General features: G+C 42.7%; 4 protein-coding genes across 7 annotated transcripts; 1 reads left to right on the top strand and 3 right to left on the bottom strand.

Moving 5' to 3' along the window:
* Positions 1–25,432: 25,432 nt before the first annotated feature.
* Positions 25,433–27,747, top strand: gtf2a2 (general transcription factor IIA, 2; the record flags this gene model as incomplete). Of its 2 annotated transcripts, XM_084001774.1 has the most annotated exons (4): positions 25,433–25,635; positions 26,539–26,643; positions 26,873–27,030; positions 27,442–27,747. In XM_084001774.1, coding segments are annotated over exons 1-4 (336 nt in total). In that variant the 5' UTR covers positions 25,433–25,563. The 2 variants fall into 2 exon arrangements, with proteins under 2 accessions (XP_083857900.1, XP_083857899.1); XM_084001773.1 differs by lacking the exon at positions 27,442–27,747 and having other exon boundaries at positions 26,873–27,034.
* Positions 27,748–27,902: 155 nt separating this feature from the next.
* Positions 27,903–37,848, bottom strand: LOC311008261 (zinc finger protein 395-like). 2 transcript variants are annotated; one of them, XR_014596476.1, is made up of 11 exons: positions 36,686–37,034; positions 33,970–34,137; positions 33,602–33,792; positions 33,394–33,506; positions 33,106–33,317; positions 32,911–33,011; positions 32,543–32,819; positions 32,340–32,432; positions 31,126–31,196; positions 29,126–30,759; positions 27,903–29,031 (listed from the first exon to the last, which is right to left on the bottom strand). XR_014596476.1 is itself a non-coding variant. In XM_084001766.1 (11 exons), exons 3-11 carry the CDS (start codon positions 34,129–34,131, stop codon positions 30,648–30,650), a joined length of 1,332 nt encoding a protein of 443 aa, XP_083857892.1. In that variant the 5' UTR covers positions 34,132–34,137; positions 36,686–36,857; positions 37,308–37,848; the 3' UTR covers positions 27,903–30,647. The 2 variants fall into 2 exon arrangements, 1 of the variants encoding a protein (XP_083857892.1); XM_084001766.1 differs by adding an exon at positions 37,308–37,848 and having other exon boundaries at positions 27,903–30,759; positions 36,686–36,857.
* Positions 37,849–40,685: 2,837 nt separating this feature from the next.
* Positions 40,686–51,202, bottom strand: LOC311008266 (uncharacterized protein). 2 transcript variants are annotated; one of them, XM_084001772.1, is made up of 10 exons: positions 51,118–51,155; positions 49,027–49,079; positions 47,843–47,899; positions 47,576–47,702; positions 43,401–43,461; positions 43,247–43,310; positions 42,891–42,944; positions 42,234–42,302; positions 42,049–42,120; positions 40,686–41,774 (listed from the first exon to the last, which is right to left on the bottom strand). In XM_084001772.1, the coding sequence occupies exons 4-10, from the start codon at positions 47,695–47,697 to the stop codon at positions 41,494–41,496; spliced, it is 723 nt and encodes a 240-aa protein (XP_083857898.1). In that variant the 5' UTR covers positions 47,698–47,702; positions 47,843–47,899; positions 49,027–49,079; positions 51,118–51,155; the 3' UTR covers positions 40,686–41,493. The 2 variants fall into 2 exon arrangements, with proteins under 2 accessions (XP_083857898.1, XP_083857897.1); XM_084001771.1 differs by lacking the exon at positions 47,843–47,899 and having other exon boundaries at positions 51,118–51,202.
* Positions 51,203–53,482: 2,280 nt separating this feature from the next.
* On the bottom strand, positions 53,483–57,829 carry LOC311008269 (membrane progestin receptor beta-like; the record flags this gene model as incomplete). The annotated part of the gene is made up of 5 exons (XM_084001776.1): positions 57,075–57,829; positions 56,875–56,987; positions 55,289–55,445; positions 54,995–55,210; positions 53,483–53,794 (listed from the first exon to the last, which is right to left on the bottom strand). Exons 1-5 carry the CDS (start codon positions 57,357–57,359, stop codon positions 53,483–53,485), a joined length of 1,083 nt encoding a protein of 360 aa, XP_083857902.1. The 5' UTR covers positions 57,360–57,829.
* Positions 57,830–71,685: the final 13,856 nt, after the last annotated feature.

Here is a 71,685-nt window from a genome sequence, read left to right as displayed (position 1 = left end):
TTACTGTTTGTGTACTGAGTTCATTTGTTTAAATGAGCCCTTTCTCTTCAACAGCGTTTGAAGTCGTTCATCTTCTAATCCAACAGAAAATCAATATCAGCTTCACCTATTGATCTATCTGTGGTCGAAACTAATCAATGATAAAGACACAAAGCATGTGAGACACTGTTTGACCACAGACTAGTTTTACACTTAGTCTGCTGACTCCAGGTTTTCCTCCAGCAATGTGTGAAATAGGTTCAACTTAACAACAAGCTGCTTCATCAGAATTGATGACGAAGAACTTAAAGAGGAACTAGGATTTCTATCTTAACCATGCTGCATTTTTTTTTTACCTTAATTAAAGCAGCAGCAAGTAAGCAGAATGTTTGTGTTAATATAAGTCTTAAATAGTTATATCTTCCAATGGCAATCACTTACATAGAGTGTTTGGTCCGAAACACGGGTCTGTCAGTCACTCTGCTCTGCTGTAAGCCGAGGAGAAAACTTTCCTTGTATCCTACAACCTTTATCCAATGAGGAGAGAGAACGGCATAAAGGGGCGGTCCTCTCTGTGTGTGCAGCCAAGGGATGCGCATGCATGTGGTGACGTAGGGACGAGGGCAGGGGCTGCTAACTCCATCTGCTGACAGGAAGTTAGCCAAAACGACCGGATCGCTTACTTCTGCTTTAAACAGCATTGGAGTAATTGTGATGGTTTAATAACTTGTTACAAGGGAGAACGGAGGCTCTCTCCCCTGCACCAGTGTGTTACTTATTGCGTATCTTGGCTGAAAAACAACTTGGTAAGATCCACGCCACCGCCCCGGTATCCCAGCTCTCGTCTCTGCGCACCATGACACGAATGACAGATTAGGCTAAACTACGCAAATATAGGCTACACATTGTAACATCGTATATGATATGTAACGTTATCTAGCGCACTATTGATTGATTTCTCGCCGGCTTCGTTGCAAACAAATGCATATGGCCAGGACGAGGGTTAGCAAAACAGCGAAAAGCGATCGGACTTACATAGGTAGGCTACTCTTTAATATAAAAATCCTGTTGGCTGCTGATTCTTCTTGAAGTTTCTGCTTCTTAGAGGAAGTGTTTGCTGTGATTTGACGCTATTTAGATCTAGATGTTTAGCTACTAATGTTAGATGCTGATATTAGCTGCTAATGTTAGCTACCAATGTTAGCTACTAATATTTGCTGGTTATTGATGTTAGCTGCATGTTAGCTGGTAGTTGTCCTCTACAGCTGTCAGTGCCACAGGCTCCTCCCACTCAGCTGCTGCCTCTATTTGATGCTTAATAAATGAGTCGTGCGGCTGCTTTTAGTCTCCACAGCCTTTTACAGACTTTACAGTGACAGTGGTTTGATCCAGATTGGGATTTAGATTCCCCACAAACCACTTCCAGACGACTGATCAGTGTTATTAGCTCATTCTGCCATGTTGATGTTCCACCTGTGTCTACGGAAAACTCTGTGTCAACTCTGAGGTGGTGGCTCCGTATCATAATTACTCTCCCCCGGACCACGTCCCATCCCTGCACTAAGCCCAGTGTGGTTCAGGACAAACACACACAAAACTACCTCCTAATGCAGATTTCAAAACCGTCAGTGTTTGTGCAGCTACAGAGCGGAGGAGTTCAGTCTGTGATCAGCTGCTAATTAACAGTGTGAGGATCATTGTTCTAATCAGAGACATCAGAGCTTCAGTTTTTGTATCCAGAGTCTTCTCCTGTTATTCTGAAATGCGATGATGAAGAAGAATAAAGCTTCATCATTGTCAGGAATCAAAGACTCTTTAAAAGCAGCTGTGATGTGATTACTGAACGTGTTGAACTCTCCTCTATTTGTTAGAGGCTCTGTTTTCATGATGATGATGCCTCTGCTCTATCGCTATCTGAACTCCTTTGCCCCTGTCAGGATCCTGTAGCAGTCATAACGGAAGCTGAACTTGCTCAAGAGGAGCTCAGCTCTGCAGCATCTGTTGCCATGGTGACATCTCCTGGTTAAACGGGAGCTAGTTCTATAGGATGCCTGAGTTAAAGTTGGTGAGGAACCAGTACCTGTACAACCTGGTCTGACTGATGGGAGGGAGTCTGCTGCACTGGACCACGTTGACTCTGTTAAAGTTCTGTCTCATACACACACACATACATACACACACACACACACACACACACACGTCTCAGCTTTAATCCAACAGATTTTTTATCCATTCTTCGTTTTCTTCCCGCCGCCTGATGTCACGCCAAGTCTGCACCCAACCAACAAGATAAACTCTTCTGACTGATGAAGACAATTACTCTTCCACACTCAGTGCAAGAACAAAGAGTAGCAAGAATAGCTTTGTATGCAAATCACTCCCCCTCCCACACCCACCCCACCTCCGTCGACACTGGAAAAAATGTACTGACATCAAAGGCAGCGGCTGACAAGGCCCCGGCGAGCAGAGAGAAGCTGATCAGGATTCACAGCAGAGAGATGATGGTTCACTTTAATCCTGCACCGACACTTCACCTCAAAACACACACACACACACACACACACAGCAATCATGAAAATATTAATACAACAACTGCAGAGTTTTAAAGTGCCTCAGCTCTACTCTGCGCTAAATTCCAACACCAGCAAGCTAACATGCAGTGCAGCTGAGGATCATGGGAACTTTAAGAATGTAAAGTTTTGACCGAAAGCTTCACATGTGGATCCAGGCTATTATTAGCAGAGGAAAAATTAAAATGTTCATTAGAGATGTAACCAATGAAACTGATTAATCAGTTAATCTAATGAAAATGTGCAGCAGGAAGATAAAGAGAAGTTGATCAGCTGTTGTCACTCAGACAGATCGTCCTCATCATTTCATCATTAGAGACTCGTTTCATCTGAAACCATCGGTGATGGATGTGAAAGTGAAACTATGACGTCACAGTAAAGTGGTGATGTTGCAGCTGTGACCAGACTGTAAATAAATACTGTAAATCACATGTTCAAATTATTAACTTAATTTTGGTGGTGAAGAGAAGTGAATCTGTCCAACATCTATGAACTATCAATATCTATTAAATTACCAGCTGTTAATGACCAGAATATTTCCTCTTCTACATCTACATCTACATCTCTGCAGCTGGATCCAATCCTGACACAGACAATGAAATTTCCACAACAGCTCTCTTCTGTCTTTAACGGGGGGCGGGGGGAGGCAGCGTAGCGTGTTCGCCAAACAGGCCCGCCGCTGCCGCACAAAGGAGCCGTCAACAGGCTTATTAACAGCTGGCTTCAGACCAGAGAGAGAGAGAGAGAGGCACTTTGGGTAATTATCATCAGAGTCAAGTAATTCAGCTCATGTAAAATGGAGGGGGAAGGATGAGGGAGGGAGAGGGAGTTAAATAACCTGAAGTACGAGCACAGCTCTCAACAAATCTGAAGTGTTTCTGTCAATCAAAGAAAATATTACCCATAAAACCTGTTCATGTGTCCTCTCATGTAGAACGAACCTGAACCTGATGAACCCTTTATAGTCACGAAACATCAGATTTCCATCAATAATCAACGATTACTGTTTCTGCCAAATATCACAATATATACAGTAAGTCTGATCCAGACTCTGAAGCGGCAGAGCCACAATGAAGCTGAAGAAACTGTTTCCATCTCAGAGATCTTCAGAGACCCTGTTCGTCTGACTTCAGCTGATCACGTCCTGAAACAGATCATTGAATCTCCAGTTTAATTCAACTCCAATCCGCAAATCAAAATACTGGAAGTCACATCCTGACCTCCTCTGGCAGCCAGACCACCAAAACCACCAGGGACCTGCTGGCCAAAATAACTCACATATACACACACACATTACAAACTGGGTCGAAGTCGCAGTCAGGTCCAAATTCAGTAAAAGTGACATAAACAAGCTCATGAAAACCTGATTTAAGGTCTGAGCAGAGTGGTACAGCCTGGATTTCAGTGCTGTTAGATAATTGAAGAATTGACTGTATTACGCCTTCTTAAAGTTTGAATTGCTCTTTACTGGCAGCATCATTTTTACCTGAACCATCAAGAAATATAATATCTACCGGTATATGTACTGAAGTGTATGTAAATGCCACAGAATTATAGAGGACATGATTATACATTGTGTAGCGTTGCATTACGAACAGAATAAACATAATTATGTTTTCTTACAAAATCGAATTAAATATATTAAAACAGAAATATAATATAATACAAACTATAATTAGCCAAGATGCAGAAAACAGGGTTACAGTCTCACCTTTGACCTTTTTTATGTTCATTTTATCATTACACACTTGGTTTAAAATTGTCATAATTAGGCAAAGAATTCAAAGACATCCTCATTCAAGCTCTCCATGACCTCTGTCTCACCTGTAATGTGTCGACGTGACAGGAAGTCACAAGACTGAACCACAAATAAAAGCCACAGAACAGAGCTGTCGTGAACATCCTGTCTGACTGAGCTGCTTCATTACCCACAAATCCAGAGGAGACGCTGCACAGGCTGAGGCTCTGAACGCTGGTGATAAATGATTCAGGCTTATTGTTTGTAATGATGCTAAAGCTGCGTCAAAGAAGAGGAAAAAAGAGAGGGAGACGAGCTGTGTGGACGAGAATGAGAAACCTTGAGGTACCATGACACTGTAGTCATCCCAGAGAAGGAGAAGAAGAAGACCAAGAAAAAATCAAAGCTGCTTTGCAGCAGTGGTCGGGCCCAGGCAATTTTGGCCAAATTTAAGCAATTCTGAGTAACAAGCGACAAATGACAAGGACATCAGCATTATAATATCTGTTCTGGCTGAGCTGAGGCTTGTACTCACAACCTCTGAAACCAAGAACGATCCTCTAATTCATTGAGCTACATACATAGTGCATCACATACGGTTGGTTTATTAGGAATTTTCAACGTTTTTAAATTAGTATCCATTAGGAATATTGGAGTTGAGTAAATCTGGCATGGGATTAGAGCTTTGTGCAAAGTTTGGTGGTTTTTCATATATGGGAAGTAGGATTTCCTAGGAAGAAGAAGAAGAATATACCAATAACAATGGAAGCTTACGCTGCCTGGCCCCTAAAAACACTGTGACAAAAAAACGACCTGACCAAAACCAAGTGAGGACAGTAACACACATAGTGCAAGAATATATGACGAAAGACAGGAGAGTGAGACCAGGGAGAGGTTTAAAGAACAGTTTGTTTTTACAATGAGATGATATTTTGAAGCCATTGAAACCATTTCTGAGGCAGAGTTTGGACAGCGAGGACGTTCTCCTCAGAGCCTCGGTCCTGACAGGACCTGGTCTACAGGGAGACACAGAACCAGGTTCTTGGGTCACAGGTCAAAGCCTTAGAGCTGTTCTCAGGTCTGTGTTGAAGAAGGTGACACTCTGTCACTGCAGGGCCTTGGGCTTCATGCCGTTCCAGCCCGTCAACTCTTGCATAACACATGTCTGCTACATTCAGGTGCCGTCAGAAATAACACAACTGTCAGCCGAGAGTGAGCCAACACAGAGAGCTGACAACAGTTGTAACTTTTGATAAACCACAACCCTTGATGTTTTTATTTTCTGATCTCATCTTAAACCTTTTCTGTTTGAATTTGCAGGATCGTTTTTTGTTTTTTGTTACCAAAAGAAAGCACTAACAATGAATGTCGAGAAGCCCGTATACAATCTGGTGTCCCTGCTTGTTCACATGGGACACAGTTTATGTCATGTGATTTTAAGTCCTGATCAGTAGTTGTGATTTGTGTCCATGCACTGCTTCTCTATGACTCTCTTCTCTGTTAAATATCTGTTACATTTCCCTGTCCAAGTTAATTTGTGTGTCTATGAAGCATATTCAGGAAAACTGTGTCTTATGGTGTTGTCGTGGACACAAAAAAAGTGACAGACCTGGCTTAAGGCTAATACTAAACTAACAGTACATGAGATTATAATAAACCAAACAAACTCACTTCTTTAAAAAAAAAAAAGGCTCCACAAACATTTCTGTTGTGTTGTGAGTTATTGAAGCATGTGTTATCAAATTGTTTTTTTTTTATCTGTAGCATGTTTGTTGCGTGTGTTTTCTTAAGTTCCAGTGCATAAAGCCCTCTGGACCACTGTGATTTTTTGCCTAATGAAATGAGATGAGATAAAATGAACCTTATTAATCCCAATTTGTATCATTACAGTAGCAGGATGTAGATGAGGGTGCATCATGCAGTGTAGTTAGAGATAGCAAACATGTAAGTGCATCACAACTACATTAGATTTATGTATTAGTGTTAGTGTGTTATGTTGCACATGTGTGGAGCAATGGGGAGGAAATGGTTGCATGTGTTTCAGAGGAATGTTGCACACGCCACTGGAGTCTCCGCTGGTTCCACAGTCTGACAGCAGCAGCAGGAGAAGACCTGCACTACGACTCCTTTGAACGCGGCGGGTGGAGCAGCTGGTCGCTGACAGAGCTGCCCAGTGCTGTCATAGCCCCATGCAGGGGGTGATGGGAGAAATGTAGTGTAATAGTGGTGTAAAAGCAGGATGTAGTTACTCTAAAAATACTTTGTCTTCTCCTCCATCTCTGAGTAGAGGCAGTGATTTCAGAGGAGTAATGACATCGTGCAACATTCAGGTGTTTCACCTCATTAAAGGGATAGTTCACCCAAAATTCAAATTGCACTCATTATCTACTCACCCTCATGTCGACTATAAGGGCTGGGAGAAGTTTCAGAGTTATCCGTGGCTTCTCTGAGTTACAGGGGGTCTCGGTGTAGAGTGCATGTCCATTATAACGGTTGCAAATGGATACCACTTTTCTTCGTAACAAAAAGACACACCAAAAAACATCCAAATTAAATTGAAGCCCCGAAATGCGAAATTGTTCCGAAAAAATTAAATAAGTCTATATTAAGCTTGTTTGTAGCGGAAGCTCCTCTTCTGTTCCGTCCAAATCACGCACGATTTGTGCCGGCGTCAGTAATCGCACTGACGCCGGCGCAAATCGACATGAGGGTGAGTAGATAATGAGTGCAATTTGAATTTTGGGTAACGTTCAGGCAATGTTTAGTGAAATAATCATCAGCACTGTTGCTATTTTCATCAAGTTTTCAACATTAAAATAAAGTCAGACCTTTAACCTCTGACCCCTCACGTCAGTTACTTGTCTGATCTTTGTCCTTCCCCTGGACAGAGGTCAAGTCTGCTCTGTCAGTCATGGATAACAGAGCTTTTAAAAGCACACAGACATTTTGACAATAGCTGGACAAACTAACCTTTAAGCACTTAACTCAGGTGAAATGAGATGGTTCAACTGCAGGACAGCGTGCGTGGAATCAGAGAGTTCAACTAAATTTTTTTGTTTCCATGCAAACACAGACACATTCAAGTCCTTATATGCGGCTGTTGAGCAAATTGTGTGAAAGTTGCATTTTCAGCAAGGGACAGCGATAAAGAGTCTTACTACATGTCTGGTATCATTTCGACTGAGTCAAATTTTTCCCACGTGCAAAAAGCATAAACTGTAAATAAAGATGAACGTGGCCTCTGTAGTATCACCAACAAGTTTCTGAAAATCAAAGTGAGTCATTCTGATATGGCCATCTTTTCAGCGCCTGACACCTAGGTAAAGAGGTGACAGGGGGGCACACGCTGGCTTTGGCAATTATGGAAAACTTTAAGCCTTAATCGTTAGTTATATAAAAATCTATCCCCCTACAGTCTTCACAAAAAAGGAAATCAGCTGCAGAGACCAAACCTGTTGTTTCTGCTGAAAAGTTGTGAGTCTATGGGGTCTGGCTCAGGAGAGGAACTGCAGATTCTGGTTCTTCAGTGTTTCAAACTTGGCAAAAAGTAACTCCTCTTTTTTTTTTTTAAGATAGCATGTTCATGTCCATTTAGATATACATAATGACACATGCATACACTAAATAAATGAACAGGAGGATGGTCTGACATCCATATAGGCTAAGTAAGCCAGAGCCCCAAAGGCTGGATCACAAGCTGGGCTCAGACCTCCGGGGTCCCCAGATCAGCCATGTTCATTTCACACCACCCTCTTTAAGTAATCTGATTACTTGAATGCAAACTGCACCACTAGGTCATAATGACCCTGTGACATCATCTAGTTCCAACAGCGAGTTAACGTGGGTTTATTTTGCTTACAGATAATGATTTTTACTGAATGAAGCTACGACTCAAATAAACCACATACCAGCTGTTTGAGCTTAATGAGGAGGTGCAGAGGGAGAGACTGACAAACACAAGTGTGGTGTTAACTGCTGCGTTTTGAGTGAGAAACCACACTCCCCCTCCCCAGACTGGTAACTCCAAAACATGAAGACAAATCTATCTTTGTATTGTCACGGTCACTGATGTCGGCCTTCCCCAAATGGCCATAAATTCATTCAGAAACATCACATATATTAAATTTTGGATGGAACCATTTTTTCTACTACTCTCAATCCCCTAACCCAACCACGAGATGATTTCACACCACCCACAGCTCTTAAAATGTAGCAGCCGTACTTGGACGCGGCACATGACCCATGTGTTCTCCCTGGGAGTGCTGTTTTATTTATCTTTGATTATTTGCTCAGGTCCCGGCTCCTTGCTGCTCCCCACTTTGACTCAGCGTCTCAGAAACAGAGTCACACTATCTGCTCGTCTCCGTTTCCACACAGTTCAACACTCACTGACGTTTTTTTCCTTCTCCTTCAACAGCTGTTACGTAACCGACTCTGCTCTGAGAAACTCAATGAAGCTCCATCTGACCGCCTCTCTCTCTCTTTATCTCTCTCTCTCCTTCTCTCTCTGCATACCAATAATGAGCTGCAGGAAAATCTGCCGTCAGGCCTGAGAGCTGCACACAGGGGGGATATGACTTCACTCATTGGTATTAATAATGTGTGCAAGTGTGTGTCTGAAAGTGTGCAACTGTTTCGCAACAAACAGTTCTGTCTCAGGTTCATCGATTAATTACGAAGTCTGTGAAATGTCAAAGAATGTTGATAAAATATGAATACAACAGGCCAGAGAAGATCCATAAGGCCACACAGACTGAACACTGACATCTTAAAACTTAAAATGCCTTAAATGCCTCGATTACATAGGTTCATTATGTCTTTCAATTATATTATTCACATCTTCAATAAATAATACTGTGACTTAAATGCCTCTTATTTCTGCACACAATCAAGTAAATCAGAGATAGTTCTCCTTCAACTCATTGTTTTGTCTTTGCATTGAGCACAATTTGATTTGATTTAAATCAAATTCCCCTGATCTGCAAATCAATTAATCAAGAAGTAGACTCAACTTAAGTTTGGGTTACCTCAAATGTTTTGGATAGGTTGCATTCAGGGGCTTGGTGCACACCAGTGAACAAAGTGGAAGAACTAGGCCCTATGTCTCCACAGAGCTAGATCTGTGCAAGAGGCTGCTATCATGTTTAAACAGAGACACAAACAACACATGGAAGAACATTTTTTGTCCAAATTCCCTCCGCAGGCTGCAGCATTAACAGGCCCAAACACAACCTGCAGGCTGTGGACACAACAACAAACACTGCTGAGGGTCAAATCCATTGGTTTCAGCCTTTTAAAGTCAAAGTTTGAGATGTCACAGTAACACAGCACAGGGACTGATCCTCCAGCTCCAGCTGAACCCAGCGGGTGTCAGCTCGGTCTGTGTCCGACTCTGAGCGGCCCAAGTCCTGGAAACTCTGGCGCCACAGTCTGCCTTCTGTCACGCAGTGCCGTGTGTGTGTGTGTGTGTGTGTGTGTGTGTGTGTGTGTGTGTGTGTGTGTGTGTGTGTGTGTGTGTGTGTGTGTGCAAGCAGCGTGGCAGCGGATCAAACTGCTCCACAAGAAGTTGCTGCTGCAGCCCGACACAGACACAACACTCACCGGCTGCTGTCACTGCTGTGCCCCTGTCAAACGAGTGAACCACCGGTCTTACCTTTGCTTTGGCCGGGGCTGCTGTGTCTCCTGGCCGGCGTCAGGTGCTTTCCACCACGCTGTGTCTCCGTCAGTCTCGCCGGCGTCTCCGTGAGCGGTGTAGCGGGCTCAGAGCTGCTCCTGGCCGGGTCGCTCGGCGAATCCTGCGGGGACGACTCCATTCATGCACCGGGAAAGGAGAAAACTCCAAAATGGTCAAATTCCCCCTCAAACGTCCGTAGATAAAGAGCGAAAACTAGTATCGACACGCCGAGGTGTAAAATCAGCGGGGCGGTGTGTTTGAGCAGCGGGAGGAGTGCGTCTGCGGGGCGGCTCTCAGGACGCTGCTGTGAGCGCCATTTGGAGGAGAAGACGCCGGGCTGAGAGAGAGGGAGGGCGGCGCTGTGGAGAGCAGGGCTGCCCTCCCTGGAGGCTGAGATCCGGACTGAATCCACACCGAGCAGCTACTTCACGAGACTTCAGAACAAAACAAACACAGGTTTGAAAACTCAGGTTAAGTCACATGGGCCACACAGGTAGAGGGAGCCCCACAGAGTGAGTCCAAATGTCTGCAGCAGGACTCACTGGAGTCACACCTTGATGAGTGTCACCCATCTCTGACTTTGACATCATTAAACTGTCATTAATTGATAACTATGATAATTAGAGTTTCATCATCAAACACAAATTAACTAAGATTTGAATTTAAATTATCCATCTGCTATTGCCCTGAGGCACCCCGTCCCCCAAATACACCCTCCCACTTACACAGAGGCCTATTTTAATTCTTACATTTAGTAATAAGTGATGACATGTTTCACTTTAATCAGATGTGGGTGTAATGTGGTGGAAAACAGCATTAAGACCAGACACGTGTTGAGCAGACCCAGGGAGAAATATAAGCTTGAGCATCTCTGAAGACAAATTTAATATTTTTATTATAATCTGTGATATCCGCTCTCTTGCCTTGAGGGAAGCCGCTCAGTGCAGTAGTGAAGACAATACAATGCTCAGTGATGGAGATGTAGAATTACATAGGCGTATTTACATATAAGCCACTGCCACCTTGTTGCATAAAACACAAAGTACCATCAAACATACAGGCTTATATTATTTTTTGCACTGAGGACACTAATTAAATCAGAGACTGAATCGTTTTGGAAACAGGCTCATGTGTTTTATGTAACTTTCATGTAGAATATTTGCAATCACTTGTGTCTTTCACATCACTCCTAGGAATTCAAATTGCCACTTGGTTTCATTTATTTAAGATGGGTGACACCCCTTTCCAAGTTAATAAATTGCACCCTGACAAAACCTTTGAGGTCAATGTCAATGAAACACTGGAGCCATATTTAAATAAAGGCTTTTGTCACCTTTTTGTGTCCTCAGAAAGACTTTGGTTGTTGTGAGTTTTTTTTTTTGGTTGGTTTTTTTTCTAAGTTTTTAGTGCCATATTTGTTGACAACATGTTATTGTCATGTAGCCTAATTTGATAGTCTGCATGGGCTACCTGGATATGGACTAGTTTTTCTGTTGTTTTCCAGAAATGAATTTGAGTTTGTTATCCAGTAATCAACTCAATCTGCAGCCATGATGATATTAAACTGTGACCACTTTCTCAGCAGAATTTCTCTCTAAAACTGTTTCAATAATTACTGAACAATATCAAGTTGACACATGGCGGGGTTTATGACCTGATGACAGTGCAGTACAGGTTATAGGTTATACAGTTTGTTTCCTTGCCCTGCTGACCAGGCGACATTATCACAGGGCCGAGGCTGGTTTTGGTTTTGCTCTGGACCCTCCTGCAGCTTCCTCCGCTCACTGAGCCCTGCCAGCTGTGTTACTGCCTCCCTCTCTACCTTTTCATCATCGGCTTCTTCTATCACCAATTTCCTTTTGCCAAGAGCTTCACAATGCCTGGAACGATTTAAAATGAGGATGTTGCTTCAGATTTCATCACTTTAATTAGTTGAGTTGAAATAAAAGAGCTGAATATGATGATTATTTAGAGCTGCAGTGAGGACCGAAGCGGCTGGCAGTCTTCTCCTGCCTGCAGTCAAAAGTCTCAGGAACCCTCATTTTACGCATTTCTATCTCACCGCAGGGAACAGTGATGGTCCACCTGCTTCACACTGCTGCAGCTTTTAAACTGCAGATTGGGTCAGATACACTTTGCATTTGCAGCAGTGATCTTGTACAAACCACTGACCCACCAATGGACTAAGTTTGCTTTCTTTAGTGTCAAACGTGAGGCTCTGAGGTCAGAAGGTAAGCCTCCTATAGCAAATTCAAACCACAAATTCACAATGACTGCAGGCGTGTTAACCCCCCACCCACCCAGCCATCCAAAACAAAACAACACAAAACGAAACAGAGACTTTTTGGTCAGGAAACAAGAAATGCCAAGGGGTTTTATTACACAGTCCTGCAGCACTTTTTTTTCAGTATCCTGTAAATAAATCCCAAAAATGAAAAAGCATATGGAATAACAAACTAAGATGCAACAATGCAATAAAAGTCAGTGGAACTGTGTAAATTACACTAAACAAAATCATGTTGAACTCTTTACTCAGTGTTCTTTCAGATAACACGACAGAAAACATGCATATGATATTCCAAAGGTTGCAGTCACAGAAGAGCATAAGGTGGTTTCAAATGTTATGGCTCCTAACCAGATGCATAACCAGGACATCCCTGGGGGTAATGAGGAAATAAAAGAACTAATTTGGGTTTATGAGGGTCTTTGGAGCTGTTCTCCGGGATGAAACTGCAGGATATTTGAGAGGTGACCTGGGTATGGTGATCCACTGTTAATACAGGTTTTTCTGGGATTTGTGAGCCATGAGAAGATTTTCCCATGGAGAACTTTTCTCAAGAAGTGTTTGTGTAGTTTTTTTTAAGCTTCCTGAGGGGATTACACTTCGTCTTGCAGATTTGAAGTACTTCAGGATGCTCCTGAGGTTTTCCAGAGATGATGTTGTTTCTTGAGGTTCTTGACTGTTTTGAGGAGGTTCCAGTGGGTTCATTCAACTTCTATGGATCATTAGGGATGATATATTCTGGTTTTTGGAGAGTTTCTAAAGCAGTTTTCAGAGATCCTTGAGGAAGTTCTTGTGTCTTGATAAAAAAACTCAGCCAGCTACACCTCTATGGAGGTTATTTTCTATCATAAATCAAGAGCATATTATGTTGATTTGAGAGCATTACTTTTTGATTTGACGTTCAGAAAACTCTGCTCTCATATTCAAATTTACTCTGCTCGCGCTCAAACTATGTGCTCGATGTTTAAACCTGTGCTCTCGGATTCAAAGTTGCCCTGCTCGTGCTCAAACTTTGCTTTCGCATTCAAGTTTGCCCTGCTTCACTGTGTGCTCGCACTTGGTCACAGCTGCCTGCGCAGAGTGTTTCCTCTTGCGCGGAGGAAAGTCCTGCTCTCGGATCTCTGCTCTGCTCACGGATTTTCTGTCAACTGTCAACCAATAGAAGACCGGCTACTGTTGACCAATCAGATCATCCCTACTTCTATGCTTCTTTGTGGGTGCGTTCACTGTAATTCAAGGAGCGTCACATACGGGCGGGCACTCTTTCTACCGGGTTTATCTATTTCCGCCCCACAGGCTGTTAAATGTGGCGGCTCCCTTTATGTTTTGACAACTTTTGGAATAAAATATCAGTTAATTAATACACGAGCGCCCGTGCTTTTCATTACAATAGGTAGCTATATAAACATAAACTAGCAGTAGTAGCGGATGGGTGCCTTATGTATGTTTTTTTTTTTTATCCACGTTCATCGGTATATATGTTTTATAGTCTAAATGCCAAAAGTCACTTGTAAGTGCTGTGATGGTACAGTGGTTAAGGCAGATGACAGTAGCTCTTTTTGTTGATCATGGGACCGCTGGTTCGAATCCCGGCCCTGGGGGTCACGCACCAAAATTATTATCATCATGGCATATTTTTTTAATTTTCATTTCATCATGTTTTTAATCACGCATGGTAACCCACCATCTCTTGTTAAGCGTTTCAATGAAAAAAAAAAAATCATAAAAATCAAATAGCATAACATGAGGGTGCCGGCAGGGCCGGGAATCGAACCAGCGGTCCCATGATCAACAAAAAGAGCTACTGGCATCTGCCTTAACCACTGTACCATCACAGCACTTACAAGTGACTCTTGGCATTTAGACTATAAAACATATATACCGATGAACGTGGATAAAAAAAAAAAACATACATAAGGCACCCATCCGCTACTACTGCTAGTTTATGTTTATATAGCTACCTATTGTAATGAAAAGCACGGGCGCTCGTGTATTAATTAACTGATATTTTATTCCAAAAGTTGTCAAAACATAAAGGGAGCCGCCACATTTAACAGCCTGTGGGGCGGAAATACCCGGTAGAAAGAGTGCCCGCCCGTATGTGACGCTCCTTGAATTACAGTGAACGCACCCACAAAGAAGCATAGAAGTAGGGATGATCTGATTGGTCAACAGTAGCCGGTCTTCTATTGGTTGACAGTTGACAGAAAATCCGTGAGCAGAGCAGAGATCCGAGAGCAGGACTTTCCTCCGCGCAAGAGGAAACACTCTGCGCAGGCAGCTGTGACCAAGTGCGAGCACACAGTTTGAGCACGAGCAGGGCAAACTTGAATGCGAAAGCAAAGTTTGAGCACGAGCAGGGCAACTTTGAATCCGAGAGCACAGGTTTAAACATCGAGCACATAGTTTGAGCGCGAGCAGAGTAAATTTGAATATGAGAGCAGAGTTTTCTGAACGTCAAATCAAAAAGTAATGCTCTCAAATCAACATAATATGCTCTTGATTTATGATAGAAAATAACCTCCATACACCTCTAGCTAATGAATTATCATGATGGTGTGATATTGCTAGAAACGCTGAGGTCAACAGGGTCATGCTCTCAAACAGAGAGAGAGATCTGTGCAGGTGAAGCAGACAGGTATGACTCAGGCAGCAATTAGTTGATCCAGATCAGTGGACAAACGTACACGGACATAGATGTGCATCACCTGTAGCAAAGGCGTTGTGCTCTCCAGCCGGTTCACCTGCAGCTCCAAAGAGGAACTGTCAGAGGAGCCTCTGCTGTTCCTCTCTCTTTAGCCTGGTGTTTGGCTGCACTTTGTATAAAAACGGTTCAACATGGGAAGATCTAGCTGCCAATGCAGCTCAGCTGTAGCACCGTGTGTGTGTGTGTGTGTGTGTGTGTGTGTGTGTGTGTGTGTGTGTGTGTGTGTGTGTGTGTGTGTGTGTGTGTGTGTGTGTGTGTGTGTGTGTGTGTGTGTGTGTTTTATAACGAAAAAAAACAAAAAACGTTGTCAATCGTCCTCCAATAGAGGATTGGGTTGCTGGTCGGCACAAGCCTAGTCACAGACAATAGAGCTTTTGAACCAAGTCTGTCCCTGTGGGAGGTTGCATCCTTGTCACTCAATCACTGGTAGGAGAGGATGTGGGCGTGTGTCTGTGTGGAGGTGTGGAGGTCTGTATGTGTGCGTCACTGGGGCGAAGTGGCGGTAATTAATATCACCTGCACCTGCTTGTAGTTTAGAGGGGGTGAGTAGGGTGGCGTCATTTTCTGTTGACCACAATTCAAGTCCAGACCATCAAGTAAGTCAACCTCTTTTTCTTTGGACATTGCGTGTCGGACAGATCCCCCTATCCCAGCCTCTCAGCGCCAAATTGTTTCGTTGAATGGCCACTGCAACAGTCCTCTTTCGGCTACCGTATTCAAATATGGCGATGCAACATGGCAGCCTCGGTAGGTATGTATTTGTAAACAACACATTCGAAGCTACGAGAAAGCCTTCATTTGTATGTGATTGTGATTAGACTTCGGTAAATACATATTTATGAAAGCAATATTTGATTTTTGATGATAAAAAGCCAAATGAGTTACACACCTTTAAGCAAGTAGCAGCCATCTTGAATTCTTATGCTTATGGCTTTTGGGATTTGTCCGACTTTCTGAGTTGGAGATCCAACTTCAGGTGGCGCTCCAGAAATTCCAACTCAGAGCTCGGAAATTACAACTTCCAAGTACAATTGGAGCAAAAGTTGAGTTTGTTTGGTTTATGATAATGTCAATACCACATGATTCAGATATTATCACAAACATGTAAGCTATTGTTAGCTAAGCATTAATCTTAAACTGGGTCCGTCAGTTTTTTGTCCCTGGAAACACTTGTGTTGTGTTGTGAGTTTTTGCAACTCATGTGTTGTCAGATTCATTACTTTTTACGTTTTCTGAATTTGTAGCACATCTGCGGTTGCAGTGCAGTGTTTTGAGCCCTCAGGACCAACATACTGTAGGAAACATTTTTTAGTGTGTTTATTCAAGATGCCATGCAGCAATTATGACAACATTTTGCAAGTTGCTCTCATTTCCTTTGTAGCCTGAGACTAGTCTGAGTGATAGAGGCAGACAACCACAGGGGGGAAAATCTAGTTTTCTGGATACTTCAATGGAAGTTCCCTCACAGTTTGAATTTACATCACTGTGTTGCACGTAAATCACGAGTGAAGAAACAGAAAGCAATTTATGTAGCTCAGCATTTAAAGAATAAATTCTGAGAGCTGTCCAACAGGTGAGACCCTGCCATTGGCCGGCAGGTCCTACATTATGTGCTCTGCTGGAAGTGGAACAGCTGAATGAAAAGTAGGCTCGGATACTGGCTTCGGGGGGAAGCGCAGCATGTGTGACCTGTACATACGTGGTGTCATTAAATACAGAGGAGGAGAAGGTGGAGCTGCAACGCCTCTATCATCTTCTCTCTACCTCATCAGTCACTGTTCACACTGTGGAGCTTGAGTGTCCACCTCTCTGCCTCCTCCCTCCTCTGTTTCGGCTCTGACAGCAACCATAATTTATCTCGACAGGGAGTGAAGCTCGCAGTAGCCGGTTCATCCTTGCTGCGAACAACACAGAGACACTGACAAACAAGTGAAGAAAAGGACAATGGGTTCACAGAACGAGTCTGACTGAGGTGATAAATACACAACTTCAGCTGTGATGTTATGTCACATCACTGGAAAATAACTGAAAAAGCATAATCCCATAATTTACAAGCTGTTGTAAACCTCAGAAACTGCCCTGCCGCCATTGGAATTATCAATTTCTCCTGATGTGTTTATGAAAAATCACATTAAGAGTTCCCACAGTGGTGTTTTAAACTTTAATATCTTCTGTTATGATTTAGCTTAACATGTTTTTCCACACAAAAACTGGTCTGGATCTCTCAAATCCTCTGACTCTGTGGTTGAGAAACCTGAATCAAGCTTTGAGCCCCGGTTTTTAGTTTGTTTATGTAGTGTGTTAGTGGTTGTTTCAGGTGAATTCACCCAGGTTGACAGGACTGGTTCCTCAGGTCTGTCTGTGACATATGAAACCCTGACTATGGCTACGTTCACACTGCAGTTACAAACGATTTTTTCGCTCAAATATGACCCATAGGCCCTATACAATTTGCTATTGACAGTGTGAACAGCACAAGTGACACTGAATCTGACATCTCGATAAAACGTTGGATAATTTGACGTGTAGGACACACCCTTTGTCATATGATGTAGCTAATATGATAAACTTGACAAGCTCAACAACAGCTCTGTGCTCTCACTGTAACACCTAGGGCCAACAATGTATGAATGTGTCTCTGCAGACTCACACACCAGCACTGGGTTCAGCCGGGTCGAGTGGAAGGACCCCGGTACGGCAGGTTGCAGGGGTCAGATCTTTGGAGGAGATAACCGCAGCTGCAGGACTCCAGCTCAGGTCAAGACATGAGCCACCAGGTGTATGAAAGAGAGTGGAACTTGTAAGGCAAATTCATTACTGTCAAAATCAAAGTCATGGTGGAAATTTTCCTCCAGAAACATTTTTGATCACTTTTTTTTATTAGATTCTGAGTAATCAAATTGATATTCGAGCAGTTTAAAGGTAAATGAGAACACTTGGTGCACATTTTTTCAATACTCAACAAATCTCATCGTATTTGTTGGGTTCTAGTGAGTGTTTAGTGCGGGGCATGGTGTGTGTGTGTGTGTGTGTGTGTGTGTGTGTGTGTGTGTGTGTGTGTGTGTGTGTGTGTGTGTGTGTGTGTGTGTGTGTGTGTGTGTGTGTGTGTGTGTGGTAAGTAAAAGTAAACTACAGGGTGTGCTCGTAATGATGAGGGAACATGTGATGTGTTTGTGGGAACAGTGAAGCTCTGTGACTCAGTGGAATCACACACATCACAGGACTCATGGTCAGTGTTAATGCCAGCGGTGACCGTGAACGCAGCGTCACCGGTGCAGAGCAGAGCAGCTGTTACGTAACGGCAGAGAAGATAACAGCATCTGAATGCAGGTCACAGGATGGAGGAAAAATGCTGTTGTCAGTGGAGTGTAAACATCACAAGAGGTCAAAGGTGAAATCATTGATTCTGTTGTTTGTCTTTTATTAAGATGAATTAATGTGAATTCACTAATTCAATAAAGCAGCAACAAGCAGAAAAGCTGAACAGTTAAAACAGGAAAAATAACTGCAGCTTTGAGTGAAGCTAACCAGGGTCAGGTCCACGGGGGGGTCAAAGATCACAGATAACCCTGGCCCAAGGCCAATGGCTCCCATTCAAGGGTCAAGCACCGGTAAATGGTCGAAGTTCATCATGACGATGAGCAGAGAACCTGGGACCTTCAGAGCACACTGTGAAACAGTCCAACCAGTGTGATGTCAGTGTGGTGTTGCCAGAGTTTGACCATGGACCCTCATATCCCATAGACTCCCACCTAATAAGACTTTTGCTTTAAAATGTTTGTTTTTTAAAAGAGGGTGTTTAACCAACAACCAAAATATGCATTATGTCCTGTCACAGTCTGCTCTGCTATTGCCTCTGGAAACTCACTTTAACTGCCTACATTCTCCACTCTGCCACCCCTCCTCATCAGCCTTACTGTTACTGTTTCCTCTTGTTGTTCTCAGCTGCATTACTGTACCTCACCAATAAAGCCAGCATTTAAGCAATCTAAGGGTGTCTTCACATTGGGTTCTGATTGTTTTGTCCTGACTGGCGTTTTAACTTGGCTTGTCTCTGACCACCTCTCCTCGTCTCTTCCCAGATAAACGCAACGGTATTGAGTATTGTCTGTCTACTTCCTGGTGTTTACGTCTGCCTGTGTGGCTGTTTGGGGTGCCCCTGCTGGCTCAATGATCCCTCGTCTGTCCACAACCTTCTGTCTGCCTGCTCCTCTTTGGTCTGTCTGCTTTGCTGCTTGCTCACCTACTGCTGACTTTGCTTCATCCTTGACCCTGAGCCCTGCCCTCCTACCGTACTGTCCCTCTTCCCTGAACCCTCAGCGAGCAGCTAACAGATTCCCCACAAACTCTGCCCTGCTCACTGCTGGGGTTCAACCTGGTCTCTGACACCGGTGTGACAGCTGAACCACCTCAGGAGGCTCAAGGTGGTTCTGTACCCTGTACCAAAAAGCAGGATCTAAGGTTATTGAGATAACATCAGGTTCTCAGTCCTATGACGGTAGTTTACTTACTACCAGGTAAAACCTACTACTACTACTACTACGTTAACCTCACAGATCAGATCACTGGAAACAGTCTTTTTTTACAGGGTCCTGACCTAAACATTTTCGCTATCATTGTGTTTTCATCTTATTTCTATCTACCCTGCTGTTCATTTATCTCTGTCTCCTATATTTTCAGCTTTGAAAACATATTTGTCCAACTACACCAGTAATTGACATTGATCTGTGTTAACCTGCAGCTTACACAGTAAACCCAACATTAAACACACTGTACATGCGTCTCCTCTTCTCTCACATCTGAGCCTGTTTCTTGCTCAGATAATCTGCTGTGATAAACAAAAGCTGAGCTGATAGAAGAGCAGACGCCTCCTCGGCAATCACAGAGAAGTGAAGCTGCTGCAGCTCCGTGCTCTCAGAATAACAGTGTGTGAGTCATCGTCGGACTAACAGCTCAGTTCAATAATTCAGCGCTCCTCTGTAAGCATGAATTATTGAGTCTGGAGACTGTGTCCTGCTCTGTGAAACTGCTCGGCTGAATATTTCTCTTCTTATCAGGAACAGATTTTCTCGTCTTAGATGATCGGCTTCCAGAGTCAGGAGAGTGTTTTTAAACTCAACTACACTTATAAAATAGCACAAAGTTATTCACTGCTGAATATTTTGAACTTCAAATGAACTGTCCAGTAAACTATGATTGTGGAGCTGGCATGTTTTAAGAGGAGGGGGACTGCACAATCACATGATTACAGCTCAATAAAAGTGTAACAAACAAGATAAGTTATAAGTTAATGAAGTAAACACCTCGTGTTTCATCTTCCTATGTCCGTTGTGCCACAGACGTCACCGGAAGGCTAATGAAATATGTCGTGAGACAAAATTTCATGACAGAAAACAATTTATTTATAAAGTGCCATCCAAACAACTTAACCAATCAAATAAGACATTCAGAGGAGCACCTTTGGAGCTGAGGTCAAGAGCTCTGACATCCTGAAGGGAGCTCAGAGTAGAACTGCTGCTCCTTTAGTTTGGGCATCTGGTTTGGATGCCTCCATTGGAGGTCCTCAGGGCTCGTCCAACTGGTAGGTAGCCTCGGGGTAAAACCAAAAACACACTGGAGGGATTATATATCTTATCTGGTGTGGGGATGTCTCGGGATGCCTCAGGAGGAGTTGGACTGTCGCTGGGCAGAAGCTGCCTGGACTTAACCTGATGCCCCTGTGACCTGACCCATAAGCAGCAGAAGATGGAAGACTAAAGATTCACAGAAATGCAACATGATTTTTGGGAGGTAAGAATTGGTCCCTGATTATGACATCTGCAATAAAGAGGTTAAATAAATGAATAAATAAAGATGATAAATAGCAACAATGGGGTTTGATATGACAAAGATCTTTAGGATCGAAACAGATTCTGTGTCCGTTTTATTGTTGAGCTTCAACAGGACAGAGTGGCTGTTAAACACAGTGAGCATCAGATGAAAAGCTGCTCTGACGTTCCTGTAATGAAACCGAACCATCTGCACACGATTCCCTTATCATCTTCACATGAATCACTAATAAAGTGTCACAATCATTTCATCACACCCAGCCCTGATGAAACGCAAACTACAAAGGGAAGTTTTAAAATTATAATGCAGCGCATTAGCGCTCACTGAATATTTTCTTTCTTTTTAGCCGGATGCATTTTAATAACACCCACTGCATAAATTTGCATTTTCTGCAAACTCCTCTCACTCAGAGAAGAAGTTCTGAATGTGGACGGCAGAAGGGAAGTTTCAATAAAGGCCTTTACTAGCGAAAAAAAAATCCTTCATCTGCACTGACAGAGTCTGAGGAACATTAGTAGCTTTTGAGTTTCATATTGTCTTTTAACACTGCTTCATTTCAGGAGCCTACTTGACATGTTTTCATTATTTTTGTCACTGCATTATTTGGCATGATTTTACTGGACCCTCTGTCAGACAGGATCAAGACCCCTCGCTGCGCACTTCTCTGATATTTCCAAGTCTAATGACAGACATTTCCCTGATTTTAAACAACCCAGTTAATCAGAGCATTGTAGGTGGAATCGAAAACAAGAACATCATCTTTCCGTAATTGTAATGTAAAATTTATTTGTCATATTCACCTTAAAATATGATTTCAAACACCTCTTTTGTGCAGTCTGTACCATTTATTAAACTTAACAATAACTGAATGTCTCATCTGAAAATAACATAAGCATGGAGGGCACTGTACAGGGTTGGCCCCTGGACTTTATTACCATTAGCGCTCTACTTTTAACAATCTTTAATTAATGGGTAATAACAACCTACAAGTTTATCCTCCTCTGAGTATCTAGTTCATAAATAAATAAATAAATAAAGTAGGCAAGATCAGCAGGACTACTGAGTCTCCTCTCTCACCTGAAGCAGGTCACACACTCAGGATTAATCTTCCACAGCCGGGCTGTCAGCCAGCGGCCAGGCCTAGCCGGGCACGAGGCCCCACAGGGCCCCTGCAGGGCCCAGTGAGGATGTCTGATGTCTGAGTGGATGTTGTTGAACCTTTTTCAACTTGGTGCTGCGGCTCACTCTGTGACCATGGCAACAACATAAACCACACTGAAGCAAAAACAAAGTTGCAGCAAATGATTTTTCCTGCAACTAATAGGGCCAAATTGTTTTCTGTATTGATCAATTAACATTTTTTCTATTAAATTTCATAAAGTATTTTATTCAAAGACTCTGTAAAACTCAAAGAGAAGCAACAAGACGATTATTTGTCTTTTTCTTTGATAAATCAACCAGTATAGGTCACTGTAGGAATTGATGTGTAATTGACAGACTATCATGCAGATCTTCCAATAAAAACTGAGCGTGCAGGTCATCTGTGCAGCACAGTATTATGGCACATACTGCAGTTAGGTTCTGTTGCTAAGTGGCATCTTGTGGTCGTAATGATTATGCTGGGGGTGTTCAGGTCCCATGTGAAAGTAGCAGTTTATGTTATTTCTATTATCCATGAGCGTTCAACAAAGTTGACCATGTTGTTGTTATTTTGTAACCATGACAATTAAGATTGTGTAATGTAATGACGAGGATTTTAATTAGACTAATAACATTATCAATCATCTGAGTAATGCCAGTGTAAATCGATCGAAATGTTCCAACACTGTCCCAGGAACTCACCTGTGTGTGTACTAGCTCAGTCCTCACCACAGCAACCTATAGGTTTGAATCCAGCCCAAGACTTTTGCTGCTGGTCAGGTCTCCTCTCTCACCCTGCGCCTTCCTAACACTCTCTCCATTTCCCTGTCCCATCAAAGGCAGAAAAAGACTCCAAAAATAACAACATGGGTAATGTCCAGCCATGCAGGCCTATTAGAGACACATCAGTCATGTGGAAGTATACTTGCGCTCTACAAACTTGCATAAAAGCCGTCAGTTCCTCCGACTGCCTGCAGGACACTGTGCCAGGACGACCTCTGACTGATGATGTCGCCCCTCTTTCCCTTTGCAGCCTGACTGTGTGTAAACACTGTGAAGTCCCACGTGTGATGAACTCAGCATGTAGGAAACACAGCTACCCACCGGACACCGAGGACAGTCAAAGGCTCGACCTCTGGGCTCGACCCAGTGACTGCACCCAGCCCAGTTCGTGTTCAGAGGTGGGAACTCAGTGTTGTTTGCACTACACACGCCAGTTACCATGACAACAGGGGCCATGTCATGTCCTTGTAATAATTTCCATAGATTTTGTGCTTTTACTTGTACCGTGGCAGCGGGTGTAACCTCACTGTGAGAACTCTGAAGTGTGGATGAAAGGCTGCTTCACACTGGTATCTCACCATGCATGATATTTACATTAACTCACTGGGTATAAATATGCAGTGTTCAGAATGAAGAAAAAAAAGATGAAAGACAGATGGACCACATGAGGGAGGGCAGACTGTTCGCACAAGAGCGGACGAAGATGATAAATAATGTACTGATACAGACAGAGATAAATGTTTCAGTGATGGAACAGACTTTTATCTGAGCTTTGGTTATTAAACTGAGAATGTTACTGTTCAGAAATCAAAAAACATACTGAAAACATGTTGTAACAAGATTATTTGATGTTTTTTAGACCTGTGCTTTTGCAGCCTGAAATTTCTTTCTATTTCTATTCTATTCTTTCTAGTAGGCTATAATAATATTAATACCGTAAAGCTTGTTTATATAATACTACTATAAGTGTTAATTTATTTATTTATTTTGCCTTTGGTTTAGCTCACAGAAAAGAGTATGCACTTTTTCCAAACAGCGGGTCACTCACAGTTTTAATTAATGCCAAATATAAACCAATAATCAAAATGGTGACCTAGCATCTCCAGTAAGTGATACTGAGTGGAAGCTGTACCTGTTTTCTACATCATACATCATAGTGGTGCTGGAGCACCACCTTGTGACCTCTTGAGTATTTGGAAAGAACAGCACATTTGAAATGCACAGATGAAGTCCAGAGGGGTATTCCAGAAAGGAGGTTCAACAAACTCTGAGCCTTTTCATTTCCAGAACAGCTGATCTGAAAAGAAATCGTCAAGAATGGAGATATTGTGATTCACCATTGCAACAGGGGAGAAAACAGGAAGCAGACATTTTCTGAAAAAAATAAAATAAAAAAGTATTGGCCGTAATAAAATTCTGAGTTTTAGATTCAGTCCTCTTTTAATTTTGAATTCAACATCACTTTCTCTTAAAGGGATAGTTCACCCTAGAATGATATTTCGCTCGTTATCTACTCACCCTCATGTTGACTAAGGGCTGGAAGAATTTTCAGAGTCCACCGTCCGCGTGATTCGCAGTAACCGCACTGACGCCGGCGCAAATCACGCGAGATTTGGACGGACCAGGAAGAGGAGCTTCGAGAAGCTTCCGCTACAAACAAGCTTAAAATATAGACTTATTTAATTTTTTTCGGGACAATTACGCAATTTGGGGCTTCAGCACAAGACGGACATTACATACGAGCATCATGGAGGTATTTGGATGTTTTTTTGTGTGTGTTTTTTTACGAAGAGCTCTGGTGTCCCTTTGCAACCGTTGCATTGAAATGCACTGCTACGCCAAGACCCCCTGTAACTCAGAGAAGGGACGGTGGACTCTGAAAATTCTTCCAGCCCTTAGTCAACATGAGGGTGAGTAGATAATGAGCGAAATATCATTCTAGGGTGAACTATCCCTTTAATATTAGCCTTTGAGGAAGTGGTTGGATGTTGTTCAGTGTTTTAGCTATTTTATTTTATTTTATTTTATTTTAGGGTAGGCTATTTTATTTTATTTAAATGGAATAAAATGAATAAACAGTCTTGTGATGGCTCCTCACTTTGGTTAAACAAAGTAAAAGTTTATTATAGCTTTCCAACACATGCTGATTGACACATGTGTCTCCTTAGCCTACATCCTGCTGAGTAGATGAACCTGTGGAAGAAGGCAGAGGTGGTGCACTGCTCACCTCAACCTCCACCTCCACTACGTCTGACAGAGGCAGAGGAGCTGGTCCTGAGTCAGGTCACTGGTGGACCAGAGGCTGAGGGCATCACTCACCCCCAGGCCCTAAAGGAAAACAAAGGGGTTTTCGTCATTACATCAATTTTAATACATTTTTAAATTCTCCATCTAGGTGTGCGAATTAATAATTTAAAAAACTTTTTAAAAAAAGATTTAAAATACACAGATCGACCAATGTCAGTGTGTGGTGCACACATGTATGGTCAAAGTCAGAAAGAAAAAAATAATGTTTAACGTTATGTGAAAATTTAAGATTTCAGTCTATCATTGTTACCACTTACCAGTGGTGATACGGGTCATTTGCTGGTGCTATTATTATCATTAAAATTATTATTGTTGTTGTTGTTATTTTACAGTCTATGGTAGCTACTTACAGGTGGAAGTCTATGGGTGGAAGTCAGAAAATGACCCTTATTTTGAAATGTATAACCGGAAGTGTCGTTAGCTTGTCGGCGCTCACAGCTGCTTGTAGTGGAGGGAAGCGGCTAGCTCCGTTAGCTCGTTTAGCTCCGTTACCCCCGTGTGAGTTTGTAGGATAGTTTACTGTAGTTATTAGCACATTCGGCTGTTCCCATCATGGCGTACCAGCTGTACAGGAACACCACTCTGGGAAACAGTTTACAGGAGAGTCTGGACGAGCTCATACAGGTGACACGCCTCACATATCACGACTGCTAGCTCGTAGCTAGCACAGATTAGCACGCTGCTAACGCCAACAACGACGCACAGTGGGCTGACTTTAGCCTAGCAGCTTCGGTTTGCTTCACCATAGAAATGTTCAAATGTTTTCAATCTGTGGCGTTGACATACCAAATAACAACTGTAAAGTTCAGTTCTGCGGCGGTCAGTTTAGCTACTTGGCCCGAAATGATGTTTGGTAATGCCACAATCACTGGGAAATTACTCACCATTATTGTTGTCATCTTTCTGATGCTTTATTTATTACTAGGCAAGCTCCCAGGGCTGTTGGTGGTGTTTCTGTTTTGATACCTAGAGCAGTGGAAACAGAAACGGGTCCAGAATGAGTGTTGGTCCTTGTGTAGTATGCACTGTTTACCTCTTGTACTTTGCAGTTTCAAACTTGTCTGTCTGCTTGGAGACATGGTTTTCAGACGGTGCTGTCCTCTTTACACCCTCAATACAACAGCAGTGGAAAATGTTCAGGAGATTGTATGCGTTTTACTTTTTTTTTTTTGAACAAATGTCATATAACAAAAATAGCACTGGATATTTGTGCATTGGAGTCTAGTGGTGTTTTTAAATTGTATTTATTTTATTTACCGAGCTACATTGTTGTCCTGAGGTCATTAGAAACAAATCATGCAGTCAGGTTAAACGATTGCTCCACATTTGTCAGTTTGAAATGGAGCAAGTAAAGGCACATTCATATTCATTCGTTTTGGATTACATTTAGTCAGCTCTCCCCGCAGCATTGCTGTGTTGTTTGGATTACAAACTGGAGATGCTGCTTGTGAACCTTCCTACTTTGTCTTGTGAGTGTAAGATATGCTCCTGCTGCTGGGCCTTAAAATACATCTGGTGTGTGTTCAGACTCAGCAGATCACTCCTCAGCTGGCTCTTCAGGTCCTCCTTCAGTTTGACAAAGCCATTAACACGGCACTCGCCAACAGAGTCCGCAACAGAGTCAACTTCAGGGTGAGTTCCTCCTCTGCCTAATCTCACAGTTACCTCAATTTGTCAGATGCATATTTATTTTTTCATCAGCACTGGATTGAACTTGGTATCAGAAGGCGCTGGACTGATAATCGAGATCACAGTCGTCCTGGATTTTCACTTGAGCCTGACAGGGTGTCTGAACATGTTCATTGTAAGGAGTCGTGTTTGGACCGTTGTGTCACTCTGTCACTGTGATTCCATCCTGCAGGGCTCTCTGAACACCTACAGGTTCTGTGATAACGTGTGGACATTTGTTCTCAACGACGTGGAGTTCAGAGAGGTCACTGACCTGGTGAAGGTAGACAAGGTCAAGATTGTGGCCTGTGACGGAAAGAGCGAGTCAACCCAGAACAAAACCGATAAATGGTGAGTGTAAACGGGCCACATTTCATATTTCATACTGATGTTGTGATGTCATATGCTCCACCAGGTGTTCACAGTATTGTCGTGACCCTGAAAGCTCAACATGCTGCAACAAAAACACATGCAAAGACACAAACACGCTACAACTAAAGAAAATATGTTGAAGCGTTAGAATTCCCCAAATTTGCATCAGCAATGTTTCCGGAGACACTAAAAGTTATGGACCTGTACCTCTGACTGTTTGATGATGTCAGAAATTAGTGATCAGGCCTGATTGATCATGATATCAATATCATCAACAACATAATTTGCTTTTACATTTAATTGAGGTGCATGCCATGCCCCACAATCTGCTCTGCTTCTTCCTCTTCATCTCTTTTCCTGTGCTCAAGTTTTTTTCCCCCCTCTGTGCAGACTTGGGCTCCATCGCCGCAGGGTGACGACTCTCGTTTTCTATGTCGGTTGGAGCCACAGATGGACCTGGACTGTACATATAATTTATTACAGCAGAGTCACAGCTGAGAATTGAGCATGTGTGCGTGTGCGTGTGTGTGTGTGTGCGTGCATGTGTGTGTGCATGTGTCAGAGTGGACCAGTCACTGTACCTGCATCAGTTTGTTTTTATTATCAGTTTACAGGAGTTTGTGTTCAGTTTGCTGTTATAATTGAGCTGGATCATCTTTAATAAAAACTTTATTTAAAACACTGAAGGGTTTCTGATTGGTCTGTTCAGGCTGACTTCAACACAATTTCTATTTGGAGGCCAAAGCTCAAACTGTCGGGGTCATGTCACTCACCTCCACGCCGTTGGCTCGAATCTAATAATCCTCATTGCAACTTCACACAACAGGAGCACATCATAAGATCCACAAGGCTTTTTAAAAGTTTTTGCACTTTATTAACATCCGTTTTTCACATCATGTATAAAAGAGTGTAGCATTAAAATGATACGAGTACAATGATCAACATTTACGTCCCTTCCCCTCAAACAGGACATGATACAAATAAATGGTTTTGTCTCAGGTTACTGCACATCATCCATAATACGAGTGACTTAAGGAGGAAATGTATGTATCTGGGTATATACGCTAGATTTTTTATTTTTTTTTTTTTAAATAAAATATATGTTTCTGTGAGTTTTTTGTATTTGCAATTAAACAGACATCTTTGTCAATACTGCATGTGGAAGAAATGGCTTCTGTTTCCAAAGAGAAGAAACATCTTAACTGAGGCTATAAAAAAGTGAATAGAGATGAGCACAGTGATGATAATATTTAAAGTGAAGAGTCTGCTAATCATCTGTGAATTAATGGAGACAATGAGTAAGTGACAATCAAAGGCTTCAAAATAAAACTGTTTCAAAGCCTTGATGCAAAGACATGGACCGCACTGTTTACCAAACATCCTGACTGATTCATTAATAAATGCTTTTTAGTAGTAGGTGTGCTAAGGGTAATGTAAAGTATTTTACTCTTGTCTGTTTCCACAAGAAGAGTGTTGTTAACAAATACATTAATAAACACTTTGATCAGAACTGTTTATTAACCGTTTAATTTCTGCTCACAGAGATTAATTTAATTTGAGTTTCGTCTGTTTTGACTTCCTGTAGTTTTCTTTATCAACCACAAACAACATTGAACTTAAGGAAACAGTCACTGTACAGTGAAAACGGAGTGAGTCTGCCGTGATTTAGTGTTGCAAAAAGAAAAAGACTTGTGATGACAGATTAAAAACAAACATCATTTGGTAAAACTTGCAACCCACGGTAGTTAAGCTCTGTAAAACAACCTGTGTGATTCAATACAGCTTCACTGAGGAATAAACACAATGTGAGAACATAGACACTGGGTTACTCTACTAGAGCAGAACCACAAGAGTAAGATAATGATTTTTTTATTTTGTACTTCTGTGACTCTTATTTGAAGTCTGACTAGTCCTTTGGTCAGACTAGTGATACAAGTCCAGTTGCCTTCGTTTAATTTGTTGCCAAAAGATAACAATGACCTAGCCTCGTAAACCAGCCTCTCGCGGAAATGCATTTCATGAATGAAATGAAATGCACTTCCGCGAGAGGCTGGTTTACGAGGCTAACAATGACCTGGATGAAGAAGAATATTCACAGACATACTTCAGTGAGGCTGATGCAGAAACAAATCTGCATTTCAGCTCCAGCTTCAGCCTTGTTTCAAATATCCAAACCAGCACGGTTTGTGACAAAAGCTTTTTCCTTGTGAATCTGTCCAGGTGTTAGATCGCCTGCCTGTGTCAGTGACTCCTCAGACATGGAGGATGTAACACAGTTGGAGCTGCTTCAGGTAAAATGTGGAGATTTAACACCTTATGTCATAGTTGTCAGATCAGAGTCTGACCGGTACCTATGTCCTGAAATGACTTGTAAACTGCATCTGAAGCCCAACAAGTGGAGGCACTGTGCCTGGTGACGGGATCAGCATGTCCCTGATTGAAGCTGATCAAGAATCAGTTTCATAATCTACATTCATGGTCCCATTTAGCACCAATGAGACTATTTAAGTTTTTAGACAGCAGCTCTGAGCTGGACTCTGGCTTGATAAAGTAGATTGTTCCATTTCATAGCTAACATTACGCATTTGCATCAGCTCTGAGCTCTGTATAAAACAATGATGACCGCTATTGAGTCTCGAGAGAAATATTTACATACTGCAGCTTTACAAGCTCGAAAAGTCTTTTTAAAGACGTTTTTACATTTTCATTGGGACTTTCACCCAGCAAATATGAATAATATTCTGTTTCACTAATGACACTCAGCTAACAGCTAACCGGCTACTGGTTTGAGCCTGTGATTAGTTTTATGTTCTTAAATTGGGATTCAGTGTTTTTGTCTTTGAGCCTGAACAGGTCTGATCTGTAACACGTCGGGGGGGCTGAGGACTTGTTGAAAACTAGTTGGTCAACTGCTGTTAGCTACCTTCTCCAATCATCTTTGGCTTTGTGGACACTGTGAGGTAGGTGAAGTGAGACCAAATTAGACTAATTGTCACTATCATAAATTTGAGTTTGTCAAGTTGACTTTAAAGCAATTAACAGAAAGTTAGGGACAACTGGTCAGTGTCTTAGGACATAATAAAGCTGCCATGTGGGTCATGGGGTGGGGGGGGGGGGGGGGGTCCTCACAGGTTAATCCAGTCGTGCTAGTGCTGTAATTTAATTAAGAGTTAACGAGCATGCTAACTAATGGATGCACAAATATGGCGTTTCATTAAATCCCAGTCTTAACAAATCAGGGCCGAGCATGTGCTGGCAGTTTACATCAGACAGCTATATAGTTGACGTGTTCATCCCGACACTGAGGCTGGTTTAGTTAGGATAACCTGAGGAGGGCAGCAGGCGACCGGTTAAAGGTCACGTCATCATCAAAAAGCACCAACAGGACACAGGTTGTGTGAGATGACACAGCTACAGGATACACATTCAAAATATAAAGACACTCCTAGAAAATGTAGAAAGAGTATAAAAACAAAAAAAATAATTTCTGTATAGTAGCCTATAAAACATCCGCCCCGGTGAAGTTCAGCTCCTCGCAAACAGTCCATCTCTGTTTATCCTCCTCCTCCTCCACCTCTTCCTCCTCCTCCTCCTGCTCAGTCGAGGAAGCGTTGGCAGGCTTTCTTCCAGCGGCAGGCCGTGCACCACTGGTCCCTGTGTTCAATGCCGTAAACTTTACGACACTTCTTGGCTTCGCCACGGATCCTCCTGACACACACACACACACACATACACACACAGAAGATCATTCATTTTTTCTCTTCAGTAATGGCACCTAAGATAGAATTTCTCCTCAGGTGGGGGAGTTACTTAAGCTTGAACTGAATCTCTTTCCCAGGTTTCCTTAGCTAAAGAAAACGTTAAGGAACTTGCAGCACTTAAAGTAAAGTTCTACTGCATTAATGGGGGAGTTGCATGTTCAAGAAACATCATAATTATATTCATATAACAGATATAACAGACTTTAATGTGTAACGAGGAGTTATTATTTTGATTAAACAATACGTTGTAGGCTGTTCACTCTTTACTCATTAAGAAACTTCAGTGTGTGTGTGTGTGTGTGTAGTTACTTACCTGCTGGGGGCGCTCTGGTGCTGCAGCCACTGCTCTCCTACACTGGTCGAACGCACCCGAAATGACAAAGCCTGAGGAGGAGGAGGGAGGCGTCAGTCTGCTACTGTGGATTTGTGAGTGTGATTTCAGTCATTCATCAGCTTCTTCATAATTTCCTCTCATTTCTCTGATGTCTCAAAAACAAGCTGCTGTCCCTTTGTCAAGCTACAGGGGGAGGTTGTGTAGCGCAATAATGTTGGAACTGCTCAGACTTTAATGTCCTTTGTGTTGATGTGAAAACACTTTGCAGTTTCCAGTATCAGCCTGCAGGTGGCAGCGCTGCACTGTGACAGGCTGATGGAAAATGTGACCGCAAACCATCAGAGGGGATTTTCCTGCAGAATAAAAACCACCAGGGAGGAATACACACACACACACACACACACACACACACACACACACACACACACACACACACACACACACACACACACACACACACACACACACACACACACACACACACAAACACACACTCCCCCCCCCCCCCCCCCCCCCCCTTCCATGTAGAAACCAGTTTTAACAGGCTTCTCCGGGCTGGTGCAGGAAATCAACAATAGGCCGCTGTCCAGTATTCAGGCTGAGAAAACAGAAGTGAATTGGAGAAGCGTGTGTGTGTGAGTTTTGGGGATGTCCAGTAATAAGTGAAAAATGTAAAATCAGTGAAAGTCCATAATGAGCCCTTTCTGTGTCGAACATTAACAGTGAAACTACAGGGAATCTTAAGTTTCATTTCTCATACGATGTCACTGTAGAGTTTTCTGGAGTTTTTAGCTTAACGGTGAATTCTTTCTCATTATACTCACTGATCAGGTTAACAAAACATTTCACACAACAAGATGTGGTCTCATAAAGCTCCATACTAACATACATACTAGTGGTAGATCGTGTCCATGTGTAGTGTGATTATAAAGCAGGTCTGGGTTCTATATTATTAAGGTGAGTACTGTCACTGTGTCAGTCCACAGAGAAATGCAAACAGTCTGTATTCAGAAACTGAGCCTTAAAATGAGCTGTCAAGACTTCTGTGACTTTGTGATGTCACAGGAAAGTATAGTCACCAAGCTCAACCCTTCTGGCCCACCACCAGTTACTTGCAGGATTTGTTTTATTGTTTTATTTTTGTTGGATCACTAAGAAAACACTCAGCCAATTGGGAGATGGAGGCTATTTACCTGCTTGCCGTGGCACGTGGTGGGCGGGGCCGGCCAACGGCAGGAAGCTGTGCTGGTAGCTGCTGCTAGGATCACATGCCCTGGAGGCGGAGCCTATAATAATATAATAGCCAGCACAAAATGTAAAATTGTTTCAATGTTGATACATATCAGAAAAATATTTGTCAGAAACTGTCAATCAGTGTACGTAAGCACCACCCTACCTGGTAGGAGTGCTCTGATTGGACCTGTTGGAGGCTGCCAGAAGAGGAGGAGGGGGCGGAACGACTCAGAGCACCACATGTTGGAGATGGTGGAGATTGAGGCGAGGGAGGGGGAGGGCTTGGAGGTGAGGAGGGAGAGGAGGGAGAGGAGGGAGTGGTGGGGGAAGAGGGGGCGGGGCCACAGAGGAGAGGCTGCTGCTGCTGGTCCCTCTGGATGACCTCAGTGTAGTAGAAATCCTCCTCGCTGCGTGAACACCGCTCGTGTTCACCGCCACGGCTATGAGGTTGGAGGTCAGATGTCAAAGGTCAGATTACAATAGTAATAAATATATGTAAGACCATTTGTCTGTCTGTCAGGTGAGTCTCACCACAGGTGTGTCGTCCTGATGTGGCGTTTGATTCCAATCACTGACATCAGCACCTTCCCACAGGTCGGCCACAGACACCTGTAGGCCACCTTCAGTGAGTTCTGCAGGAGGAAACACGCTGTCAGCATTCACCTTCATGTGTGTGTGTGTGTGTGTGTGTGTGCTCAATCCATCTTGTAACACAGTAACTCTCACCCTGCGTTTCCGCGGTGCCGGCTCGTCAAACAACACCTGCTCCAGCTCCATGTCCAGGCCTTCGTCAGGCAGCGTGGACGGACTGACGTCATTCTCTGCTCTTGGCGGGGAGGGGGCCGGGCTTCCATTAGCGTGGCCGACACTCCAGTAGCCACTGCTACAGCTGTCAGAGAGGTCACCGCCACCGCCGCTGCCAGAGTCCATCGCAGGAGCTGAAACACAAACACACTGTTTACTACAAGGACCAGGAGGAGGCGAGCGCGGCCGGCAGTGTTGTTGCCGTCGTACCTGTCGGGTCTGGGGTTACGGGGCTGTGAAGGAGAGGACTGCAGGACAAACTGCTGAGAACCATCGCTGCCATCAGCTCATCCATGTCCACCTCCTCCGGACTTCTCCTCTGACTGCAGAGGCAAACAGCACAAAGGGCAAACAGGAGTTACAGTCTAATCGCTACAGATAGGTGGAGAAACATTAAGAGAGACAGAGGAAGTCTGACCTCCTGGGGACGTCGATGCAGGATGAGACAGATCTGCTGCCAGTCAGAGGCACTGAGGAGGAGGAGGAGGAGGAGGAGGAGGAGGAGGAGGAGGGAAGAGATGAAGACCAGGTGGAAGCATCACTCTGCAAGAGGTCAGGCTGGTCCACCACACCTGGACGTTCACCTGCTCCGCCAAACTGAAAATACACCTGAGACAAAGAAACACCACAGCTCAGTGTGAGTGGCAAACATCCCCAAACATCCCACATGGGGAATTCACCATGATCGTGATGATGATCAACATAATCTGAGGAACTAAGACGTGACTGGGATTTTTCTGTCTTTCATCACAGATGTTTTTTCCTGTTCCCTACACTTCCTCTCACCTTCAGTCCAGGATGACCTTTGACTCTGTTGCTGGCCTGTTGTCCAGCTGCGGTTGCCACAGTGATGCCACTCTCACCTGTCTCCAGGTGCGTGTGCGCTCCCGGGGAGCTCACCAACGCTCCGAGAGGGGAACGCTTCCCCAGACGAGTCTTCGGCAACATGTCGGCCTGAGAAAGGAAAAAACAGGAGTTTCAGTCGGTCGCCACATCTGGGCTGCTGTTCTCAGTCATAAATCACATGAGGGGGAGCTAAAGAGGCTTCTGTAGTTGTTTCAGTCTGAACGGGAGTGGAGGTTGGACTTCTGAGTGTTCTGCGCCAGTCCTACATTTCACAACAATTCGTCAAAGCTGCAGTTTAAGGAAAGTGAGGTGATGAGGACGTGGAGATGGGCAGATGGAAAACAGCTCACTGAAACATGACTGATCCCAGTTACAGTAATAGTTAAGAGTTTATAGGAATGTCTGTGACAGCTGCATAATCAATAGAAATATAATCAAAATCTTAATATGCAAATATCCAGATCACAGGATCCACATCGCAGTTTGTTTGATCAAACTGATAAACAGTCATCCCTTGAGCAGACAGGTTATGAAGAACTGCCTGACCAGTTTAATGGGAAATGGAAATTACAGTGAAAGACGTGAGTGAAATGGACAGATTTAAAATGAGATGTAGTGAATCACATTTCCTTTGACTCTAGGTGCAACAGACAAGAGGATCGGGAGCAGAAAAGGCTGAGGTTCCATACCACCTCCCAGCCCCCAACCCCCAACCCACCCCACACACACACAAGCAGCTGTGCAGTGGCTGCTGGGAAAAGTGAAGCTCTGGATTAAGTTTACCGGTCAGATCTGTTCTGTGCAGTGACTCACAGGCTTCAGTGTCATTTACAGTCAGTGTGTGTGTGTGTGTGTGTGTGTGTGTGTGTGTGTGTGTGTGTGTGTGTGTGTGTGTGTGTGTGTGTGTGTGTGTGTGTGTGTGTGTGTGTGTGTGTGTGTGTGTGTGTGTGTGTGTGTGAGTGTGTGTGAATGTGTGCGTGTGTTTGTGTGTGTTCTCACTCACTGAGTGGCAGATTAAAGTAAACAGATGGGTTCAACTGTTCGTCAGTGTTTCTTTATCACTGTGCATCTGCTGGCAACAATGGTAATTAACAAAAACTTAACTAAACTGTGTCAGTGTGGCAACGTGATGAAACATGACCCCCACCCCCATTGAAGGTTTCCTGTTAATCAGTGAGTCACTGAATGAAACCAGAGTTTCCAGGTTAACTTAACACAAACACGCAAGTCCAGTCCACACACATGTAAACGAAACCACTAAACAAATGCATATAGTCCAGTCCAGCACAATATAAACACATCAACATGTAAATATCATCATCATGTCTAATACATTCAGATCACCATAAACATAAACATACTAAAAATGGTGGCTCAGTATCAATATTTCATTAGTTGTACATTTACAGTATTATAGTGGTATTATCAGCACCTTAATTATGAGATTCTTTTTGTTTTGTACTTCTTATTGCACTACATTAACCTGACAGCTGTTGACCCCTTACCCAGTTGAGGGCCTGACCCCTCGACTGGAAACCACTGTACTGAGGTTAAACACATTTACATAATCAGTAATTATAATGCAAAATTTAAAAATAAAAATGTAGTAGCCGATTTTTACTTTTGATTTTCACATTTTAACTGAATGTGGCCACGTAGTAATTCTGTGCTTTTATTTTGGCAGGGTTGTGGTTCTGATCCCTGAGATCCTCACTTCACTGTCTAACTAAAACATTTCTAATCAGCTCGTTCTTGTTTTAGACTCGGTGCCGAACATGCATCCTTCACAGGTTTGAATCAGAGCACACTTGTGTACTAACTAACAACCTTTCAAAGTTTTAAGGTCAACTTGTGTCAAGTGAAAGTAGAAACTGGAATAAAACATGCTGCAGAAGTATCTGAATAAATAAAAATACTCAAGTGAGGAACAAGAATCTGTGTAACATGTTTTCCTCATTTAAATTTAGTTTAAAAAACAAACAATAACATGATAAATAACACTAATAATACGTTTCTCTGGTTAGTTTTTATCCTTTGGTTCTGGTTCTGGTTCTGGATGGTGTTTGTGTTATGAAATTAAAAGCAACACAAGATCGTTGACTCAAACACACACATAGGCTATACTGAACAAACACACCCCCTTGTCTCCTCTGCAGCTCTGAGCTTTGAGCCAATCAAATTCCTTCAGTGCTGAGTTCACACCCTCCACAATAAGAGTCCTCAATGAACATAAAAACAGCTTCTAGTCAGCCCATGGTTCTCACTGCCAGTCCTTAAGTTTCATCTGCAAACAAAACCGTGTTTACCTTTAGTTCCTAAAATCCTGAGCCTAAACAACAACAATAACAACATCACTCACGCCACAGGCAAAGAAAAGCTGCAGATCAAACTTCTGCAGAAAATACAAGAAACCTCTGATCTAAAAAAAAAAATCACATAGATCGCTGCACTGGAAAACACAGCTGAGTAAAACAGAGGTGAGGGGATGGAGGGCAAAGTTAAATCCCCTCTTTAAAGTTCAACAGCTCAGCCTCACACACAAACACACACACACACACACACACACACCTCACTGATCACTGCATGTGCATTCAAGGCAATGTTAAGATTCAGATCTGCAGAGAAAGTCAGGAAACAAGCATCATTTGACACTGACCTGCAGAGTCTCAGCTTCAACAACAAATAGTCCAGGTTGAATGTGTCCACTGCTCCTGAATGAGCTGAGGGTGTGTGAGTGTGGCTGAACGTGCAGCAGCCAGTCTCAACACCATAGGAAGGGGGTTGGGGGTGTGGGTGGGCGGGTCACGCAAAACCTGGACTGGATCAGACTGGAAGATACCAACTTGACTCATGACTCACAACAACAACAGGAGGTTTTGTCAATCTGTGGAAGAAAGTTTATCACGTGACCAATATTATCATGTGGTCCTACTAATTAGTAATTAACTATTAATTTATTAATTCTTTCTTTTTTTGTATTCATTACTTAATTAAATATCTGCTACAGTGTCATTTTCTGCAAATAAAATAAAATCTTGTTTGAGCGTCTTTCACTCAATGATTATCTGTTTTTACTATCAATTTGTTTTATGCAACACCAAATTTGATATCTTAAAACTGAGTTTGACACCAAATTATTATCTGATTAAATCTGTGGAAAATATTGGACAGCTGCAGCTTTAAACCTTACAGTCTGCTTTAAACACAGCAGGGACATACGGATGTGGATGTAAGATCTGTGTTGTTCATGTTTGATTGTAATAAATAAAACATTTTACAATTTAACGGGGTCACCATCTGTAACTTCTTCCCTTGATAGACAGTTGAGTTCATCAATGTCTGTGTGCTCCTCCTCCTTCTCAGGTCCGATCGACTGATCGAGCTCCGGGTTTTCCCAGCAGCCACCGCGGCGGCTCTCCGCTCCGTAGTAAACAACAGAACCACGTGGGGGAGGAGACGGCCGCTGATTGGCGGAGCTCAGCCGTGCAGAGACACTCCCCGCTCAGGACTGTTGTTTACCGACTTGGTGCAGCAAGTCAGGCCCACGGTGGTCAGGCCCGCTGCATGCTGCTGTGACCTTACTACACACTACTACTACTATAACATTAACACAACTGTAACACAACCTTAAGTATGCTGTTACACTGTTGTGATGTTCCCAGCAGTAGTTAAAACAGAATTAACCACACAAGCTCATAGGCAGTCTAATAGGCTACAGTGCAGTTGCAGTTCTTTCATGTAGGCTACTACACAAACAGTTGTATTATAATAATATAATATAATATGTGTAGGCTACACAGTAACCTGTGTACCACCACAGAACACACAACAAGAACCTGTGCAGAGCAGAGACAGCTCAGAAACACTGTGAAAACTGTGTTATTGTGTGCGGTTGTAGTTGTGTAGTGTAGCTACCTGTGTAAAGCTGTGTTATTGTAGGTGCAGTAATCAGGGATAACAAAGAGCGTCCTGTGGGCGGAGATCATACTCTCACTTATTACATAACCCACTCTGACTCTGCTCCCTCCTTACCCCCCCCCCCCTCTCTCTCTCTCTCTCTCTCTCTGTGTGTGTGTGTGTGTGTGTGTGTGTGTGTGTGTGTGTGTGTGTGTGTGTGTGTGTGTGTGTGTGTGTGTGTGTGTGTGTGTGTGGAGCTGCACGTAGACCACATACACACACCCCGCTGCTTCTCTCGTGAGCTACGTGCTGATATCGCTGAGCGTGACTAAAGGAGCAGTCCGCCATGTTTTCAGCCACAAACAGACACACAGAGAGAGAGAGAGTCATAAACAACAAACAAACAAGCAACAGATCAGGGTGTTTCTCGTTTTAACAGCAGAAAGTTCATCTTGATGTTTTTTTGGAGGTTTTTAAGCTATTTTATTTCTCTGACTGCACCATCACCATATAGATTAACACCATCATCATCGGCATCATCAGCCCTCAGTCTGTGGAGAGTTTTGATAATAACACTGATTTGTGATAATGATGACCGATAACTCCAGTCAGAGTGGAGATGATGGTTCTTAGGTGTTTTTCGAGTCACTTGATGACACGTCATAATGCCCAGTTGAAGTAAAATGTAAAAAGTAGGCACTATTTTTTATGTCACTGTCATTCATCTACAAGCACTTTTTTCATATTTCAGTCCCATTATATTCACATTTGTATGTAATGTAATCAATGGAAATCAATGTTTTCATTTTTTTGCTTAGGCCTACCACTCTTAAGTCTTAGCCATGTGCAAACGATCACCTGTCGCCACTTGAATGTTAGCTTGTGAATAGTCTTTGTATGATCATGTGTGCTTATCTTGTTTATAGGCCTAAATGTAGCCTAATATCTGGCTGTACCTAACTGCAGTGTGTTTATGTGTTTATGTATTTACATCTATCAGTTTATTTTTTTATATGTATAATTTTTTGTTGTTTGCTTTGTTTGTTTGTTTCAAAATGTTTTTCTCGTCTGTCTTTGTCTCAGTGATGCAATCTGTGTCACCACAAATTAACTCACAGTCTGTTTCACTTTGGTTTCCATGGTGATCGGTCTAGTCCAACCTGGTTTCCTTGATGCTGCATCAGGCCATTCTTGTGGAGTTGTAGTAAAAAAGCAACTGGACTTCTTCTCTTGTTTGAAGACGTTTCACCCCTCATCCAAGAGGCTTCTTCAGTTCTGAGACTAATGCAAGAAACCCAGGCCATCATATTTCAGAACAGCATCCATAATTTGTCAGTTATCACTAAAACAGGTGGATGATGTCGTCTATATCGCTAATGGACCGGGAAATGATCAATGATCAGTGATCAGTAATCTAGGATTTTGAGTTTGATGATGGAAATTGTCGCTGAGGAGCTTCGTGACGGTCAGCAAAACGCTGACATGTCATGACACAACTCACTTCGAATGTGTGCGTCTGTATCATTTGATTATTCACACCATGACTGTGTGAGTGCGTCATGACCTCAGCACCAACCTTTGCCAGAGAACTCATGCGTCTGCCGTGTTTCTTCATTTCCTTCATTTCATGTGATCAGTCTGATAATATTCAGTTAACTTATTGGTTCACCTGCTCATTGCTTTGTTTCCTTTTTTCCGTGTCTCTTTCCTACGTTGGTAAATATTTGTAAATTCTGTTTCCTTTAAAGCTCTAAAGCTCTTGTGTCTGACTCTTGGTTTGTGTTGTGAGGTTGTTGTTGTAATCTCTGTTTCAACACAATTGCTGATACTTAAAGGAAGTAGTTTCCATTTTTAGGTTGAAGCAACTTCATAATGTTAAGTAAACACCACTAAGTTGGATGTCAAATTAGGTGCACATGAAAGCAGAAGTAAGTGATCCGGTCGTTTTGGCTAACTTCTTGTCAGCCGATGGAGTTAGCAGTCCCCGCCCTCGTCCCTACGTCACCACATTCACGCGCATCCCTTGGCTGCACACACAGAGAGGACCGCCCCTTTATGCCGTTCTCTCTCCTCATTGGATAAAGGTTGTAGGATACAAGGAAAGTTTTCTCCTCGGCTTACAGCAGAGCAGAGTGACTGACAGATCCGTGTTTCAGACCAAACACTCTATATAAGTGATTGCTGTCGGAAGATAGAACTATTTAAGACTTATATTAACACAAATATTCCGCTTACTTCTGCTTTAAGTCAACATAACATAGAACTAGCTTTTCAAATTGGTTTCCTAGATATTTTAGATCAACTTGTCACATTGTACAGTTAATTATTTGTATCTGCAGTGTCAGAAATAGTTTTCTATTAAGAGCTGCACTGTGTGTCTGTGTGTGTGTTTGTGTTTGTGTGTCAGCTCATTGCCTGAACACACACAGTATGAACGTTGGACTAGCAGCTGATGGACGTGGTCGACGTGCCCGCTCACACTCAAACTGCTCTGCTGAACCCTGACTCAGTAAGTCACAGCAGGATGTTACAGCGTGCATGTACGCACGCACACCCACGCACACACACACACACACACAGAGTTACATTCAGACAGCACTGAATCAGCAGATCTGGCTCAACATGTGTTTCTAAATGTAAGACTCACTGAACTTGGGAAAATAAGTATTGAGTAGTATTACTGTAAATTGAATTTAGGATTAGGGTTCACAATTTCTCAGTTTAATAGTCACTTCCTGCTTTAACATGAAGAATTAAAGTTGCAGCTTCATCATTTATTTATTATCATGAAATGAAAAAACTTCATATAATCTCTCAGGACTTCATTCATTCAACTATTCATTTCATCTTTGACTTATGTCCTGAAAATCAAGACTAAAAACCCGTTCCCCTCAAGTCAAGAGGGAAAGATGAGTTGATTCAACTTAATTCATGTGTCTTGTATCACAGAAGATCGACCAATCACAGGCCTGCAGCCATTAGAGGACAACGACCTGACACATGACATGATAAAACTGAACAGATGGTGACCAAATGAAGGAACATGGACAACGGTGTCTCCATCCAGAGGTCATCAGAGGTCACTGGTGCTGATAATCCATCTGATCGACAGGTGAAAGGTTTGTCTGAGTCTCCGCCCCCACCACACATCTGTGTGTTTCCATGTCGACACGTCAATTGGAAAAATATCCTCACGATAAAGAGACTTCCAACATAACAACAACACTTGTGTTTTGGCTGCATATAGATCAAATCAATCATTCTGACAATTGATCAGTGATTGGAAAATGTTCATCAGGTATCAGTTCTGTAAAGATCGTGTGTACTTTATGGACTTTATGGTTCTCTGCTCTTTAAAGGGACATTCCAGCATTTTTACACGTCAAGATGTCAGTGTTAGGATTAGGGTTAGGGTTAGGTCAGTGTTCTCGTCCTCAGATTTAACCATACCTGTCTTGAGTGTAATAAGAAACTAAATGATTAAAATAAACAAATAATCAGCTTAGTCTCACTTCGTTTTTGTCCTTTAGCTGCCATCTCTCACTCTGTCCTCCCTCCTTTTATCTGTCATCCTTCCATCTCCCGGTGGGGCAGCGGAGGTGAAGACTCCTCCTCCTCCTCCACTTGTTCCACCTCAGGTGTATGGTCAGGGGGCGTGTCCTGTTTCCATTTCCTGCTGACCTGAGCGTAAACTGAATTGCTGCTTCCATCGTTTAACTCCACCGTGACTGCGCTCCCTCCATCCTCCTGCCGTCCCGGCTCCTGATTGGTCGGTGGTGGTGACGACGATGGCAAGCTGACGGTGTGGTAGATGTGGTTGGAGTCTGGAGGGGCAGAACTGCTATCGTCTGTACACAGAGACACAGAATTAAACAATGACGTGTTGTGTTCACACATCTTCACTTAGCAGGAAGTGACATTTTAAGGTGTTTAATTTTGTCCCACATTATGTCTAGATCTCAAAGATATGAAGTTTGAAGACAAAGCAGCAAACCTATCTGGAATCAATGTTATTTGATATTTTTGGATGAAATATGGTTAAATAATTTTTTCCAGATACATATTCTATTATTAATATAAATTCATGTTAATATTTTTTTTTACAAACATATCATCAGGGACCTTGTTTCTGTGACGTCCTCAGCTGGCTTCTCCACAACATGACCTCCACTGATTTATCCAGAGGACTCGACTCTTAACAGAGACACAGACACAGAGGACGGGGAGTTTGAATACAATTTTTAGTTTTAGTTTAAGTAAAAAAATAAAAAATACAGTGTTGTGACTTGTGACAAGATGTGACATACCACCATCTCCAGCTGCAGCCGAGTTTCCTCCTGTCTCCATCACAGCGGCACCTCCATTGGTCTGAATGTCTGTATACACACACACACACACACACACACACACTGAATCAACTGGAGCTGAGCTGTTTGTGCTGCTTTGGACAGTCACTGATATTCTTACTTAACAACAATAATAAAACCATCAGATTCATTTGGATAAATCACCAATATACAACAAAACCCAACATTAGCCTACATCTGACAATTGTTAGCTACCTGGTTTTAGCAGAGACACTCTGTCCTGAGTGAAACACCTGAGAATCTAAATCTCCGTTTCTTCTTCCATCTTCTTTTTCTTCTTTTACACCTCCTTTTTCTCTTCCTCCATTGTCATACAGTTTGTAGGAAAATAACACTGATTGATCTAAGAGATCCCTGGTCTCTGATTGGCTGCCATTTTACCCTCTGTTCAGCATCTGGTCTCAGTCATAATTCAGGATGTGCTAACCCCAATGAAACCATGGCAGCAGTGTTTCAGTTACCTGAAAGTAACCTGATCCTACACACACAAACACACACACACACACACACACACACACACACACACACACACACACACACACACACACACACACACACACACACACAATGAGGTGAGATGTTGCTGTGTTCACAGACCTTGGTTGTTCTGTGGCGCCCCCAAGTGGCTCCTCCAGGGAGTGAATGAGTTTTCTTCATGAGGAAGAAACACACACACACACACATGCAAAGATTGATAAGTGATGGAAAATATATACACGAAAGAACTTTAATATTGTTTTTTACAAAGTTTAAGTATAAACAATGAGACAGAGACAGCTCTGTGCAGCAGGAAGTGACACGTTTGATCTAATCTCAGTTATGCTGATCATCAAACTTTGTTTTTTCACTTATCACTTGTTATAATTTCTTTACTCTCACTCTTGTTTGTGCAGTATCTTCTTTTTTTCTGTATTCATCATTCTTGTCATGATCGTTTATGATCGTTCACTTACCTTTTTCATCGCTCTGAATCTCATCGATCATCGGATTTTCTCTTGCTGTGTCCTCCAGCTTCACCTGTCAGGGTGCAGCACGTCAATCAATCAATTGTCTATGTAATTACAGACAAAAGCTCAGAGGACTCTCTGCTCCTCAAGGGTCACTCACCACTCTGATGAGAGCTGAGGGATTCTTGTCTGTGTCAGAATCTCGCAACTCAAACGAGCGTCTAGAAAACAAAAGAGAAGGAGTTGTTGAGCCAAACAAATAAAATATCTAATATCAATTAATTGCACTTGTCCATAGATGATTTTGAATCCATCCATTTTCATCCGCTTGATCCGAGTCGGGTCGCGGGGGCAGCAGTCGGAGCAGGGATCCCCAGACTTCCCTCTCCCCGGACACTTCCTCCAGCTCTTCCGGGGGGACCCCAAGGCGTTCCCAGGCCAGCCGAGTGACGTAGTCACTCCAGCGTGTCCTGGGTCTTCCACGGGGCCTCCTCCCGGTGGGACATGCCCGGAACACCTCACGAGGGAGGCGTCCAGGGGGCATCCTATACAGGTGCCCGAGCCACCTCAGCTGGCTCCTCTCGATGTGGAGGAGCAGCGGCTCTACTCCGAGCTCCTCCCGGGTGACAGAGCTCCTCACCCTATCTCTAAGGGAGCGCCCCGCCACCCTGCGGAGGAAACTCATTTCGGCCGCTTGTATCCGGGATCCCGTTCTTTCGGTCATGACCCAGAGTTCATGACCATAGGTGAGGGTGGGAACGTAGATCGACCGGTAAATCGAGAGCTTTGCCTTTCGGCTCAGCTCCTTCTTCACCACGACGGACCGATACAATGACCGCATTACTGCGGCCGCCGCACCGATCCGCCTGTCGATCTCGCGCTCCGTTCTCCCCTCACTCGTGAACAGGACCCCAAGATACTTAAACTCCTCCACCTGAGGCAGGAACTCTCCCCCGACCTGGAGGGTGCAAGCCACCTTTTTCCGGTCGAGAACCATGGCCTCGGACTTAGAGGTGCTGATTCTCATCCCAGCTGCTTCACACTCGGCTGCAAACCGCCCCAGTGCATGCTGAAGGTCCTGGCTCGAGGGAGCCAACAAGACCACATCATCTGCAAAAAGCAGAGATGAAATCAAGTGGCTCCCGAACCGTACCCCCTCCGGCACTTGGCTGCGCCTAGAAATTCTGTCCATATAAATAATGAACAGAACCGGTGACAAAGGGCAGCCCTGCCGGAGTCCAACACGCACCGGGAACAGGTCTGACTTACTGCCGGCAATGCGAACCAAGCTCCTGCTCCGGTCATACAGGGACCGTACAGCCCTCAGCAGAGGGCCTCCGACCCCATACTCTCGGAGCACCTCCCACAGGATGCCACGTGGGACACGGTCGAAAGCCTTCTCCAAGTCCACAAAACACATGTGGACTGGTTGGGCAAACTCCCATGCACCCTCGAGCACCCTGCGGAGGGTGTAGAGCTGGTCCAGCGTTCCACGGCCAGGACGAAAACCGCATTGTTCCTCCTGAATCCGAGGTTCGACTATCGGCCGAATTCTCCTCTCCAGCACCCTGGAATAGACTTTCCCCGGGAGGCTGAGGAGTGTGATCCCCCGGTAGTTGGGACACACCCTCCGGTCCCCCTTTTTGAAGAGAGGGACCACCACCCCGGTCTGCCAGTCCAGAGGCACTGTCCCCGACTGCCACGCGATGCTGCAGAGGCGTGTCAGCCACGACAGCCCCGCAACATCCAGAGACTTGAGGTACTCAGGGCGGATCTCATCCACCCCCGGTGCCTTGCCACTGAGGAGCTTCCGGACTACCTCAGTGACTTCAGCTTGGGTGATGAATGCATCAACCTCTGAATCCTCAGCCTCTGCTTCCTCGACGGAAGGCGTGTCAGTGGGATTGAGGAGATCCTCGAAGTATTCCTTCCACCGTCCGACGATATCCCCAGTCGAGGTCAACAGCTCCCCTCCTCCACTGTAAACAGTCTTGGCGGAGCACTGCTTCCCCCTCCTGAGGCGTCGGATGGTTTGCCAGAATTTCCTCGAGGCGGACCGGTAGTCCTCCTCCATGACCTCCCCGAACTTTTCCCAGACCCGAGTTTTTGCTTCCGTGACCGCCCGGGCTGCAGTCCGCTTGGCCTGCCGGTACCCGTCAGCTGCCTCGGGAGTCCCCCGAGCTAGCCAGGCTCGGTAGGACTCCTTCTTCAGCTTGACGGCATCCCTTACTTCTGGTGTCCACCACCGGGTTCGGGGATTACCGCCGCGACAAGCGCCGGAGACCTTACGGCCACAGCTCCGGACGGCCGCGTCAACAATGGAAGTGGAGAACATGGTCCATTCAGACTCAATGTCTCCGGCTTCCCTCGGAATCCGGTCAAAGCTCTCCCGGAGGTGGGAGTTGAAGACCTCCCTGACAGGGGATTCTGCCAGACGTTCCCAGCAGACCCTCACGATACGCTTGGGTCTGCCAAGTCTGACCAGCTTCCTCCCCTGCCAGCGGATCCAGCTCACCACCAGGTGGTGATCAGTTGACAGCTCAGCCCCTCTCTTCACCCGAGTGTCCAAGACATACGGCCGGAGATCAGATGACACGACTACAAAGTCGATCATTGACCTCCGGCCTAGGGTGTCCTGGTGCCACGTGCACTGATGGACACCCTTATGCCTGAACATGGTGTTCGTTATGGACAAACTGTGGCTAGCACAGAAGTCCAATAACAAAACACCGCTCGGGTTCAGATCGGGGAGGCCGTTCCTCCCAATCACACCTCTCCAGGTAACACTGTCGCTGCCCACGTGGGCATTGAAGTCCCCCAGCAGAACGATGGAGTCCCCAGTTGGAGTGCTTTCCAGCACCCCTCCCAGGGCCTCCAGGAAGGCCGGGTACTCTGCACTGCCGTTCGGCCCGTAGGCCGAGACAACAGTGAGAGACCTATCCCCGACCCGAAGGCGCAGGGAAACGACCCTCTCGTTCAGTGGGGAGAACTCCAACACATGGCGGCTGAGCTGGGGGGCTATGAGCAAGCCCACACCAGCTCGCCGCCTCTCACCATGGGCAACTCCGGAGTGGAAGAGAGTCCAGCCTCTCTCAAGGAGTTGGGTTCCAGAGCCCAGGCTGTGCGTGGAGGTGAGCCCGACTATCTCTAGTCGATACCTCTCAGCCTCCCGCACGAGCTCAGGCTCTTTCCCCGCCAGCGAGGTGACATTCCATGTCCCTAAAGCCAGAGTCGTTGTCCGGGGATTGGGTCGCCGGGGCCCCCGCCCACGGCTGCCACCCAAAACACACGGCACCGGCCCCTCATGGTCCTTCCTGCGGGTGGTGGGCCTACTGGAAGGCGGGCCCACGTCGCTCCTTCGGGCTGGGCCCGGCCGGGTCCCGTGGGCGGAGACCCGGCCACCAGGCGCTCGCCTGCGAGCCCCAACCCCAGGCCTGGCTCCAGGGTGGGGCCCCGGTGACGCCGATCCGGGCGACGTGAGCGTCCTCGATATTGTTCCACTCATGAGGGGTTTTGGAACCGCTCTTAGTCTGACCCGTCACCTAGGACCTGTTTGCCTTGGGAGACCCTACCAGGGGCATTAAGCCCCGGACAACATAGCTCCCAGGATCATTCGGGTGCTCAAACCCCTCCACCACGGTAAGGTGGCGGTTCATGATTTTGAATAATCACAAAATTTATTGCACATTTATACTTGTTTTTAATGTACCTTAAAGGGATATTTTTCAGGTTTTTAACAGTGGACAAATATGCAAATGTAAGCTTAGCTGTTAAAATATGCTCAAATAATAACATGACTACTCCATTCAAGAGGTAACTATGGTGGCCCTCAGAGCCCAATACACTGCAACTGAGAAAAACACATGCAAAGATTAAAACGTGCTACAGATCATCGTATTAACTTAACCCTATAGTTTTAATTTAGTTTAAAGAGATTGGATTAAATGATCCTTGGAAGCTGTTGGGTCATAGTTTACATCTTAAGTGAACCATCCGACTGTATTGTGTTGTAGAGTGAGTGAGCGACATGTTTTCAGATGGGGAACTTTATGGAAATAAATATTCAGATGAATCATGTTGTGACACTGAATTAGAACAAAGTCAAATGTCAATAATTACATTTTCAGGATCTAAATCTCTGCTCTCTCTTTATCTCTTTACTCTGAATCTCAGAATTGAAGTTGAAAAAGGAAAATTATTAGGATGTTGGTGGTGACTATTTTCAACGGTGGATTAATCCACATTTGCAGCTGGCTCAGGAGCTAAGTCATTGTTTGCACAATGAGATATGGGATTTGTTGGCAGAAAATCAGCTGATTGAATAGCTGAGCTGACCTGCTGCAGTCGCTGCACAGAGCTGTGAGGAAGATGGAGAGGAGCAGGAGGAGGACGAAGAAGCCCACGACCCCCGACGACAGGAACCAGGAGGCGATGACCTCTGCTCCGATGGCGGCCATGACGTCTGAAAGAGAGAGTGAAAGTATGGAAGTAAAAGAGGTGAGTCATGTGACCTCTGTGTGGCCTATCTGTGAGAGTGTGCAACAGGAATGTGTCACAATTCAAATTTACTGAAGGCAAGACCGACTTACTGCCCTGACACACCTGAAATCGGCAGCTCTCAGGTAACTCATTAATATTTGAGGAATTTCCTTCTCTGGACTGTCAGAGACATAAAAGGAATAAACAGAAACATAGATCAAAAGGATCAAAACAAAGTAGAATAGAAGATTAAATGATATAAAAACAAATGTAAAAGGAGAATAGAAGCAAAGTAATGAATAGTTTAGATTAATTTGTCAAAGTCATGTTAAAGCCTCAGTCCAGAGAAAAATTCCTGAAGTCTAAATTCAGGAACTGAGCCGCAAAATCAGCCGTGGGACTTCTGTGATGATTTGGTTTCTCTAAGTGTGTGAAATCTTGGCTCTCTCAGAAAGAGCGAGGCACAGAGCCTCCTCTCTTCTGATTGGCTGAGACCACATGTTGTTACTAGAGCGCCAGAGATAAGCTGAGAGAAAAGATGTATAACTACACTGAGATGGTTATGATATGTTTCTATGAAATAAACACAGGAGAAAAGTAAACATAGACAGTATAGATAAACTGAAGGTTGATCAGAAATCATTCAATAATTGAGTTTTTAAAGTTTCTTTCTTTCAAACAGCTATATACTGATGTCCACATCAGGCACTAAATTAAAATGTGCTGGCGACTGTTTGACTGCAGTTTCTCTGGCCATGCAAATGCAGAGTGAGAATCAGATGGAGCTGCAGCTTGTTTACTACAGCATGCACTCACAGCCTGCGTCCTGTCTATAGCCACATTGTCATTGGTTCATAAGGAAACCCAATGGCGGCTGCACAAGCTTTGGTTCATCCTGATCATTAGCATGATGGATGGAGACAGACAAAACAACACAACTGTGATGTTCCTGAACTGTGCAATGTTTACTGCCTGTTGTGTAAACATTACTGAGTAAACAAGAGGCCGTGTTTACTTATTAACACCATAAAACAACAGAGAATTCGTTTGAAAATGATAAGTCATGAAAAACTGAAGAGACATTTTCAGACATTTTCATAAACACCACTCAGATGTTGTTCACTGGTAGCCTATTTTAAGTTCATCTGTTGTTGAGCTGTGGTTTAGATGTACCTCTTATTTGACTGTTAATTATGTTGTTCATGTAATTGTTTAGCTCCTGTTTATCTAGGGTTTAGATGTTTACCTGTTGTTTAGTGGTGGTTTACCTGGTTTAGATTTTTACCTGTTGTTTAGCTCTTGCCTACCTTGTTCTTTCAGCTCAGTGAAAATCGAAGCACCATCACCATCCTGACCGATCCTGTTACACAAAGAATTGATACACACTTATGAATGTTATTATTACGTAAAGGAACATTTCAAAACTCACTTAAGCTAAGTGTCACCCAGTGTTTGCAGCCATAATGCTAAGCTAAGCTAATCAGCTGCCGGTTTTTCCAAACAGACGTGATCATCACTGGATTCACACAATTAACTCTCATGTTGTGTTCTGGTCAATTTTGTGTTCTGGTCAAAAATGACTGTTCCATTAAGACTCATAAAAAAAAAACTGTAATAATAGGCTATTTATAAGTTCATGGAGTGTTAGATTTTTTTAATCAACTTAAGTTCTTGTGAACATTACAAGTTATGTATGGCTCATAGATCTGAGCTCTCAAGTTCCAAAAAAACACTATTTTTTGATTATTTTGACTACAAGAAATTTTAGATTATGATCAAATGAAATATAGTATAATGTTTTACACAACTACTTTGGGTCAAAGTTACCAAGGACAATTGTCCATTTTGTCCATCTGACAAATTAGGCTGTATGAGCTCAGTTTTTTACACTCTTTTTTGACTAAGAACACCAAGAGTTGAATAAAACACACAAAACTGTATGCAAATTAATAAAATTTATTTTGTGTGTTCAAATCCTCTTTGTGGGCAAAGTCGTGGAATCTTAGGTCAGTCTGATCAAATTAAAGCAGAAGTAAGCAGAATATTAGTGTTAATATAAGTCTTAAATAGTTATATCTTCCGACGGCAATCACTTATATAGAGTGTTTGGTCTGAAACACGGGTCTGTCAGTCACTCTGCTCTGCTGTAAGCCGAGGAGAAAACGTTCCTTGTATCCTACAACCTTTATCCAATGAGGAGAGAGAGCGGCATAAAGGGGCGGTCCTCTCTGTGTGTGCAGCCAAGGGATGCGCGTGAATGTGGTGACGTAGGGACGAGGGCGGGGACTGCTAACTCCATCGGCTGACAAGAAGTTAGCCAAAACGACTGTATCGCTTACTTCTGCTTTTATTACATTTCTCAGAGATAAAACATTTAAATTGATCAAATTTGACTGGAACACCACATGAGGGTTCATTTATTGATGAGATTGAAAGTCACTGTTGTTTTTGTTCAAGTGAATTCTCTGCCGACCAAATCATTGTTCATAAAGACGAAAATGAAATGACAACATTTGTAAAGTGTTAGATCTGACATGTGAAATGACCACAGAGCCACATGTTGACACGACCAATAAATGCAGATTTTCCTCTCATATGAAATTTATCTTCACACGTGTGCAATAACATCACATTTCCTGTTCTGTGTACAAACAAACAGAGGACTCAACCCTTAACACTTCAGTATAAGTTCATACGTTTTGTCATCAAAATACAGTTATGGCTTAAACTGTATTTTGATGATAAAACTTTATGCAGCATAATGTGTCTCATAGATTGAATCTTAATTTCTGATACTGATACTAATTCCTTTATATTCCGCTGGTCAGCATTAGCAAAAATAAAACATCACTTCATTGTTAGTTTATAATATTTTTGTAATTTGAATTAAATATAGGCTAATATACATATATTATAGATATAATTAAATATTATGGATGAAAATTCATTGAGGCAGCAAATGGAAAGCTTTTTGTTATTTCTGTAAAAAAAAAAATCTGTATTTTTCTAAAAAGTTGCGTATGTGTGTGTGTATGTGTTTTCACACATATGTATGAACAACATCTCACAGAACCACACAGGATGTGAAATTAATGAGCCATGATCCTTATAAAATATCTTAAACAATTAATATACAGTATATTCTTCATATTAAAATACACATTTCCATTATTTCCCAAATTTCTCCAACATTGTTTACTGCTAATATTTCCACACATGTTTCTTCTGACTTGTTTTGGTTTATTTGACATTTAAGATCAAAGTTGAAAACATGGACCCTAAGAGTCTTTGTTACGTTTGGCGATTTTACTGTTGGACAGAACAACACAGATCGATGACATCATCAACAACGGAAAACTGAATAAAAGTCTGAAATCAGCTGTCATAAAGGTTCGTACCTGTGCAGGCAGCTGGGTGCTCAGCCTCAGTGTGTGTGTCCGAGGGGAGTTGTTCCTGCTGCAGGTTTACTCATTGACAGACTGAACAAACACTGCTCTGCTGTTTCAGCTGAGAGGGAGAGAGAGAGAGAGAGAGAGAGAGAGAGAGAGAGAGAGAGAGAGAGAGAGAGAGAGAGAGAGTCATGGATGATCCTCTGTCTTAAAAAATGTAAATAAAGCTCATGGATGGATGTCTAAATTACTTTCATTCGTGGCATGGTGGTAGTGAGATTACTGACATGCTAATTCATGTGAAGTGGGAAGGGCAGGGGATCAGGAAGTGGTTTATAATATTCTAACCAGTCTGAATTATTTCACATTAATTTCTGAGAAATCATTTATCTCTCAGTTAGGTAAAGGGGTCTAAGTACAGTACCCATTAACCTCGGCTGTCATTGCCAGGGTCAGCAAGACTGGTGTGAAATCATCAACAGACGAGCAAGAATTCAAAACTTTGTTCAGCATAATGAAACTCAGATATTTATTGGTGAAATGCACCTTGGAAGTTGTTACCTCTCAGTTTGTATATACCAAGTTTGCAAAAAGCAGGAGAGTTTCTCATTGATCAAAACTGCGATGAGTTATCAGATTTTTCTGTTATGGCATCACACACACGGGTACACAGGAAGCTGATGTTGCATTCACACAAAAAAAAACCCTCCTAGTATCAGAGCCACACCTTGTGTCTGACTCTGACTGTGTGTTTTGTCTTTGCCTGCTGTGTATTTTTAGTTTCAAGTGAAGGACTTAAGTTTAGTTTATACATGTGGACAAAACTTAAATAGTGTTTGATTAATAAAACATAAATAAAATATATTTTAGTGTACTGTAGTGCCACTATCAGGACAGAATTTGCTGGTCAGGTTGTTAAATCATCAGTAATGTTGTTGTAATGAAGTGGAATGAGTGGATTCTGTAATAAAGGGCAAAGTAGGTGTTGGTGATGTTGTGTGACAGCTGTGTGTAATAAACGTATGAAACATTAGTGTGCAACACTATCTGCTGCTCCACCCAAACACTCCAACTGACATTTACTGCTTGACCAGCCGAGCGAAGCCTGTGGAGAACTGAGAGAGAGAGATAACAACAATCCACTGTTGGTGTCTGAGTTATGTGGTGGAGATAACTTCAGTTTCCTGCCCAGATGTTTGTTGATCTCTGGTTGCCTCCACCCACACAAAGTTTATCATTCAGATTCTACAGTGTTCACTTGATCCTGAGGGGAAAACTTCAGCTTTGACTTCAAATAAGTTTATTTAACTGTCTGGAACTGTATTTTTGTAAAAGCATCAGTGTGGATGCTCAGCAACAACAATCTGTACACACACATACAACTGTAAAGCTCATCACCTAGTGTCAATAAGACAATAAAGTACCAAGGAGAGAGATAATGGACAAAACATATTAAAATGAAAATAAAAAGTATTTGAATTGAGTGGATAATTTGCCATTTGACATGTAATTTTTTGTCATTTTATAGACTGAGTAACCCTGAAGATTATAACTGTCAGATGTATTGATTATGACTAATTACTGTTTGCATCTGTGCACTTCATTATTTGACACAGAAAAAAAAATCAATCACTAAACCTCTACTTTAAATTAGAAAGAAGATCTAATTTACAGTGAAGCAGATCAAAAAATAAAGCTCCTCAACACAAGAAACAACAATGTTGAGCTCATATAGTAAACAAAAACAGATAAAATGAAAGAAATGTGAAGACATTTAGCAACAATAAAAGACACAAAACATTAAAAATAAATAAAAATCCATAATCATAATTAGAATACTAAAATAAAGGTGTGCAAATCAGCTAAAGCAGGAACATGTATGTAAAGTGTGATTTACAAAATGCTTTAGATGGTTCCAAGCAGTGTGCACCTGCGGAGTGAGTCAGTCACCTGACAATGTCTGATCAGAGCCCGTGGACATTATCGACCTAAGGTGAGAAGGTCATGTTGACTTGGACAAATTCCAGACGCTGAACAAAAATTAGAATATATTTTGCTTTCAGTTTCTGGTGGTTTAGATGGATCAGAGGTGGAAGTGGCACTGACTCATGTCAGGTCTGACAGGGTCTTAGTTTCCCTACTGTTTGCTTTTATTTTAAACAGCACGCACACATGCAGAAATAATCAGTCTTCAGGCTGACAAATGAGGAGTAAAAAAAAAAAAAAAAGAAAGAAAAACTAGAAAAACCAGAAGTGCATGACAATAAAAATTCTGCCCTGAGGAGCAGACACACAAACTCTGTTTGCCCAGAGACATCTCATTAATCCGCAGAAGACCCCTCAGGAGTTTGTGAGCTTGCAGTTCTCATCCTCTTCATCTCTGCTCCTTCTGCAGCTGAGCCTGGGCCCTTCTACTCATGACGAGAGCCGTCATTGTACAGCAGAGCGTCAGGCAGGGGAAGGAGGCGCAGGCCAGCAGGAGGCACTCCTCTCCAAACTCCCTGACCAGCGCTGGCCGCCGCCACAGGAAGTCCCTGAAGAGCGCCTCCTGCTGGGCAAGCGTGCAGAGAGACAACAGGACATGGAAGAGCTGATGGCTATGGCCAACGATGTCGAACAGGCCGGGGACAAAGCACTCAGGTACAGGGCAAGAGAAGAAGAAGGCAGATAGCAGAAATAGCACCACCTGGTGGAGAAGAGACAGAAGATACTCAGTCAGTATTAAAGGTACGTAGGGGAGGATATCTTTTTCTGGAGCATTTTTTACTGTTTTGCTTTAAATCCTCTTCACACCCTGATTGCAACCAATTTATTTTTCACAAAAATGAAAGAGTCACCTGCTGTGGAACGGACAATCCTGTAAAAACTCCATCTAATCATTTTGAACGGCGCAAACAAATTCTTTGGATCGTGATGCTGCGTCTATCAAACTGCCATCTGCCCCTCCCTCCCCCCTCTGCATGTACCCCTCTTCGTGCACTCATCATACGCAAGTCTTCAATGATTTACGTTAGGTAAAGACGACGCCAGAGCCTGATCTTATGCTAGCTTTCTAAATTCAACGAGACAGTTGCAGCAACATTATGGCAGAAAAGTGCTCTGGCGGCGTGGCCTCGGAGAGAAGTCTAAAGAATGGGGCTTTTTTCAGGATCTCCTACTCTACCTTTAACTAAGAGTCATCATCTGACTCCTGTGAAGCATTAACTGTCCTCGTGCAAATGTCGTAATTAAGTCATAGCCACTTTTATGTTTTATTCTCTTACTTGAGTCTCTAATGTTTTTTTGCAACAGTTTAAGTGACTTTAAGTGATTCATTGAGGATAAGATTAAGATGGGGGTCGTTTGACCTTGAATACATAAGTGACCATCTTAAAGACTTTTTTTTTCAGAATTAAAGCAAAATCCTAATGTGACAGTTGAGGTTCCTGTCACTATGCCTCCAATTGATCATGTGCCCTGGCTACTTGGCCAAGGGGATGTCCCTTTGGGTGACTGGCAAGCGCGCATGACTCTTGCCCGGGAGGTGTGGGTTCAATCCCCGCCCGGGCCCTCTTCACCTTGCCACATTCTGGCGTTGTTGGCAGGATCCATGTAGCACTAGGGGTGGGTCCATGGATTCCTAATGTGTGGCAGCCTGCGCGGAAGCACGAGGACGTGCTTGTGAAAAGAGGGGGAGAGATGTGACAGTTGAGGTTCCTGTCACTATGCCTCCAATTGATCATGTGCCCTGGCTACTTGGCCAAGGGGATGTCCCTTTGGGTGACTGGCAAGCGCGCATGACTCTTGCCCGGGAGGTGTGGGTTCAATCCCCGCCCGGGCCCTCTTCACCTTGCCACACTAACATTTTGTGTTTTGTGCACCTGTCCCCTGGCCCTGTAAACATCACCTGCAGAACGTGCAGAGACATTGCAGCGTTGTTTGTCCAGGTGTGGGTGGCTAGGCGATGGGCGACAGGGCTGATGTCGAGCAGGTAGGCCACGCCCATCGGGATCACCTGGCAGAGCTTCCGGTGCAGCGGGTATGGCCGACGGAAACGAAGCTTCGCATAGCAGCAGGTGGTGCAGCAGAGCCAGGCGAGGAGGGCAGCCGCCGGGAGGAAGATCTGACAAAACCGACATCATCAGCGCATCTGAATGCATCACGTTATTAGATAGGATGGATAGAAGAAACACGATCGGACCTGTACCAGCATGCTTTGCATCCAGGCGGCATCTGAGCTGTACAGGCACAGAGCCAGAGCACAACCATACTGGTAGACGGCCACGCCCACGTAGTCCAGGAAGAAGAGCGAGTAGTGGGCATGCTCTGAGTGGGACTGCAACAGGTGAGCTGCAGCGCTGCAACATACAGCATAAGTTACAGCAGCGCTCATCAATAATCTATCAATAACAGATCAATGGATCTGAGGATCGTCTCCATCTCTGAGTAGATTTCAGCTCCTCAGTTTCAGAAAATCTGCCAGATGTGGAAGCAGCTGGATGCGTAAGTGATGATACGTCTGTGAATGCAGTCAAGAATTCAAAAATGGGACAAAATTTTCACTTTGTGTCATAAGCTGCTCCCACTATTATAAGAAAGTTTGTCTCGGGGAGACAATTGTCTTCTTCAGATTCAAGATGAAGTTTAAATTTCGTGGTCATTATTTGTTAAAATGAGATTGACCCCTAATTTACACACGCCCCGACTGAAAGCCCTCACCCTCATCCACTGCAGAGTGGATAAGTACAAGCTTGATGATATGATAACAGCCATACATAAAGTTTAAGATTAAAGCAGAAGTAAGCGATCCGGTCGTTTTGGCTAATGCTGCGTTCCAGGCAGGCTTTTGAAACCGTAAATTACAGCTTCAAGTCACAACTTACGATTTTGTAGCGTTCCAGGCAACCCACTCGTGTTTTTCCGACCTGTTTTATCTGTGAAAGTCACTATAACGGCCACTCGTAACTTCCGGCTCGTGAACTCGTACCAGATCGAACTGGTATGACTTCACAGGTCGGAAAAACACGAGTTACGGGCTGCCTTGAACGCACCATAACAGTCCTCGTCCCTACGTCACCACATTCACGCGCATCCCTTGGCTGCACACACAGCCCTGCATGCCGTTCTCTCTCCTCATTGGATAAAAACTGTAGGATACGATAAATGTTTTCTCCTCGGCTCAGAGCAGAGCAGAGTGACTGACAGACCCGTGTTTCGGTCCAAACACTCTATGTAAGTGATTGCTGTCGGAAGATATAACTATTTAAGACTTATATAACACAAATATATCGCTTACTTCTGCTTTAACAACACAAACAACACATTAATTTGCCTTTCTGAACTTGATTTGCTCTTCACTTCAACATTATGCTCCATGGTTCTCTCCTCTCTATTGGTGTTCCTGTAGAACAGATGTGTTATATCAAAAAATTTTGCATTTTTCTATCTCCATAATTCTTTTTTTTTTCATCTATGACGTCCTGTTACTTTTAGGACCCTGACTGAAGACTTGTGGCTTGTGCCAGTGGGTGTAACTAATGTTGACAAAGTTGATAATTATACAATCAATTTTACTGGATGCTCTGTGTGCTTGACTTCCTGTTTGGGATGGTCTAATCTATGTAGATTGACGCAAACTGATTGTGTTCTCCGAGGAGCTGAGTGGTGATTCTTTCATGCTGCAAGTTCATGCTGTGAAAATGCAAAGATTAACTAGAATGGTAGTGTAGATCAGTATAGCATGTGGAAATTGCGGTTTGAGGTATTGACAATTCATTGTTGACTCACCTGCAGCTCAGGTAGGTGACTGCAGAGAGGACGTAGAGGACGAGGGGCATCGAGGACACATCTAGTGAAAAACCCTGACCCTCAGGACCCTGCAGCCGAAAACCCAGGATGCCCTAAGGAGGTCAGAGGTCGTAGACGTCAGATACATGGTGGCAAATAACTGGGAAGGCTAAACAACCTGGACCGGACGGTGACAGTACCCCTCCCTGCAGGACAGCGAATGTGGTGAACCTCAGCACCACGCAGACTGCAGCCAGCAGGTGACTCCACACGTTCAGTGTCTCATTGTGGATCTGGAACAGACTGAGGACGTAACAACGCCACGACAGGCCCACGGGGCGATACCCCCGAACGATGTACCGCTCCCGGAACAGAGGGGGGACGTCCACATCACGGACTGTAGGGGGGAGAGAGGGGAGGAGGCGCTGCACCACCGGGAGGAGGGTAAGGCACACTGAGGGAGGGGCGAAAGACACCCGAGGCATGATGGGGAAGAGTTGTTGTTCTGTAGAAAGGTGAAACAGTAATACGGATGGAGAGTCAGACAGGTGTGACGAGTGTTAGGTTGTCATGTAGGTGGCAAAAGGGGTGAGTAGGGGGTAAGAGCAATGTGTTGGTAGCAGGGCCGTTGCTAGGAATTCTGGGCCCCCTGAAAGAATACTAAAGTGGGCCCCTGACCTTTCCACTTTTTTTCTTAGACTACGTATGTATTATCATTTTTTATTTAGCCTACTTTGTTTTGATGCTAATGCAGCATTACTATGAGTATTAGTCAGGGTAGCAGAATAATTCAGTCATTAGATTAGACTACTGAGTTTTTTTGTGGGCCCTACTGGGCGCTGGGCCCCTAATTATCATCACCTTTCTCCCCTATACAACGGCCCTGGTTGGTAGACAGGTGTGTAGCAACCAAGCAACCAAACAAGGATCCAACAGACCAACCAACGAAGCAGCCACGCAATCAAACAGGCAACCAACGAACCAAATACCAAACAAACAAAACAAACTTCACAAGGATCAAATTCAAAACAATTTCAGAAAAATATAAACTCACATCCAGAAGGTCAGAGGTAACAGCACCCAACAGAAGAAGCGAATGCTGGAGGCATTTTCTATTCTATTCTATTAGAGGCTGGTGTGTCTCGTTGTTTTGGCGCTGACCTGCTGCTCAGTCTTGCTGCTGCAGACTGGCCACTGTCACATGCATGGTGACACACACACACACATGCACACACACACACACACACACACACACACACACACACACACAGGTCTAATCTCTATAATGTGCTCTTGTTTTCAGCTTATTAGAGCTGATTTCAGTCTGAATGAGTTTTTCCCTGCTCGCTCAGGATTTCAGACATCACGAGACTCAACACATTGCTGACACACACACACACACACACACACACACACACACACACACACACACACACACACACACACACAGCCTCTCCATTCACCCTTATTTTATTCATGATTTCACTTTTCATTGTAAAACATTGCATCAAACATGTTTGTCCCAGCATTTATTAAAGAGGAACTATGCAGGATTTATGAGCTTAACTATGCTACATTTTTACCTTAATTAAACAGTTTTGGAGTAATTGTGATGGTTTACAGCAGGGGTATTCAATTAAAATTCATTGAGGTCCAGTTACTAAACTTTCATCCAAGTGAAAGGTCCGAACCTTATAAAGTCCAAATGGTGTCTTATATATAAGCTATAGCCTACCCCTATGTCAAATAAATAAAATCAACGAAGTGCATTTTCATATCAATTTTCAACACAGGAAACATTTAACATAGTGCACTTGTATAGTAAACAAATAGCTTTTTAGATTTTTTTTTTTTTTTACCATGAATAAAAGTAGCCCCCAGGCAAATTAATTTAAGGCCTGTTATTTCAATTAAAGAGAACAAGACAGAATAAATAAGGGGGTTTCCCTGTTTGTTTGTTTGTTTGTTTGTTGTTGTTTTTTGTTTGGTGCTTTTTTTTCTTTCTTTTTTTGACGCCAAGGTGTCAAAAGCATCTTGATAGCTGCACTGTCATTGCATTGTCCCCCTCTATTAAATATGGAAGGAGGCTGAAAATCACAGGATATGTCTGTTCTGTTCTGGTGATACAAGTCAGTAGTCCTGAAATAGGCGTTTCTCTTCTATAACACACATTCTACATGTCTGAAGCGCCGTCTTCCCGCATATACGGGCTTCCTGCTCCTTTCAAACGGGGCAGAGCTCCGCGTGAAAAAGTTTATAGACCGAGGGAGAACCGGGGTCTGACACAACACCGGCGGAGAAGCAGGAAACAAGCACGTCGCACCGAATACGCACCGCTACGGCGTCGCTCTCGCTTGTGAGCGCACATTAAAGTAATTGGCTTGTGCGCGCAACAAGAGACCCATCTGAACGGCCCCCAAGCACGCACGCACACACACACACACACACTTAACCGCGGCGGCGGCGGCGGCGGCTCGCCTTTGACTTCAGCATCACCTTTTTTTATTTTATTTTGGAGCAAGACATGCTGTCATCACTCCGTCTCCTTTCTCTTTCCCTCTCGGACGCGCTGGCCGCGCAGGGTAAACAAACGATCTGATTGGCTCAATTGAGTGAAGCTGCCGTATTGACCTATAGCTGAGCCCGCTGTCCCGTCGGAAAAAATGCTCCAGGAAAATGTTAACTTATTAGAGATTGGTCTCGGGTCCGGATCGAACCATAACTCGGTCCGGGTCCGGACCGAGGTCCGCCATTTGGTGATGCCTGGTTTACAGTAATGAATGACAAAGAAGAATGGAGGCTCTCTGCCTTCCACGTAGCATCTCTTGGCTGAAAACTTTGCACGTCACAAACACACCCCGTAACCCATAATCTCTTGATTATGACGGATAAGATTACATAAATACATTGTATATGATACATAACGTTATGTACTATTCAATGCTTTCTCACCGGCTTCATTGAAAACAAATGCACATGGTCAGGAGGATGGTTAGCAAAACAGAGGAAAAGCGACCGCACTTGTGTAACCCATGGTTAATACACTGGTAATCTAGGTTTGTAAGGAGTTAAGGGCAAGAACTGCAATGCAGGAAAATACACAGATGACAAGGTAGGTTATTGCAGGTGAGTAGTAGAATAAGTCTGGTCTGTCAAAAAAGTCACGTAAGTCTGTGTGTACTGTGATCACTGTCACAGTAAAGTGTCTTTCAAATCCACCGTCTGAAGATTCCTTAATATTCAAGTGTCCAGTGTTCTTATGAATGTGAATGTACAGTATGTGAATGTGTGTATGTGTGTGACAGTCCTGGCGGCTGGCACCAACCGACCACCAGGTGGAGTATTTGATGAATCGGTTCTGAGCAGAATGAGGAGGCTCTCACTCCATCCAGAAGACCTGACAAGGAAAACCGGGACTATCCCACTTCGGACCGTCCAAAGATAGTTCACCTATCTTCTATATTGATTCATTGGCATGCATAAATTATAAGTTTTAACAACTATGAACATAACTTGACAATTATTTTCTCCTCTTTTTTAATGCTCAGTTCACTATGAGTATGTCTCCTTTCTTCCACACACATCCAATCATGCAGGTACGTCGTGATCTGTAAATCACATCCAGCCAAAGGCTGGACTCGACCAACTCTGTGTTCTGACCAGCCCGTTGTCTCTCACTTTCTTAGCATAGAAATAGTACACCTAGATCAGCATATCATTACTTTTCTTACATAGTTCCCCTTTAATATTATTAATATCACCCAACAGTCCTGTGCTAATGTACAGACTGTGTTGGACTGAGGACCAGCTCCTTCTCTAAACTTCCTAGACTTATTTCAATGTTTTCACAACAGAAAAGATGACACATAGTTTCATGTTCATATTCTATCTTTTTATTCACAATCTGTTATGAAAATTTTAAATACCAAGTACCACATTATTGCTCTCGCCAGTCTTGGCCTTGACACAAGTGCAGCCAACAACCACAGACTGATAGGAGGCGATGAAGCAGCCCACCCCCTCCTGCCGGTTCAGCACCAGGACGTTCTGGTGGATTGGGACAGAATTCAGGCCGTGCTGGTCTGTGTGGTCCGGGTACAGACTGGAACAGAAGCTGTTACTGCACTCTGCCTCCCAGATGGTGGAGGGAATCCGGTTCTTCACCGTGGACGATCTGAACAACAACAGACAGGGTCATTGTAGAGTCCTCATAGTATGAAGGCCCACAGAGGTCATCTTTCACCATACAAGGTTCATGTAATTGTGATTTAACGATAGACTAATAATAATCTTGTGCTTATTTTAATTTGCTCATCTTGCTGCAAGAAACATCCTCTTCATCATCGTCATCAGCATCAATGCATCAAATAAATTTAATAAATTGTGAACTATGAGAACAATGACAATGTCTGAAGAACTTAACAGCAATAAAGACTGTAACCAGGAGGACACAGACTTGAGAATTAGATAATAGAAAGGAGTTATAAGCAATACAATAACATAAATGAAAAAAAAGACATAAAGGAGTAAAAGCAGTGAGAAACAGTAAAATAAAATAGTGGAATTAAATGAAATGAAGCAATAAAAGGAAATAAAACAATAGAAATACATTTTGAACATTTATAAACTATGGGACAGTGAGGAAGAAAATAAAGATAATGAAGATAAATGAAAGCCGTAAAAAACAGTAAAAGGAAATAAAAACTGTACAAAGAAGCTGAAGATGTTAGGAAATTAGAACAAGATAGAAGAGTAAAATATGATAAATAGAAAGACAGAGTTTTCAAGTTTAAACAAAGTCCTTATAGAACGTCTCTGGTTTTAATCAAACAACCTAATTCATTCAACTGAAAAAATGGAGTTTCAAGAGATTTGCACTGCAGGAATACTGAAAAACAAGTCCCTTCTGTTCAACCTTGTAAACTGTACAGAGCTATCTCTTTTACTGTAATGATAGAAAAAACATGAACGCATTTTTTTTTCTCATTAATTTGCAACTTTAAAGGGACAATGAGGAGTTTTGGAAAGCTAAGTGTTTTCACACTCCTTTTACCATGAGCCTCCGCGCACACAGTGGAATTCTTGGACCGGCGCAAGACGGACGTCTTGCCAAGAATGTTTTCATTCATCAAGAATGAAAGTCAGAGGTTCGAAGACGATCAGATACCGTCGTAGTTGCGACCATAAACGGCGATTCGGCGGCGTTATTCTCATGACCCTCTGAGCAGCGTCAGCGAAACCGAAAGTAAGGAAGTACTGGTCGGCTCGCCCAGCATTTCCACCACCACTAATAATAACAAAATAACGATAAAGACAAAACAATATATTTATCGAAAATGGAGCCATTAAAGCAGCACTAAGTAACTTTTCAACCTTCATAAAATATTTTCATAACTTTTGTGATGATACATCGACTTACAACAAGTTGAATGACACCTCTGTCGTGGTCTGAGGGGGTCTGTATCTCTTTCTCTGGCACTAAGCAGCTTTGAGGAGCATGGTAGGAACCCTGCTCTCACTTTACTTTCACTTTCACTTTTGCGAGTCACAACAAGGAGGGAACAGGCAAAACGGCACTTTAGCAGTGGATTATGTTTGTGTTTTCACTTTGAAATGATCCACTGGAAACAGAAACTTAGTTTTGATGTCTTCTGTTAATTTTAATGCAGGATATTTACAGGGCTTCACGCTAGTGTTCATGGGAAATGGAGTCTTCCTTCAGGCAAAACACTACCGCTTTGGTCCACAGGCGCCGCCAAACTCAACCAAAACTGAAAGTTCTTTAGTACGGCTTTAACAAGTGTGGGTAGCGTAGATTCATCCACATTAATATGAGACTTTTTTATTGTCGCGGAATTCTTCGTTCTGCCGATGGAGAAACTCCTCGTTGTCCCTTTAAACTTGAAAATATCGATGAACTTTATGTGTAACATTCAAAGAGTCAGTTATCAAACCAAAACTCAACCTATTGATGATCTGTGGACCTCATATGTAAATTACACAGTTTTTTTTGTGTGTGTGCGTGCGTTTGCCTGTGTTTATACCCACCTCCAGGTCCACGGGGAGAGGGATCTCCTGTGGATGTTCTGGACGCTCCCGTTCCCTACAGATAAGGAGGAGACCTCTGAGGAGAATGTCAACATGGAGTGACATCCAGGAGGAGGAGGAGGAGCTTTAACCCTGGAAGAAGAGGAGACACCCACCAACAACGCACTGCAAAATACCTGAGAACAGGAGAGGTGAGATTATTAGTGTAAGTTTGATTGGCTGACACTAACTTCGTTGTTGCTAGAGCTCAGAAAGAAGGCCAACAGAGGAGATGTAAAACTACGCTGACATGGTTTTTGTATTCTTCCCATGGATCAACACTTCAAATAAAACACAGAAGAGCTTCAGTTATGGTCAAAGATAGCCTATCTTCAACTTCCTGATTGCCGGCTGCACAGAGATGGATATGATGGATACAATAAAGAGTTTCGGATGATAGTAACACAATATGAGATTAAAATGTCTGCGGCAGAAATTACACCTTATCAATTACATCACTTCCTGTGTCTTAGCTGCAGAGATTCATCTCATTCTGTTCACACAAGGTTTGCAAAAAAAAATATATAATTTCAAGTTTGACAGTTCTGGTAATAATAAAATAACGTGTCGTGTATTAATATGTTACAACAAGTATTAGTTTTTATATTTTATTGTTGTAATCTATGCCGTTTCTTCCATTACTGTAAATGAGAAGTAACCGACTGATTGATTGTGTCAGTTATCTTCACTTATTTCACTTTTGGTTTTGAGTCAGCGTCAGATTAACTTGTAAGATTAAAATTTTCACTTTAAATTTTTCAGATTTCACTCAGGTCTAAGAATCTGAGATACAGTTAGAAGATGCTGTCTGATAAACTCTTCATCTTTGGTTGTATTTAAAGATAAAATAGATACTTGAAATAGATACTTGAAACGATAAAAAAAATTGTATCGTTTCAAGCTTGACAGTTCTGGTAATAATAAAATAACGTGTCTTAAACTTGTATTAATATGTTACAACAAGTATTAGTTATTATATTTTATTGTTGTAATCTATGCCGTTTCTTCCATTACTGTAAATGAGAAGTAATCGACTGATTGATTCTGTCAGTTATCTTCACTTATTTCTCTTTTGGTTTTGAGTCAGCGACAGATTAACTTGTAAGATTTAAATTTTCACTTTAAATTTTTCAGATTTCACTCACGTATTTGAATCTGAGATACAGTTAGAAGATGCTGTCAACCCTTCATTTTTGGTTGTATTTAAAGATAAAATAGATACTCACCAGCAGAATGCAGACAATGAGTTTCAGCTTCATGTCGACGGTGTTGGTCCGGTCCAGCTTCTGTGTATGTGTGACTGCTCTGGGTTCAGTTGTATTTATAATGATGCGTGACCAGCAGATCTGATCACAGTGACAAAGGAGATGCAGAGACGACAGGGAGATTCCTGTTATCTCTGCAGTCCATCAATTTCACTGCAGGTTCTTTACTGATAACATCTGCTGACAAAAAGGTGAAACTTACAGGACACTGAGCTAAGAGCTGACTCCCACTCACAGGTCTGAACTGATGTGAGTGCAGCAGTTTGTAAAAGTAGTAGTTTCCAGGATTTATCAGCATTTATGACATTTTGATTGTTGTTTGAATTAATGAACAGAGATCATGTTCCCGTTTGAATAATGTTAAAAACTCACAACAACAGCACAATTCATGTGAAAAGATAAAATCACAGATCTGGCACCTGAGGCACTGAAACCAGACCTGATCCTGAGTTCTGGAGGTCTAAGATCCTCAGAACCACATGGACATCTGAACCTGTCCACACAAACATAAAAACAGGAGCACTGCTGTTAATTTCCTTTTTGTACAAAAAAAATATTTTTGTGGTGAACCTCTGGGTTCGATTCTGGTCACCTTTAGTTTTTATTTAACTCCATGTTACGTACATAATCTTCAGAGACAAGGTTGACAAAGACTTTTCATTTTCATGTGTCATGTGAGCTGGGAAATGTTGAGAACCTCTGAACTTTCCATCATATATTGTTTAGTTTCAGACTGAAGATGTGAAGTCACAGCCGGATTCAGTCATTAAAACCAATGAGGAAAATGAGAAAGATAATTTGAGAAAGTTTGATGATTGTGTACTGTCTATAGTGACCCAATCCAGCCCTTTCTACTCAGGTGCTTCGGTTCTGCACAGATCAAAGAGCTGTTTTTTCAGTGTCATTTCTCACAGGTCAGTTTTTCCAAGGGTCCATTTCAGATCAGCCTAAACTCGTTATACCTTTCACATGTGTGATCACTGATCACCAATCATTGATCACAGTGCCCTCCACCCATTGCATCCATGTGAAAAGTTCAACTTTTGATGGTTAGAAGAACAAGATTTCCAGGGGGTAAAAAAGACTTGGAAAATTCACATCCATGTCTGAGTTAATGTGCAAGACTGAGTCCTGTATCTGTGTTTCCTTGGTCCCTGCCACTGACCTAAAGCAGGATTCTGATTGAAAATAGCCATATCACTTTCCTCTGAGCATTTAACAACATTAAAAAATCAGTACCTGTTAGTTCAGTGTTGGTCAAATTTGATTAGATCAATACCCCAGTCTTGTACATGAACCTGTTTTACATGATGGTGCCTTTCATTCTGAAATAATAAGTTTACGCCCCAGCATCAGTGCAGTCTGAACCCAATCTGCATCATGGGATGGGAGGTCATCAAGTAGAGACGGGTCCCCCATGATATACCATGGACACAAGGTACACATCACGTCCTACAAGTTGTGTTTGTGTTTTAAAGGTAACTCATGTCTGCGATTATTCAGTGGTTCAGAAATTTAGTTTGGGGCTATTGAAGAATAACAGCAGACTTCAGTATTAAAACAAAACAGAACAAATTACTGTGAAGTAGTTCATATTCCAATTTTCTTTTTTTAAAGAACTTCAGACAAGTTCTTGTAAATTTGAACTGGCACAACACAGTTTGAGGCTTCACTTTATTCTACACAAGATTTTTATCTTTGCTTCTTTGCTCATAGACGTTTTTTCTCACGCAAATGTTTTTATGCCTCACTTTGTTGCATTAACTATTGTTCAGATGCATTGTGGTAAATGTCTGTTATCTGATTGTTATAGTTTGTTATCTGATCATCAGTTTCTCCGTTTTGCTGCTATGACTCTTCAGTTTCTCAGCACGAGATCTTCTCTGTTGTCGACTTTGTGTTGGACTTTGTGGTCCGTCTCATTTTAGGAGATTAGATTTTGACTTTTTCTCTTGAATACATTCAATGTTCATTCATTCAGTTTTGATATTTTAATTTTCAAATGTGTTCTGCTAAGTTAATTTACATCAAAATATATTTTAAATGTATATTCTAAGACTTAAAACAGAATTTCATTTGATTAAACACATTTTCAATTAGATTTTGTGTAAATCAACTTAACATCATCACCAGGGGGTATTGAGGGGAAACTCCCTGCACACAACACAGAGTAGCAGGTTGAAGTTTCACAGCTCATTATCAGATAAAATTATCAGATAAAATGCTAACTGAAATATTAGCCTAACAATAAGCAGCTGGGCAGAAAGTGTTCTGTCGTCCATTAAACACATTTCCCTCACAGCTTTGAGCAAAACAACAGCAACTTTTATTCTTTTTTTTATTTTAGAAATGTTGACTGGAAACAACAGTGAATGCTAACAGTATATTCCATTCACTGAGGTCATGTAAATAAAGCTGACCTCATACCAATTAAACGTGCTGACAGATTTTAATTTACCCATCCATCTATCAGCCTTTCCACGTTATGTCTTTATGTGGGATAGTGACAGACATGCTCTTGCTCAGTGCTTCTTGACTTCAGAAGTTGAGAAGACAGAGACCTGTTAGTGCTGCTTGATGAGTTTGTTTGGTTTGTTATGACGTCAATATCACACGATTCACATATTATTGCAAATATACTGTACATGTACTGTTAGCTTAACATTGGTGTTTGGCTGGATCTGTCTCTTTTTTTTTGTTTGTGCAGAAACACCTGTTTTTGCTGGGCATGTGCTGAGAAGATGAAGATGTTTACTGAATTTGATGTTTCTGTCTTTGCAAGCTGCAATGAATTGAGCCCCCAGGGCCACCATACTGAGGTCAATCGCAGCTGATAGGGCGAGGGCGGGGTACAGTCTTATACAGGGCCGACATATAGGTAATTTACTATACAAATAATTTAGCACCATGAGTAATTCACCAGTTACCCTGATGTGTTTGTGCTTTCGGAGGAAGTCAAAGAACCATGGGAGATCCCACACATCCACAGGGAGAAGGTGCAAACTTCACACAGAAAGGCCCCAGGCACCAGGGGTCGAACACTGATTGTGTGGCAATGCTTCTAACCTTTGTACCAAAGCAGCTGCTGTAGGATCCACAGGATCCGTAGGTGATCTTCTGTGACCTAATTAATCGTCAACTTGAAAACCTCAAATTCGGTGTAAAGTTAGATGTTGTCAAGGTTGCTAGACGACAGAATATGTGCCGGAAAAGCTGGTGACGCATGGAGAAAATTCTTCGTAGATCAGACCGCGTCAAAGGATGAAGGCAGCGCCCTTCAGCGACCGCAGGGGTCAAAGAGGAACAGTCAGAGTTCATCTCAGGTTTCATGTTACATAAAGGTGTTTATTTTCGTGTTCACTTTCTTCCCCTCCTTTTTGAGTCAACATTTTTTTTAGTTTGACAATTTCCATTACAGCTTTGTTCAGCTTCAAGGAAACACTGTTACTAAGACGTCGCCATAACATCGCCACCTCCACCTGTCGTGGCTCAAGCGTCATGAAACTGTTGCATGGCTCTGTTCAGACTCAGAGATAGATGCTGTCCTGGTTCACATCAAAACACATTTATTTAAACCCTGCTGCTCAGGGCCTGCTCCTGCTGCCATCTAGACCGCAGACTAGATCTGAACGTGGACTCTGATGGGAACCAGGACTCTGGAGCAGAAGGAGGCCTGAGGTGGAGGATCGAGGTGTGAGATGTTGTGGATGGACAGTTTTTTCCTGGATGTCACTCAGGGACTTTGATTGCCCCTGAAACACCCACTACCTTTACGTCTTGACACTCAGTTATGACTCACTGCGTGTGAAGGTGTTTCCTGAGAGACAAACTCTCCCTCCATCAAACTGCGTTTACTTCACCTCCCTGCTGCTTCCTCTCTGCTGTCTTTACCGAAACACCAACCATTGTGACCCCTTTTCTTTCTTTCTCTGTGGTGGTGGGTGGCGGAGATGAAAGTTCGTAGAAACACCTCTATGAAAGGTGACATCATCTTTCGTTCCTCTTGTTCCCAGACAGAGGTCAGGTCTCGTGTTGCAGAGTGAGGTCCACCAGCTTTCATTTCTTTCTGTTTTATTTGTTGTAAATGTGAACAAAATGTGGGAGAATAAAAACCTACAGTGACGCTGAAGCTTCACCCCAGTTCATTTAACATACAGTAAATCAGCACATGATAACAGCAATGGGTGAAAATCAATCAATAAATCGGTAAAGGTTTATTCATTTTTCACAAGTATAAAGCAAATCAAAGTATTGGAAGAAACAAAAATCAACTAAGTTTTAAGACTAATGCAAAACAATGGCAATGATATGCAAGTGAATACTTGAAATAATAAAGTGAGTTAATAACATATAAAATTAACATCATATAAAGTAATTACATATAGCTAAAATAATAAGATAAAAAAGTTAAAGAGAAATAAAAACACAAAATAAAATAATAAAACAGATATATATGATACATATAATAACAAAACAAAAGTATAATTAATGAATATGAGCATCAATAGAAAGGTAAAGGGCAAGGACAGACAGAAACTATAAAAAATAAAATAATATAATAAAATAAAATATAACAAAAATAAGAATAAATACCAAAATCACCAAATTCCAGAACAAAGCCAGATTAAAATATTTTTAAAAGTTTTTGAATTTATTTTTTAAGTATCATTATCTCCAGTGCTTCTCCTGCAGAGAGAAAATGTTGCTTTTGTGACACAGGCCACACGTGTAGTTTAAAATTCAACTGGAGCCACATTTAAATTTTAGATCTCTTACCCTTGCTCCATGTGTATTTAGCCCAGAGTCTCTCTGTTGTTTCCCCCTCTCTGCCTCCCCATTTCATGTCCGAGTTCGAGTCCTGGAGATACGGTCACAGTCTCCGAGCCACAGCTGTCTAAAATTAAGTTGACCTTTGATCTTTTGGATAAATATCATCCTTACTATCGTCCTCCTTACTGACATTTGTGTTAGATTGTGTCATGTGAATGACTTGGCCAAAACTGTGTTGTGTGGTGACACGGACCTTTGACATTTGACCACCAAATTCATCAGTTCATATCTGAGTATTTGTGCCTGATGTGAACCTGGTCTCTGGTTGGTCACTGCTGCTCTCAACTCTCCACATGCTCAACCAAACACAGACTTAGCTTTTTTTTTTAAATATATATTTGTATTTTAATTTGACACTTCGACACTTTGACAAAGACACTTCAACCTTGATGAACACAGTCAAATGTAAAATGTTCCCAGTTTCCATTTTGGTGCCCACTCGTGGACAGAGCCTGCAGATCAGCTGAGAGACTGTCTCTCATAAGAAGATTCAAGATTCAAGATTCAAAATAATGAAAGTCAACACAGAGGATTTTTTAGTATTATTGGTAAAAGATTAAATGACTTGAACTGAATTTGAATAAAACTCCTCAATCTGTGACTCTCAACAGTATTCAGCTTCCTGTTTGCATATATGGCTGTGAGAGAGGCGCTGTGGCCCCACCCCTGGCTGTGGTTGACTGAGGTTTGAGCCCACAGGGTTTCAGCATCAGAGGCGTCAGCATCGTCTCTCTGACCTGCTTTAACTCTGACATGGAGGAAACTGGATCTGATAAGTCACCGGGTTTTAATCAGTTTACCATCAGAGCCGTCAGCACTTTCTCACCCAGCAGGAAATGAGTCTCTGCAGCCTCAGCAGCGCCGACTGGAGGCCGTTGACAGAAAACCCACCAGTGTTGCTTGTCCTGAAGGTGGCGCCATCAGAAACATCACGTTGAACTGGCTTTAGATTAAAAGTGTTAAGAGCTTTTATATACAGTCGGTGAAGTGCCACAATGTGCACAATGTTACCAACAAAGAATAATTTTCTCTCCCAGGTCACAACAGTTATATCTCTGTCACATCGTAATTCAAACTTGAATTAATGAAGTTGGGACCTGTCTTTTTTCTGTTTGTGAAAGACAAAACATCAAATTCTCCTTTTTTCCCAAAGAGACATGAGGTGAACTGGGATCAGAGCGACCCTAACCAAACCTAATGAATTTACCAAGTGTCTCCACATATGACACCTGAGATCCCATTACCTGTGTCCTAGTTCCTTCAGTGGCCTTTAACATGAAATTGCTGCTCACATACCTGTGCTTTAAGTTTGAGATGTGATTCTTTGTTAATAATAACTTTATTTATTTATTTTATTTTATTATTTTTTTGTTACTTGGTTCATCAGCTCTTCGTCAATATATTACTTTCATATTTTTGCTATGTAGGAAATATTCTGAATCAGAAATATTTTTTATTTATAACCGTTTAATTATCTTGTAATTATCTTATCTCTGTTGCTGGGCTGTCAGTGGCCTGTTATCAACATGAGCACAACTATCAGCAGACTGTGGACAGAGGCAGTCGCTAACCACAGACTGAGCAATTCACTTTGACATTGTTTGTCTTGAAAGTTTTTGTTTCTGGTGATGTTCTTCAGCGCTTCAAATTGAACAAAGGTGCAGTTGAATTCATTATTAGAAACAACGTTCTCTCTGTATTCAACAGCTTTAGAGTCATTAGATTTGATGATGTAGTTCTGTGATATTTCTATTGATACTGATTTTTTTGTTTGTCTGCAGCTCGATGAAGTTGTCGTTAAATAAATACAATCGAACACAATAAACGTTTAAATCTAAAAACTTTAAAAAATTGCTACCAAAGCAACAGTACATGCTACAGTTTTGAAACTTCACCACAATGTAGCCCCAATACTGCTAAAACTTTTGTCCACTTAAACTCATTACAAGTCATGAAGTCCATCACTCTGTTTTTTTTCAAAAACTGTAAAGCTTTTAAAATGTATCTCCTCCCACAATCTTTGCTCAATTGTCACCAGACTTGCTGGAGAGCATCTTCAGACTGTCCTCCACAAAACTTGTTTCTCTGATTTTTGATTTATCAAAAATTGAGCCTACAGTGCATGAAAACGTTTGACTGTAAACAGTACTGTAAACATATACAATCCAATTCCTGCTAAATACATTTTCAATCTTCATGAAAACTTTTTAGAATATTTTGGAGTCATGGTTGATGAAATTTGGCAAATATCAGAATTTTATCTCAAAAACTGAATTTTCTAGAAAATTTTGAATTCTGCTCTCATGGGAATAACTGGAGTCAATGTAAGAGTGGCATTTTTAAAGACAAATTTTAAGATAATGGTCTTTGGTTCCAGAAGTTGTGGGTTCAATTCTCAACTGATGCAAAGTGAACATTACAAGGTCAACTGTCTTGTCTTCCTATTTTCCTGTTTGTTGCTCAGAATTTGCCTAAATGTGCCAGAAAATAGCCCGGACCCGACCCATCGCTGCGCAGCAGCTATAATTTGAAAAATATTTTTTCTTTTAATTAGTTGTGTTTGCTTTATTTTATTGCAGCCACACATACACATCACATCCTAAATTCCAGTAAATGAGCACATCAGCAA

This window comes from Trachurus trachurus (genome assembly GCF_905171665.1).
Source record: "Trachurus trachurus genome assembly, chromosome: 3".
NCBI lineage: Eukaryota > Metazoa > Chordata > Actinopteri > Carangiformes > Carangidae > Trachurus > Trachurus trachurus.
This window is presented reverse-complemented; position numbering and strand designations above follow the sequence as displayed.

Bases quoted from the DNA above. Each gene is read 5' to 3' on its own strand.
- LOC311008261 (XM_084001766.1), bottom strand. From the start codon at position 34,131: ATGTTGCCGAAGACTCGTCTGGGGAAGCGTTCCCCTCTCGGAGCGTTG. The intron at 33,012-33,105 runs GTGAGAGTTACT...TTCCTCCTGCAG, and splicing joins CGGCACCGCGGAAACGCAGG to AACTCACTGAAGGTGGCCTA. The intron at 30,760-31,125 runs GTAAGTAACTAC...TGTGTGTGTCAG, and splicing joins CACCAGAGCGCCCCCAGCAG to GAGGATCCGTGGCGAAGCCA.
- LOC311008266 (XM_084001771.1), bottom strand. From the start codon at position 47,697: ATGGCCGCCATCGGAGCAGAGGTCATCGCCTCCTGGTTCCTGTCGTCG. The intron at 43,311-43,400 runs GTGAGTGACCCT...GCACCCTGACAG, and splicing joins CCTCAGCTCTCATCAGAGTG to GTGAAGCTGGAGGACACAGC. The intron at 42,945-43,246 runs GTAAGTGAACGA...TTCCTCATGAAG, and splicing joins GATTCAGAGCGATGAAAAAG to AAAACTCATTCACTCCCTGG.